Here is a 72,089-nt window from a genome sequence, read left to right on the forward strand (position 1 = left end):
CCCACATGAGGAAATGTCAGAAGATAGTGAAACTAATGGTACACACTTTACAATATAAACCATTTAATTATGATTATTTTATATACATTTAACATATAGATTTTTTTTTGTACAGAGCAAACCAAAATAGAAAATACCTATGAAGAATATTTTTTACGGATAACACTCTTGACAGCATAAAACAAAAAATGGATTTATTGTTGACCAATTTCAATAATTTGAAAACTTTTGTTGAGGATCATTTTAAAACAAAAACCTCATACCATCGTCCCACATGTACTTGTCCCGCTCACCATATCCCAGTCAATTATCCCCAAACCCGCTCCATAACCCAAAATGTTTTGATGAGACTTCCATCCCTTCTTCACCTGATACCAATCATGTTGAAACCCCTAATTCTCCTGTTTTTGTTTCCGTTTCTGCCTCAACTTCTCTGTCATACATTGTTAATATATGTTAAATAAAGTTACATTTTTATATTGTGTTGTAATTAGTTTCAGTTTTTAAAAAAAAAAAACAATTTAGGTGTCCGCGGACAGCGCGGTTGTTCTGAAATGTTCGTAAATAAATCAAAATGGAGGTGTCCTGAAGAACACTATACCTGTCTGTACTGTTGGCTAGCAAGTTGAAACTGTTCTAGAGCACACCCGGTGTCCTGAAATGTTCGTAAATAAACGAAAATGGAGGTGTCCTGAAGAACACTATACCTGTCTGTAGTGTTCGCTAGCAAGTTGAAACTGTTCTAAGAACACAAGTGGTGTCCTGAAATGTTCGTAAATAAACGAAAATGGAGGTGTCCTGAAGAACACTAAACCTGTCCGTACTGTTCGCTAGCAAGTTGAAACTGTTCTAGAACACACACGATGTCCTGAAATGTTCGTAAATAAACAAAATGGGGGTGTCCTGAAGAACACTATACCTGTCCGTATTGTTCGCTAGCAAGTTGAAACTGTTCTAAGAACACAAGTGGTGTCCTGAAATGTTCGTAAATAAACGAAAATGAAGTTGTCCTGAAGAACACTATACCTGTCCATAATGTTCGCTACCAAGTTGAAACTGTTCTAAGAAAACAAGCGGTGTCCTGAAATGTTCGTAAATAAACAAAAATGGAGGTGTCCTGAAGAACAGTATACCTGTCCGTACTGTTGGCTAGCAAGTTGAAACTGTTCTAGAACACACGCGGTGTCCTGAAATGTTCTTAAATAAACGAAAATGGAGGTGTCCTGAAGAACAGTATACCTGTCTGTAGTGTTCGCTAGCAAGTTGAAACTGTTCTAAGAACACAAGCGGTGTCCTGAAATGTTCGTAAATAAACGAAAATGGAGGTGTCCTGAAGAACAGTATACCTGTCCAAACTGTTCGCTAGCAAGTTGAAACTTTTGTAAGAACACACACGGTTTTCTGAAATGTTTGTAAATAAACGAAAATGGAGGTGTCCTGAGGATGCTATGTCTGTCCGTATTGTTCGCAAGGAAGTTAAACTGTTCTAAGAACAAACAGTTGTCTGTAACTGTTCGTTTGACGTGTGACGCACTTTTAATTACTTCAGGACCCGAACAGTGTCCGTAGAACATCGACGCGCATGCGCAAACCAATGTCCGTGCATTTGGTGTCCTGCGGACAGCCGCTTCCTTCGCGAACATGTTCGCAAAGCGATCATGTGACCACGCCCAAGCTGATCGCGTGTTCTGAATGCGGACACTGTTCGTGTCCCTGAACAATTTAAAAGTACATTTTCAAGTAATCCACAATATTTCTCAATAAAAACTCACCATAGCACAAGTCCCACATACTAATCCTGAGTTTCTACATACTTTTTGAAAGTTTTTGAACCTATTTTGTGTTTGATCTGGCCGCAGACAGCGCGCAAGTCCGCAAACTGCATACAAGCACCCCTATAGAAGACCACGACCTACAGCTTATTCTCATTATGTTTCTGGCTATTCTTCAGAGCATAGCTATTTTTCCTGCAACTTGCAGATTACACCATCATCGAGATGGTATACATGGCTGCACTACTGCCACCTGGTGCTGCACCTGCTTAAGCACCACCCTACCCCTTCCACCACCACCACCTCCCCAAGGGCCTGAAGAGGGGAACAGGAGTAAGGATGCAGAGGAGGAAGAAGAGGATGACGAGAATGAAGTGGTGGAAATCCCTACTACCCGCACTCGGCGTGAGTCTTGGGTGTGGCGGTTATTTACCATTTATGGGGATGGTCCTAAGGCTCGTGCAAACTGAGTCACCTGCAATGAGTGCAAAATGGTACTCAGTCGCGGGAGGCGTGGTTCGTACAGCTTTGGGACCACTATTATGAAGCGACACCTAAGGTCATTGCACTCTGGGGCCATTCGCAAGGTTGTACCTTGTGAGGATTGTAGTAGGTTGATTTCCTCTACTTCATCCTCTGTTTCTGATCCTGTCACCACAAGGAACACCTCTGTGGGACAGCGTCTTCCTCAAGCTGCCTCACAGGCCAAACATAATGCTGATAACCCTTACCTTTCGAGGGTCACAGTTGTGTGTATGTACTGTGACACAGTAATCTGCAGGGGGGAACGACTTTGTAGTGCTTTTGAGACTATCGTCTCAGAGCACGAGAAGACCTGCTCACTACCCAAATAAAACCCACTCTACATCTTCCTCTCTCAGCTCGCCCTTTCTTATCCCTGTGGTTGGTGTCCCCCCTTTACCCTCCTTTCCTCTCCTCTCCTAGTGTGTTGTGTATAAAAAAACAAAAAAAATATAAAATAACAAAAATAAAAAAAAAGAAAGCTCTTTTCAGAGCCACCTTTCACAGTTAAAAAATAGAAGTGAAAATAAATGAAGCAGGGCCCTTTGTATTTTTTAGAAGTCCGCGGATGTCCGAGGACATCTACAATTTTGGGGTGCTACTCTATCATAACCATTGCAATTTTCTCTGGGAGGAAGTGGTGGCTCTGAAAAGAGCCTTTGGGAAGTGTTTGTGTTTCAAAAATTATAAATACACCTACTTCAAAATGGATGCTGTAATTCTAAAAAAGGTTGCAATGCATTTTGTATGTTTCTTAGAAAAATCTGATTGCCAGCATAAGTTAGATGCACTCCCTCTCTGCGAAAAATGTATGTACTACGAAACATAATATTTTCATTGTGAAAAGAGGACATGCCAAAATCTCTTAGAAAGGAACAAACAGCCTTATTGACATTGCGCCTTGCTTTCTCCATTTGGGACCAAATGAAGAAGAACGAAGCCACATTTGTCTCTGCGCAATCCGAGAAAAAATTACTTGAGAATTTGGAAGCATGTCCATGACCTTCCCAAGTCCTTCTTTCATTGCAAATTGCAAAGAAATTCCAGACACATGTCCCAAACTGTTCCATCCACAATGAATTATAATTATATCTGGATGTTGCTCTGTCTCCAAAGTAGCACAGAGAGGTATCAAGTCCAACCACTTCATTCCACGTACTCCATGCCAGTGTACTTCCACATGTGGGAATCCAAGATCTACAGCTACTCCACAGGTTTCTGCATGCACCTTCTACCAATGTATCCACGAGTCTCCCAAAATCCAAACAATCTGTTTTCTGAAACACACAGCCAAAGCTATCTGTTCTTCTCTGAGCAAAAAGAGTATCTGAGAAACTCATTCCTGGCACAACACACCCACTAAACTTTCCTGACCAATCCCTTTCAGTGCTCCTTCTCATTTGCATGACTTCTGAACCCAAAAATCCCCAGATATAACGCCCAATGTCCGTGAACTACCGCCATGTCCGCGGACATATCATAACATGAACAGACCTTCTACCATTTCCAGTTCACTCTCTGTGCCATTCCCTCATTAGATGTAGCTAAGAAGTCACATGAGCATCCACCAATCACATTCAAGACCTCTACATCTAACTGCATCATCATAGATCAGCACTGCAAATGTACTGTGAATCTCTCTGAGTACAAGTGTCATATCATTGGCAAGCACCATCTACAAGAAATACTGTACAAGTCTCCAAGATTTCTACTTGCAGCTCCATGCATATCCATATGCATGAACACAAACTACAGGTATGCATATTTTCTGTACAGTACATGAACACATTTTCTAACTGACTTTTAGCTTGCACAATCTGTAAAATTAATCTACTTCTTTTTTTCAATTTCCTAAAATCAACTGGTATTTACAAATCTTTATACTATTTAATTTCTTTATACACACACACACACTCAAATCATGTTAAGCTAACATTTTTTAAATGAAATATATAGAATACATATAGTCAAACAAAATTGCATGCACACTCTATGTTCAAATCTCAAACAATAATACTTGTACAATTACATATTTTTTTGTATTTCTTTATTTATTTAATTACTTACATTTATATAGGACAAGCAGCCCATGACATTGAGGCACTATTACTTGGAAGAGCTTAGTTACAGGAATAATGTATTCAGTGGTACATTTTGTTTGCTACAGTTAGTCATTGCAATACAATTTGTTCATTAAGAACATATCATATGTATTGAACTGGTGCGACGTATCTTATGTAAATAAGATAGTTTTAATGGTTTTGAGGAAGGCGATCAGGATTTCAATTAAAAAAATCAATGTCTAAATTAAAAACAGTGCTATATACAAACAAAATTACTAATTTGCTTCTTTTAAAATTACAGTGAAGACCATTCTCCTGAAAAGAAGCAACCAAATTTGAAGTACAAAGAACAACTAAGAAGTAACCTGCTCATTTTAGAAAAAAAGTAAGTAGAATATCACCATAATATTTGTATTATTACTCAAACACACTGTAAGGTTAATTCGTGCTATTTCTGTGCCTAAAAATAGAGATTCTGCACCATTCTGTCCAAAAATCCCCATGTCTTAAACAGCGACTTACAGCCGAATGGCCCACAAATTCCTATTTTTCGACACACAAATTACCCAACTCAACCGCTAGAATTTAGATGTTATAGAACAAACATCTGTTTTAATTGTATAGCATTAGATATACTATTTATACTTCTCCACACCACTAGCTTACTTTTTTCTGTCATCTGAACCCCAGTTTAGTAACACATTAATTCAAGAATACCCATCCCTATTAGTTGTAGTTCCCGATGCACAATCACACACCATTACATACATCTGTATCATCTTACTCAAACACTCATGCACACAGCACACATACATTGCAGAACACCCCAACCCATACCTTCTTTTTTTTTTTAACAGACCCTAAAGAAAGCCTACCAAAAATCAGGTCCGTAGAAAGCAACGCAGAAGTAGAACAAATGAAAATAAAAGTGTCCAACATAACCATCCATCTCTAGCACAATTTGTAAACAAAGTTGAAACAAAACAGCTAATAGAGTCATTTAGTGAAACAAAAGAAGTTTCAAGTACACACACTTTGCCTCCTCTATCAAAATGTAAACCAAACCAAAAAACAATTAGCAGAAAATCAGCTATCACTACAGATAAAACTGCTTCTTTAAATCTTGATATAGTTCAAAGTAAGCATACCAAGAAAAGTATTTTAGCCAAAATGTTCCGTCACAAAGTCCTTCAAAATCTTATAAAAATAGGAGAGAAACCAGGTTCAATGCTTAAAACCTATCGTAGGAAATTAATCTTAGAAGCAATAACAAAGGAAACCTAACACTAAAGAACTATGTACAAAGTTGGTGGGCAAGTCCAACGGCTCACTTGTTCATGTTCCGGGCCAGGGCATCATCGAACTCCACGTCGGTGTCCCAGAGGCAGGCCTCTTCCCTGGCCTCGAGGTCTCGCAGGGATGCAGTCATGGCCTCCTCCAACTCCCTGCGAGTTGCCTCGAGGCACTCAGCCCGCCTCAATGCCCTGCGCATGTGTTCTCCATCCTGACCATAGTGAGCCATGCCTCCTCCACCCGCTGCCGCTCCACATTTATCCGCTGGCCCAGCCACTACCACACGGAAGACACTCCCAATCCAGGGTCCTCCTGCCCTCCGGCCGATTTCTGCCCCTGTGATGTTGAAGGCCCTGAGCCATCTTCGCTCCCACCCTGAGCCTGCTGCTGCTGTGCATGTGCCCTGCTTGTCAATGTCTGCACGTCCTCCTCTTGCTGGGGTCCAGTTGTTGGGGTGGCCACCCCTGCTGGACCTCTAACTCCCGACTGTGGCAGGGATGTGTCCTCCACCAGCCTGTCCACTGAGTCAGGGGCAGCTCCACAGGGTACCCAGGTGATACTTGGGCAGGAAGATAGCACGGTGGACGACTGGCGCATAGGGGATCAGTTGAGGAGGGGGTCACTAGAAGATCCAGAACACAAAGGAACCCAGTCTTGGTGACCTCTCCTAGTAGGCCGACGCGGTCAATGAGGTATTCGTAATGGCGTGCATTGTCCTCACGAGAACCCTGCATGTCAACCCTAATACCACGTTGATGCATCGTCACCCCAGCTAGGACAGGTCAACCCAGTCACGGATTGCCATGTCCGCAGAGAGAGGAAGGCCAGTTGTATGCTCATCCCTTCCCTGAAAACGGGTCTGGACTAAAGCATACCTGCTGGTGCAGGATGATGCAGTCACAGGATTGGGGACAAGATTACACACAGGTACCTCCGCGGCCACCTGTGCTGCCTGCTGTCCCTGCCCCTGGACTGCACCACTAGCACCAGTGAAATGCTCCCCTCCAGGCCCCATGCGTGGGCCTTCCATGGCCTCCTCCTCAACCAAACTACCCACCAACCTGGATGATTCTGTGCCATCTTACTCCATAGGCCCCTGTGGGGTCTCAGCTGCCCATACTGCTGCCGTGGAGTCCACCTCCAACCTCTGCCTCTTGGACCTTCCTTCGGTAGCTGCGGCCATGGACGTGGCACCAGACTCCTCACCCCTGGAAGAGATGACAAAGTGGGAGGAGAGCTGGGCCTTGCGTCTCCGGCTGGTGGTGGGATCCCTGCCTCTGTGCTCCACAGCACCGTCTCCGCCCTCTTCATCAGTCGACGCTGCAGACAGGGAGAGACAGAACACAGGCATCAAGGCACTGTACAATGGTCAGATACAAATGTGACAGTTGCACATGGGTGGCAGTGTCAAACTTCACAGACGCCATCACACTCCCCAACACTCATATCATTTGAACCCACACACATGCAGAAATTGACAGGAATCATGCAGCAGGCAGCAGCATCCATATGCACACACCAGCATGAACATCCGAAGGTTGAGATGACATCACAAGCAACATGGGGAGTGCCGAACACATGCACAAACGCCAACAGACAGACATGCATCTGTACAACTCCACTACCTGTCACAGTGAATCACCGGCAACCATGTCATATCTGCCAATCAAGTTCATGCATGTCCTTGCCACATGCATCCATGTTGTATTACTGTTGCACACATGCAACCCACACATGCACATGTATGCTGTGCACATACATGAAGGTGTAACCAGCATCCATGTGTCACACCTCAACCATGCCATAGTACATAGACAGAAATACCAACATGTGTGCGTCTCCACATGTAGTTGTGCATCATGCTTTGGAACACATACACCATTGATGTGCATCACTCATGCAGCACGGTCATTTCCCTGCACATACACATCCATACATGGCCCTTTTCAGACATATCTCCAAGCTGCACACTCCTTGCACACCTCAACATGCACTGCATCCAATAAGTACGCATGGACACTTACCGCTCGACTCCGGCCTGTCGCTGGCAATGAAGCACTGGGTTAATACATTCCAGGACCCTCATGTCATTGGTGGCAAGGTGGACCCGGCGCCTCACTGCATGCGCTGCTTCCAAGAGGCACCGGGCCTTCCGCAGGGTTCTGGACCTGAAGTCCTCCCAGTGCTTATGGACGTGTTGTATGTTGTGGGTTGCCACCCCCTCCGTGTTGATGGCAACCATGAAATCCAGCCTGATCCTCTCCATCCTTGTCGGCGCATCTTCTTCCGTAGAGGGCATCATAATGCACCAGGACTTGCTCCACCAGGATGCCAACCTCTCCTGCTGAGAAGCTGGCAGCCCTCTGCCTCTCTGGCTGGGGGTTGCCAGTGGTGGCTGATGGTGCTTCCCCTGACATGGCAACCCCTGATGCAGGTGTGGGTGGGCAACTGGGTCCTGGTGCTGGGCTGTGGAGCAATGGAACTTCAGTTGGGAGTCTTCTGTTCCAGCAGAGGTGGTCACAGCAACTGGAACCCTGCAGATGGCTAACGTGCAGTCACCAAATGGCAGGGCATGTGGCCAGCAGGCAGGCAGCAGCTGATGGCAGGTGGGAGTCTGCTCAGAGCTCTGGGGGGGCAGGAAAATGGCCTTCTGGGCAGGAGCGTGGTCGTCCGTGTGTTGTCGTGTGGCCAGCTTGATACAGAGTGAATTGGCATGTGAAAAAACAGCATGTCAGCGTGTAATTCGGGGAAAGGCCCTTATCACGTAAGCGTGTATGTGACATGATATGCACGGGCGTTTCCCTCATTACGGGTGCATAGTGATTCAGCACGTGAAAAAACAGCACGTGCGCGTGTTAATGTGTGTAATTTGAGGAAAGGGCCTAAGCGCGTAAGTGACGTGACGCGGGCGGCCATTTCCCTCAGCACGGGTTAGAGGTGAGCGGGGCCAGCAGTTTGCTGTATGTGCCTTTCGTGGAGACCGATGTGTGTTGCTTCTTCTGGTTGTTTCGCGCGCCATCACAACTTCACAGCGGATCAAGGACGTATCTTTTCATTGGCGGGTTATTGGCTACACGTGTTTTTCATTATCATGCTAGTCAGATGTTGAGTCACGCATGCTATTTTTCCCACTGTGGGTCCCCCTGTGTATCCCGTACCTGTTTTTGAGGTCATTGCGTTGGCACCGTTGGCAGGATGATTTCCAGGAGGTTAGGAGGCACATGGTAAGTGCACGCAGGGCTGCTCTGACCAAGGCACATGTCCCTGGGGCAGTACTGTCATCTGCTGCCCCAAGAAGCCAGGTGTTGGCAAGTGCTTGGGCAGATGCAACCAACACCACCCCGGCTGTGAGTCTACCATCCAGGACAGTTCCGGTCAATGACCTTGGCACAGCAGATGTTGCTGCGCAGGGTGAAGTGAAGGGCACCCAGCAGCCACTGACGCAAGTAAGGGCTTCCATCCTTGTTCCACCTGCCAATCCCACGGTTCAATCCACCAGCGCCACTGCCCATACTGATCTTGGTGGCATTTGCCAGTCAGGGTCCGGACCTCTCACCAAGAGGAGGAAGGTTGCATCTGCAGCAGAGGCTGGGACCCCAGACACGCTACGGCCTCCGGCTGATCGAGGAAGAAGCCTTTCTGCAAGCAGGAACTGGACTTCCTTGTGGACTACTGTTAGGGAGAATTCTCATTTTATGACTAATTTGTTGGTGGCTGCAGAGGGGAAAGAGGCAGGGTTGTGCCACTTCGGCATGATGTTGTGCCACGTGTTGGTGCAGTCATGCCCCCACCCCCTGTGGTTCCGGGAGATGCAGCTCTTGCATCTGGCACTGGTGCCCATGTGACCCGGCAGTCGGTTTCATCGACACCCACAGGCCCAAGGGTAGTGGTAGCTGCAGGTGCAGCTGTGGACACCACCACCAAGGCTCAGGGTAGGCGAGCGCTTGCTGCGTTGGCACCTGAAGAGTCCCAGGACAATTTCCAGGAGGTCAGGAGGCACACGGTAAGTGCACGCAGGGCTGCCTTGACCGAGGCACATGTCCCTGGGGCAGTATTGTTATCTGCTGCCTCGAGCAGCCGGGTGTTGGCAAGTGCATGGGCAGATGCAGCCAACACCACCCGGCTGTGAGTCTACCATCCAGGACAGTCCCGGTCAATGACCTTGGCACAGCAGATGTTGCTGCACAGGGTCAAGTCAAGGGCACCCAGCAGCCACTGATGCACGTCAGGTCTTCCGTCCTTGTTCCATCTGCCAATCCCTCAGTTCAATCCACCAGCACCACTGCTCATACTGATCAGGGTGGCATTTGCCAGTCAGGATCCGGACCACTGACCAAGAGGAGGAAGGTTGCATCTGCAGAAGAGGCTGGGACCCCAGACACGCTCCGGCCTCCGGCACGTCGAGGAAGAAGCCTTTCTGCAAGCAGGAACTGGACTTCCTTGTGGACTACTGTTAGGGAGAATTCTCATTGTATGGCTAATTTCCCTCACCTAGTGAGTCCCCCAGCAGCTTTGGAAACCCAAGTCGCACTTTGCCATGATTGGCTGAGGTGGTTGTCCGGGCCGGACAACCCCCCTGCTGTGTGATTGACAGCCAGGCTGTATGAATGGGGGATTTTCACATGAAAGGCAGGTCTCCTTGGCTAGAAGTCAGAGTCGCCACTGGAACTACAAGGAACCGAAGAGAAGCGGAGAAGAAGTCGACTGCTGCAACTATCCCGTCCCAGTGAAGCCCTGCTGCAGACCTGAGCTATCTACCCTTCGACGACCAGAGAAGATCCAGTCCGGAGTCTTCTTCCCTTGAGCTTGGTGTGGATAACCAGCTCATCTTCTACAGCCAGAGGATCCTCTTTGTGGTCGAAATCACTGCACACTGCTGTAGTGGTCCGGATAGCCACCTGAAGAGCCTCTCCTGTTTTTAAGCAGCGCACATTTTATTCACCATTGCTGCTGCCGGCTTCATCCCTGTGTGGTGCAGACCCCTCCAGACGTCCTCCTTTGGATCGAAGCTCCAGGAATCGTGGGTGTGCAGGAAACTGCCAGGAACAACTGCCGTGGCACCAGCCTCTTCATTTAATAAGGTACTGTGTTCTGCTCGAGGAATTTGGGTGAATCCCTTTTCTTCGCCTGCAAGGCTTGTCCTTGTCTTTCCTCCTTCTTATAACTTTTGCTTCCTCTGTTGACAATATCTAAGTATTCCTGGCTATGTTGCAGTGTAAACTATCCGACTGTGTGATCCTCGACAACAGGAACCCGGTTCCACTTGACACTGGCTCCGGCCTATTGACTTTTGAATTTCTGTCTAAGAGTGTTCTCTGGTTCTGTCTGCCTTGACAAAAGTATTGCCTATGATTTTTGCCCCCAACTCTCACTGGGTATCTCAGGTGCTAAGTGTGTTTTTGCCCCAGTAACATTTCTTGCCGTGGATACGCATTTCTTTAGTAAGACCGAACTGTCATTACTGTCAAAAAGTGATTGCAAGTGTATTCACAGTAACGTCTTTTGTTTCGCAACACTGGTCTGCTAAAACGCAGGGTACTTACCTTGAAGTATACCATACAAAGTGAATTGGTTAGTTGAAGTGTATTTTACGTGTGGTTTTTGAATTAATAGAAGCGTTGTGTTCATAACAAATGGTTTAAAAATAAATGTACTTATATTTTTTACCTGAAACATTCAGTCAGTGTTTGCTTGAGTCACAGTAATTGTGGTCCCTTTATGTTATCTCTGCTACTTCTCATATACTCTTGAGATAAGCCTGGCTGCTTCGCTACTGCTACCACTTTAACATAGTTGTACAGGCGTGTACCAAAGGTAAAACGTTATTGCCACTTGTAGTCTTAATTGTGTGTAGTGGTCCCTAAGTGCACTGCACAGGATTCTGCCTAACAACTACGTGTCGAGACACAACCGTGATATGCTAGTGGGCCTGAAATGTCACACTACGAATGCCCAGCGTTTGTCCCACTGGAAGCATGTTGCGGAGGGTGTCAGTGCAATCGGACATGAGGTGCGCACAGCTCAGGAGTGCAAAAAGCATTGGGATGACCTCCGATGCTCTGCTAAACTAAAGCGTGCCCCTAATTATAACATGACTCTGGTGACTGGCATGCTGCAGACCTGAGCTATCTACCCTTCGACGACCAGAGAAGATCCAGTCCGGAGTCTTCTTCCCTTGAGCTTGGTGTGGATAACCAGCTCATCTTCTACAGCCAGAGGATCCTCTTTGTGGTCGAAATCACTGCACACTGCTGTAGTGGTCCGGATAGCCACCTGAAGAGCCTCTCCTGTTTTTAAGCAGTGGTTACTTGTGTGATGTGTTGTGCTTGACTGCCACTACATGCTATGTGTACATGGTTCTCATGTGCGAGTCATGCGATGCTTCACTGATGCGTGCCTGCTGTGTAGGATGCTGGACATGTAGAGCAGACGGGGACTGTCCTAAACACCACACCTGCACCCTGCTCACATGCTAGTCACCTGGCTGCCTCTCCGGTCCATCTTCCAGCTCACTGGCTGTTACGCTTACCTGGTTCCCAGATCGGACCCAGACAGTTGCTGTCTCCACCAACGTGAAGCGTAGTGCAGAGATGACAGTCTGGACTGGCCCGCCTAATCTCGTCTGCTTGACCCGTAGAAGTATTCTCCTGCAAGTGGAGAAAGGGATTTAGCTCCGTGGATTTTAGTGATGGTCCCTCCCCACTGTTCTCGTTCTCCCCACTAGTCACCTCCGATATTCCCAATTAGTATCCTCACCTTATGTTTTTAAATGATGAGCTCTCCATCCTGCGTGGCATGCAGGGGTGCGTAGATACCAGTTACTTCACTGGTTTGGGGTACTGGAAGAGTTCCGGAGGAATATTGACTCTGGGGTTTATAAAGTTCAAAGAGTTCAATATGTCCGATGTTCACTCTTGCATCCCCTTGTTGAATTGCAGCTAAAAAATATTGTCCGGAGGCTGCTGATGGCGTTCAGGTTAAAGTCTGTATTACCTAACACTGTCCGGTAAAAGTTGCGTGAGTTTAACTTGTTTTCTCTCCCTTTATAGATGCGACATAAGAAGATCTGGCATATTGAAGGGTAATGCCTCCGGTGGTAAATCAGGTAAGCCTGGTGGTAAAAGTGATTGTATTTGCTGGCTCTCTAGGCTCACCTTGTTATTCCTTTGTTTTCCCCCCGGTATTGGAGTTTGCCGAAGAAAATGATGGAGGCAGCGCCAAGTCGAAAGATGCTGTGGACTGGCGAGTATGGCGCGGCGCTGCAGCTGGCGATGCGACGCATGCTGAAGTAATGTCCTTTCAGTCTCGGAGTCGTGCAAGATCCAGAATCAGGTAAGGAATTAAAATAACGTCTGTGATCTAACCTTTTCTCCTTCTTCCCCCTTTTTCTAGGAGCTCCGGATTCGAGGCGGGCGTGGCAGAAGACTGGATGCTGGCTTGCAGGCACGGTGAGCGTTACGCTGCAGAATGCAGAATAACACGAATCGTGTGTTGCTGGTCGGGCGTGGTTTAAATAGCCTCAAAAGTAGTCCCAGGTAAGAAGTCCCTAGAACCACACCCGAGTAAAAAATAGTCCCTCTAGTAAAATAGTCCACTCCAGGCTTCACGTTGGCCTGGATTCATTTGCAGCATGGTCTGCCTGAGGTAAGTAATGACTATGAGCCTGGCGCCTTAGGCGCCAGGACTGATTCCTATTATGAGCCTGGCGCCTAAGGCACCAGGACTGAACCCAGGTAGCCCCTAGCCGGGGCTGCTGAGGTTTTAGTAAATGTCTGGATGCCTGCTTCCGGGGCTGATGGGCTTGTTCCAGATGCCCTGGGGTAGGCATCATGACAGCAGTCCCCCCAAGGCCCCTCCTAAGGTTGTTCTTCCCCCGGACCCTGGTTTGTCTGGGAAGTTCCGATGGAATCTCTTCACCAACCATGGTGCATGAACATGGTCACTGGGCTCCCATGACCTTTCTTGAGGTCCGTAACCCTTCCAATCGATTAAATAAAAAAGTTTTGATTTAACCATCTTAGAGTCTAGGATATTTTTTACCTCAAATTCAGGTTCTCCATCTATCAGGATGGGGTCAGGTGGTTTGGTTAATCTTGTTCCGGGTTGAACTGGTTTTAAAAGTGAAACATGAAAGACAGGATGGATCCGCATATTAGAGGGTAATTCTAATTTGACGGCCACCGGGTTGATAATTGCTTTAATGGTGTAAGGTCCCAAATATCTAGGATTAAAAGTTCAGGTTCCTTTTAGAGGTATGTGTTTTTTAGCCAGCCCAACTTGATCTCCAATCTGGTATTGGGGAGTGTCACTTCTATGTTGATCAGCATTTGTCTTGTATTTCTCTTTTGCTTGTTTCAAATGTTCAGTTGCCTCTTTAAAGGCTTGTGTAATAGTAGATTGCAGATGGGTCACTGCCGGCATTTCTAAGTGCTGGGGCAAATCAAGTTCTGAGGTTCGAGGATGATGTCCATATATGGTATAAAAGGGGCTTTGTCCGGTTCCTGAATGTACTGAGTTATTGTATGCGTATTCAGCAATCCATAAAATATCCTTCCAATTGCTTTCGGTCTGGTGTAGCATGCAACTTTGGTATTGTTCAAGAGTCTGGTTGGTCCTCTCCGTCTGACCATCGGTCTGGGGATGGTGACTGGTAGATAACCTCACGTCGATTTGCGCCAATTGACAACATTTCTTCCAAAATTGCTAAATGAATTGACTACCTCGTTCAAAGACCAATACGGAAGGAAATCCATGTATTCGAACAATGTTTTCGAGAAATTCCTTGGCCAAAATTGAAAGGTAATCCCTTTGAAGGAATAAAGTGGGAGATCTTGGAAAAAAGATCAACAATAACTAGAATGGTGTTAAACCCATTACACAGAGGTAGATCTGTAATAAAGTCTAAAGACAAAGTGTTCCAGGGTGTGGGTGGAATTTCCAAAGGTTGTAAAAGACCGGATGTTTTTTTCTTATGACTTTTGTTTTGGGCGCCGATACCACAGGACAGCACAAATGACTTTACGTCTTTTCGCCAAGTGGGCCACTAGAATTGTCTTTTAATTTTAGCTTCAGTCTTTGCAATACCTGGGTGTCCTTCCATCAGAGCATCATGGTAATTGGAGATGACTAGTTCTTGTAGTTCCTTGTGTGGTAGAAATAGACGCCCTTGAAAGTAAGGTAAGTCATTGATGACTGAATAATCTTGGCCCTTTTTCACCCAGTCCTGCAGGGCTGCTGAATCGAAAAGTTGTTGGATTTTTAAATGAATATCTTGTAAAGTCTGTAGAGTAGTTATGCCAAGGATTCTTTGTTCTGGAATGATAGGCACCGGTTCTGGGTTCGAATATGCTTCTCCCATCCCAATTTGGGATAAGGCATCTGCCTTACCATTCTTGCAACCTGGTCGATAAGTGATCACAAAATCATTTTTACCAGTGAAGGTGGCCTCTGAGGGGGCTGGGCCCTATTTCCACGCAGGGTCAAACAAGGAAACCAAGGGGTAGGGGTATCCTGATGCCAGGTAGACTAGGAGGAAGAAGGCAACGGACCACAGACACAGTTCTTCTGAAGGTCATGGTGATGAGTAAATGAGGGAGGGCCTTTTGTTGTCGCACAGTATGCTTGGGCTACTGTGTATGTGCAATCTATGACATTCCGATGGTGGGGTACATGATGTGTTCTGCTGGTCAATGGCTGTTTCTGTGTTGGGTTTACTTTTCAGGTGTCAGGGGATTGTTGTGGTTTGACATACTGGGGTGTACACATGGGCAATGTTCACATGTGATGTGTACAGGGCACCGAGGGTCACTTGATTTCACATTCATGTATTGCGTGCATGTTCCTACTGACACAATGTTCCACCACACATAAAACCACTCTTCCATGCCCACACGTGCACACACATTGCCTTGTATGGCATGCTGTGTCCCTGCAGCGCATGATCACTTACCATTTGTGGATCGTGTACATGCGTCATTGGGTTATTTTTATTGCTTGTCCTTTTTATATGATGCACAAGGTGTATCCCCAACAGCGGGCTGCTCACTGTGCTGTGTGCTGAGCAGTAAGTTGCAGGAGACACACACAGCACACGGGTTAGGGATTTGCGGATTTGGCTTGGACAATGTGCATACCAACAGACATTCTGTCTTTTGTTGATGGTACAGCTGGTGGCATGCATTTGTGTATGACTTTGTATGTGGGGGGGTTGTTGGTCAGTCATTTACCTGATTCCATGTCAGGTGTGATTGCCTCAGGCCTGTTTCCATATATCACGTTTCACTTCATATCTAATTGGTCATGTGTTGGGCTTTTGGTTTGCTCTTTTGCTGTTGCATGCCATGGTGTGGCAGACAAGGGTGATGTGGGTTGGGAGGGTTTGGGTGACATACCAGTGATTGCCATGGCCTGTTTTGCAGGAGGTGGTGTGATGTACACCTTCCATGTGTTCCTTTTGGTCACACCCAATTGGTTATGTTTAAGTAGCTAGGAATGCACACAATGTAGCACTTCCGTGGCAACATTCTCAGGGTGGTAGGGTTGTGACAGTTGACTGTCTCTTTGTCATCATCGATTGTCACCTGGTATGTGCCAGGCCTGTGTGCATTCCACAGGGGTGGGAGTTTAGGTGGCAAATGTGGCCGCAAGCTGGGTCTGGGCTGCCTCGCCACGTGCCCTTTCCCCTCCCATGGGCAGAGCCTGTGCCTGTGGTTGGGGATGTGGGGGCACCACAATGTCCACCAGTACGCCCTGCCGTGTTGCAACATTGTGCAGGGCACATGCTGCCACAATGATCCTGCACACTAATGGGGGTGCATATAGTAGCTGCCCGCCAGAGCGGTCAAGGTAGTGGAAGCGTGACTTGAGCACTCTGAATGTGCGATCCTCTATGCCCCTGGTTGCAATATGGGTAGCCTTGTATCTTACCTGGGGTGGTATGATGGGGTTCCATATTGGCGTCATCATGTGGTTGCTCAGAGGGTAGGCAGTGTCCCCTGGGGAGGTGAGGATGGTTGTCATTAGTTGGGTTTATGTATTTGTCTGTGTATGATGTGCATGCATGTGCACAGACATTTGTACTCACCAATGAGCCATGTGTCGCCATGTTTCCCAGCTTCCAGGTCCCGGCTCAGGGCGGACATTCTGTATATGGAACTGTCATGGGTAGACCCAGGATAGTTTGAATAGACAGAGGTGGTGATTCCCTTGGCACCGCATACAACCTGTACGTTGATGGAATGCCAGTGCTTGCAGTTTCGATAGATGTGCTCAGTGGCCCTAGGTGGACGTAGGGCCACATGGGTGCAATCTATGGCATGAAGCACTTTGGGGAAGTGTGCCACCCTGTAAAAGTCCAGGACCATGGCTTGCCTTTCTGCGGGTGTTCTGGGAATGTATATGTGCCAGCAGACTGAGGGGAGCGCAGTCATGATTGCCAACACCTGGTGTAGGCAGCATGACTGCGTGGCCTGTGAGATGGCCCCAACTATGGCAGTTGTCCGCTGAAATGACCCAGTGGACAGAAAATGCAGGACATTGAGCATCTTTTCCAAGGGGCTCAGTGCTTGGGAGCACAAGGAGGGTGATGTGAGGTCATCCTCCCACTCAGGGACCAGGTCTAGGCTGATACGAGGTGGAAACCCATACCTGCAATAGACCTGGTCATCAGGCAACCCAAAAAAGCTGGTCCTGGGCAAAACAATGTGGGACCTGGCTATTCTCCTCCTCCTGCCGTGTCCCACAATCAGTGCTGCGACAAATGGGGCATTCATCGTAGCTGTATATTCGCATTTGTTGTTTTTGCGCGCACTTTTATACTGCACGGGGACGCTTCTGCCTGCCTTCGTGTGGCGGACGTGTTTACGCCTGTGCGCGTCTTTTGATGTGCACTGGTTTCCCGTATTCAATTGCATGAATATGTGTTGTCCAAGTGCGTATGGGCGTTCCATGTATTTCCCTGCAGTACTTCCCCAGTTACGCCTTCTTTTTCACACGTTGTTCCCCATTCCACATGTTCAGCCCTGTGTTCCGCCTCCTTTTTGGTGTGTGCGCTGACGTTGTGTGCTTCCGCTGTGCGCGTCGTGCATGGTGTTCTGGATGTTGCAATGACGTGTGCGCCTGTGAGCGCCACCCGCGGGTTTCGTGCACATCCCAGGGAAAAGACGTGCAGGGCCTTCCATGAATCGCACGCGTGCGCTTGCATTTTCACGCTTGCGCCACCTAGCGCCACAAATTTCGGCGCACATTTGTTCCATGAATCGGCCCGAAAGTGGTTCTAATGAAAACATGATTCTTTTATTTATCTATAATGTTTGAACCTTTTTAATGTTTTTAATGCCTAAGGCCTGAATGTATATACTGGTGAGTCCTCATTGCCCACAGGTGGTCCATATGTGATTTTATTGTGTGTATTTTGTACTGGTGATATATTGTATTCTATTTAACAGACATTTTACATTTTCTTTAGTAAGGGTTCTTTTACAGTTAAACACAAATAAACACATAATATGAATAATAATATTATTAATAATAATAATAATAATAATAATAATAGTGCATTGCAACAATAATGATTAAAACATGTTTAATTAACTGTTGTCATTTTTGTAATTAGGGTTATTGTTCGTTTTCAGGAACACAACATTATTGAGTTGTACATATTCTCATCTATGAGTCAGTTCCATGATGAAGCAAAAGTGGAATTTTGAAGTTAAAACCCAATATATAAACAAATAGGTTCTTGGAGGAATTAAATGTCCATGCTAATCGAAATCCAAATCACAAGCACACATATATTATTTTCTGTATAACACGTTGCTTTATTTGTGAGCTGTTTACATTCAATTTATTGATATCTTTGATAATGTATCACATGTAATAGAGTACATTTAGAATACACTTTAAGAAGGATCATTGATTAACACAGTTTGAAGTATTTGATTTAACAGTAATTTTCAATATGTTAAGACACATTTTAGTGGATTTAAAAATCTTATGCAATCCTTTATGTGTAGCTATGCCAAACCTAACATATAATTGTAAATGTCTTAGTTCTTAGATTGAATAAGGAAAACAAGAGATGTGCATTGTTGTGACCATTCATTATGAAAAGAAAATGTTTATTTGTTTATTATCATCTTTAATAAGGTGTTTCTGTTCCTTGTGTTCTGTTAATATTACAGGCTCCGAGGCAGCATGCATCGTAGTCTTTACTTCAGCCTTGTTAGGGTGAAATACATGTTGACCAGATGCTTTATTATGTTTTAAGTGCTCTGATGCTTCTCAAGTTAGGTTTTCATTCAATAAACAACTTAATAATGCAAACAATAATAATGCTTTACAGTTTAAGGGAACAGTCATGAGACCAGATGGCCACCTTGAATCGAGTATTATAGTAAGAAGACATTTTTTCACATGTATATGTTCTTTCTTGACATTTTCTTAACAATAAAAGTAAATATTTGTGATGCAATGGTTACTGGCCTGTCGCTAAGGTACCTACTCTGAACGACACTAGTACTAGACCAGCAGTGTTCCCAAACATGAAAGTGAAACAGGCACAGCCAGACAGACATTCTACATATGCTACCATGCCATACCTATGCCTCTATTGGTAACATGGGTTGAATGCAGGGTAAACTCTCCAGGAGGAGTGTGAACTGGGTCAGAAGTAACATATATACAGCTAACTAACCACATTGCACACCACTAATGTATATATTACTCGCCCAAGCATTTAGAAAGCAGACTTTTAAAAAATAGACATTCTGGGTTTGGAGAAAGGGGTATTCAGGCAAATATTAAAGCAGAAAAATTGCAACGTTATTGGATATGTCTTTCAAAAGGTAAAGACTGGAGGCTTAAAAGGCTCTAAGGTCTTTTAATACTTGTTATGTATTTATTTATTTTTACATTTATGACAAGACCCAGACCCAGGGGTATCACACTGTTAAAAAAAGAATGAAGGTAGTGGATTCGAAAAGGAGAATTCCGTGCGCTCGTGACCACTCCTAAAATGTATGAGAGAATTTTTGATAGAACTAGCCGGCAGCGTGGCCACCAAAAAACCCTCAGCTCATCCAGCAGGACCTGGGTAAACTTAAACTAGCTAAATTATGGGTGTTGGGTAAGGCTCACGCGCTCACAACAACACAATTCGTAGTCAATTGAAATATTCTCTCTGTACAGACATTTCCATAAATACAGGAACTAATATGTCACAAACAAAGATTTATTGGATCGTTAATCAGCCGACACATGTTTCGACCGTTGGGTCAATCTCAAGGCTGCATGAATCACATAAACAGAATTACAGAAAATAATACAATTCAATTAGAGTGGCAGAACATACTTGGAGTCAACAATCAAATGAAGTAACAATAAAGTAACAAAAAACATTGTATAATTGCACTTACATCAAGTGGTAATGATTAAAAAGACAAATACCACAAATCCAGTGGCGAGGGAGGGATTCATAGTAAGTGTTGGTTACACATAAGAAGGGATCAAACAAAAATGTTCTTCATGAGGCTTGTATAGCAATGAATATCAACATAGTTTTGCTATTAGTGATTAATCCATAACACAACCAAGGCGTGGTTATGGAAATGTGTAGCTGGATATGTGAGAGTTAAGCTATTTTTGAAAATGAAATGCCAATTTCGTGAAAGATTAGTATAACCAAAAAAGAGACAGAGCACCAATAGAATTGCCACCCATAAATCCATGCTACTGTTATCCAACAATAGTCAGTGAAAAACTAACAATACTGTCCGGTAACAAGTGCCATCATGCATTGGCCCTAAAGCGGTGAGAAACAATTAATCCAATACCAGTGAAAATGTTTAACAGGAAGGGACTATTATTACCAAACGTCCAAATCCTGATCAGAATCTGTGGTGCAATTAAGAAGAAAACTGTCTCTCTTCATAAAGCATAAATGCTACGGGCAACTGTAAGCTGAACAGTATGGAGGCGTACCTGTCAATTTCCAATGACGTTCAATCTGGTAAATGAAATGATTCGCAAATGCAAGGCTGTCACTGTAGAAACACTATCAATCACTGCAGAAATCTGCGTTCGGTTGCTCTCACTAGTTAAAACCTAAAATAAAGGGAATGTATTGCATCCAAGGCCTTATCAAATCACACACACTAAATTGCATTTAACATATTCAAGATATGCACGGGGTACCGCATCAGAGAGATGTGACTTACCCGCAGATCGGCGTTCCAAATAATGGGGGCAAATACCAGCAAGACAATCAGTAAACGTGGAGCAATGCTCCGCACTCTATACAAACGTTGAGTGTTACGTGATTGACGTGAAGAAACGCGATGACGTGTCGCATGTACCTTATCGCGTCGGAAACAGTAATCAACACCATACCGGTGGCTATACCTATATTAGTGTGGAGACACAAAATAAAGGGATATGCCCGCAGGGGCACATAACCAATAAACACATAACCAATGGTCAATTCCAACAAAATAATCAGAAGACGCGGAGGGGCCTCCGCGTTCTAGTCAAACATTGGGTGTCACGTGATCAACGTGAGAAGCGCAATAACGTATCGTGTATGTTATGTTGCACCGGAAACAATTATAAGCATCATGCCGATGGCCAATCCCACAATACTATGAAAGCGAGATATTTTACGGAAAATGACCCTTGGGGCAGTTAACTGGTGGCCATAACAATACAGCCAAAAATGGCACTATGTAGAAAAAAACGGGTGGCAAGACCCTAAGGGCTCATACTATGAATATTATAATGACTGGAATATGTGAATGAAGCATAACTAGCCGTGGCCTGATATGTTATGAAATTAGGGAAAATAACTAACAATAAATAAATATGCATTATTGATTTCATATAAACATGAAGCCCAGTATATAATATGATAATCTGAGGTTATAACGCACAATACCGAATCTGAGAGAGTACATATCCAAAATAGTCTAATACAAATAATTATTGTGACCATACTCAACAGGCTCCTGCCAGTCCTTGCAGATTCAATAAGTAGCATTACATTGCAGTTCTTTTGATAACCAAATGAGGAAATTCAAACTTATAAAAAGACATGCATTTCATGGTCTCCCCCCAACCCCCACCCCTGCCCCTGGTGTGGTACTTGCTATTGGAGTAAATACAGTGGGTGTATTTTGAAATCTGACTTGTTTGGTATTTAGAAATCTCTGATTCTCTTTCTTGAATCTGCATATTTCTTCTAAAAAACTCTTACCATCCATATTTGTCTGTTCCTTATTACCTTGTTCATTATCATCGGTATCCCTAGTGTCAGGCTCAGTGGAATCTCCTTCTGACTCTGGAACTGAGCTTGCCGGTGTGGTGTGTGCAGAGCTGGGTTTACTTCTGGGAGTAATGTTATCATATTTCGGCTGAAAGGTATATACCCTATTCATTCGATAATCTTTATCGTCACAAAAATATTTTCTAAATGTGCGCAATTTAATTTCATCCTGTTACTCAATCAAAATCTTGTGCATTTTTTTATAGTTTTTTTGTTTGGTTTCCTCAGCATTGGGTATTGCACTAATCTCTTCCTTAACAACTTCAATTTGAGCGAGCACTCGCTTGTGTTCGCGTATGGCATGAAGAATTAAGAGTTCCAACATATTTTTTGAGTTTTGATTGAGATTGTTCACCCATTTCTTTGCCAAATAAGCGTCCTCGTCATTATCAAAATTGGGAAATGTGAGAATACGCAGACCCGTAGGGATTAAATTATTCTTCAAATAGTTGGTTAGGGATGCCTGCTCCCAATACTTGTTAATTTCCTTTTTGGACAACCTTTCCAATTTAATAAACTTTCACACCGTTAGTACAGCATTATATGTAACAAACAAGTACAGGTTGGTCAATACAGTAATACATAGCACAAACAATAGTTACTTGTGTTTGTCGAACAGCCAGGTGTTTGTACGTTTTTAATGGTCGGGAACTATTGCTCATTACAGATGTGCACCGGTAGAGCGTTCCATCAAGAAAGAGCAGTTACACAGAAGCTGACTCCTCCTGCCCTTTTTCGGTTGAAGCATGGGGTGAACAGATAAGTATTTGAGTTAGATCTGAGAGTGCGAGAGAGAAAGGTTTGGGTGATGCTGTTGTTGAGGTATTGGGAGGCCACCTTTTGAACACAGTTGTGAGTGATGGATAGTGTTTTAAATTCCACCCTGGCTTTGATGGGTAGCCTGTGGACTTCGCGTCTGGCAGCCGATATGTGGTCAGACCCTTTTGAGGCTGAGGACAGCATGACATGCTTTGTTTTGTAGTAGCTGCAGTTTGGACAGGTTTTCATTTGAAGTACCCATAAGTAGGACATTGCAGTAATCAAGTTTGGAGAAGATTAGGGCTCGAGTAAGACTAATGTCGTTGCTTGGTGAGAGGAGCTGCCTACTCAGAGAAATAAGTCTGGCTGTGTAAGCAGTGGAGGAGGCAAGAGAATTAACTTTTCTGCTCATTGTGAGGTCTGCTTCGAGGTAGCACCGGAGGGTTTTTATTTGCTTGGAGACCGGGTTGGGAGTGCCATCAATGCAAAATGATGAAAAAATGGAATCAAGGTGTCTGATTAATTGTGGAGGAAAAATGATAAGAAGCTCTATATTCTCATCATTCAGGCATAGGCTGTGAGTGGCCATCCAATTTTGAATGGTGCTGTAAACAGCGTTAATGTTGATAGTATCAGTGTCGTGATTGTCAGAGAGTGGTATGAGAATTTGGGTATCATCTGCAAAGTTGGTGTCGATGATTCCTCTAGAATCGAGGAGGACAAAGAGAGGTTTAGTGTAGTTGTTGTAAAAAATAGGCTAAGTACAGTATCCTTGTAGTATGCCAAGTGGGGCTGGGATGGCTCCGCAGCAGATGTCCCTATGAACACCCACATGGTCCGACCACTGACATGGCTTCTGGGGAGACATGGAAGTGCTGTTTGAGGTGTTGGCAAAGTATATCATGATCAACCAAGTCGAAGGCCACTGAGAGATTAAGTAAAAGAAGGATTGCTAGGTTGCCAGTATATCGGATGGAGTCCATTTGTATTTTTAGGTCAAGTAGGGAAGTTTCTGTGCTGTGCTTGGGGCGGAAGCCAGCAGGAGGTTGGTTTCTAGCATTGCTGTATTTGAGTGGAGGCTAGGCGGTTCAGGATGTTCAGTAGTAAGGGGACTGTAGTGATTGGGCAGTAGTTGGTCGGGTGGAAGGGTCTAGTTTAGGTTTTTTTTAGTGAGGGGGGTGACCCAGGCAGATTTTATTATGCAGGGCACTGTGCAGGATGCGAAGGATGGATTAGCAAAGACAGAGATGAAAGGCGTGAATGTGGGAGCGCAGAGCTTCACCATATGGCCAGGACATGAGTCGCCTTTACAGTTGGATGGTTTGAAAGTTCTAATGGTATGTGCCATTTGCTTTGGTGTGACTTGACTAAAAGCAAACATGGGGAGGTTCAACATAGAAACTCGACTAGGGGCGATCGATGGGTCAAGTACCTTTGTCTTGTTAGAAAGCAGGGCCTTCTTAGCATTCCTTTTAGAAAGGAGAGACTCCATTTTCTGGGAGAGGGCATCTTGGATAGTGGTACACCACTCCATGTTGGTGCGTGTGCTGACAGTGGGAAGACTGTGGGTTTATAGCTCCCTGAGGATAGAGAAAAGTTACTTAGTGTTGGAGCTGGCATTGTTAATTTGGTCATCATTGTTATTAGATTTGCAAGTGAGGACTGCTTTTTTATAGTTGTGGGCCAAGCTAGCGAGGGCCTGACAATTCTTGGGAGAGTTTTCTTTTTTTGTAGAGGTGTTCGAGAGCTCTTTTTTCTCTGCATAGGTGGACCAGGTCCTCAGTAAATCAGGTGTTATTGGCCTTATGAGGTTTAGGGATTTTGAATTTGAGAGGAGTGTGTAAATCCAGGGCCTGGTGCAAGCAGTCATGATATTGGGTGGCTACGTCAAGTGCTGATTGGCTAGGAGTGGGTACATAGTAGCTAAAGGCTGTCAGGAGGGCAGCTTTAAGGTTCTCATGCTTACGTTTTGGGGTGTTGCAAACTAAAATAGGGGTCAGTGGCACAGGTGAGAGGTTGATGAGCTTCACAAGGGAGATAGTGAAGTGAATGACGAAGCAGTCGTTCTAGGGTATAGGATTAATGGCATTGATGTTAATGTGGATGGTGGCCCTAGAATCCAGTCCAGGATGTGTCCTTTGGCGTGGCTCTGGGACGAGATAAGCACAGTTTTAGCAAATGTTGTTTATTTACATTGCGATTGGTTTTATCATTGTTTGTATAGTAGTTTATCAAATGGATCGCTCTACCTCCTACTATTTTTCATATAAATATATTTTGCCACATGATTTCCTGATGCGATTTGCGACCTACATTATGACTTTTTGTTCTAATTTGTAATACACTGTATGTAATACACTTTCTCTACCACTGAAGAATCGCAGGGCATGCCCAAATTTGATTAGGCCAGAGGTCCATAGGGAAAGTCCCTGCCAGTTTGCCTACCACAAATGCTCGGTGTTTTTGGAGTACATGTTTTTTTACCTGAATTCTGTAGTGTACTGCTAGTAAGTAGCTAACACAAATGTTTTTGTATCTAGTCTCTATGAGCATGACATCATAATTATTTTATCCCAATACTTCATAAGGTCTGATGCAGTACACTCAAGGAATAAGATACATACTGAGTAAGGTAAATGTAAGACTTTCTGTTGTCATCCTGAAAAAAAGAACTACCACAAGGATCTCTTCTTAAAAGAAGCAATGAACACTGCGAATGCATAAATAAAGGTGCCATTTACAAGTGTTCAACCTTTCAGCAGTCTTATTGCTATGCAAATTGGAATTGGTGTATGATATCATAAGCAAATCAACGCCACAAAGATATGGACCTATATATTCAGCTTTGCATAAGATCTGGACGGTTCTTGGATCCCTAGGTTGTCCCACTGGTATTTCTAGGGTTCTGCAATTAATTCATGGAGGAAACCAGGTGTGTGTTTGCTAGAGGGAGCTCGGTCAGTGCACTAGATGTAGTTAAGTTAATATATTAGTTTGAAGGGATACGTCCTGATGGTCTCTATGAAGCTCTTGTAGATTCAAATGAAAATCATACGCGTGTGGGCAATAAGGACTTTCCTTTGTTAGTGTATGCTGACAATACGATTCCAATCGCTCATACCCACAATGATTTGCAGAGGTTAATTCATGCGTACACAGATTTTATGACACATTTGGATCTGAAAATTAACAAAACAAAGTCAGCTGCCATGTCATGTGCCACAGGGCTAAATAAGAAAATCCAAATGCCTAAAATGTTTAGTAATGGGTCTGTAATCCCAAAGTGGTATGAATTTGATTATTTTGGAATTTGTTTTACAGCGACATGGGAGGGTGATGCATACATACATAAAACACAAATTAAAATGCACCAGTCAGTGTCGGGGGTACCTCATTTTATACATATGTGTCACGGGCAACAGCTTCATCTGATAATTAATGTGTATAATGCTCAAATACGGACTGTAACTTACTATAGGAGTTTTCTTTGGGGGTATGAAAGAAATTAATGTTCTCCAGTGGAAAATACTTTTTTAAAGAAACTGCTTGGCTTGCCGTGCTCAGCACCCACGTTTGCTGTGAATGTCGAGCTTGGAGCCAATTATTTGGCAGATGCATGGCACCAGGACCCATTATTACACTGGATTGGCATTTGGTCAAATCCTAAGGCAATGGTAACTCAAAACATGATCCAGGTCCTCGCACGGAGAGACGATTGGCGTAACATCACATGGCTAAAGTTCATTGATTGTTGCTAAAGGTTCCTAGCCTCTTTCCACCATCTGATTTGTTAAGGCAGGGTGGAAGAAATGCTCATAAAAATATGTTTTGTTTTCTGAGCTCTTACTGGATTCTAATCAGAAAAAAGCCATTGGGCCTCATTACGACCCTTGCGCTCCTGTAATGAAGGTATGGCCGAATCACAAATACATTCAGCTCAAATTAAATCATGCTTATTTAAGTTTGATAATATTAATGTTCATAGCAAAGTGAACGAATTGTTACATACCCAGCGGCCTCCAGTCAACTCTACAAGGTGTGCACGTACTTTTGGGTAGGATGTGGAGTTAATCACCCCATAAGTAAGCCCAGCAGGCGCAGGTCTGAGCAAGAGCAGGACTCAGTGGCCGCTGGTGAACTGGTAAAGTGGTGGCACGTAAGTGTATGTTCCAGCAGGCGCGAGGAATCATGGGTGACTTGGATAAGGAGGGACCAGCAATTAAACAAGGGTTGGAAGTGGTGCATTTTCCAGCACAATTTTAAAGAAAAGCTGTAGAAAAAAGACCTAAAATGCAAGCATTTCTCAGAGGAGAACCCACACAATTTTCTACTAAATTAACTGTATAAAACAATGTTATGCCCACGGTTATATATGCCCATATTACATGGCCTGCGGTAGTGGCCGTGTAGTTATGGTTAAGTTGCTAAACCCATAGGAAGAGCACTTTTTGGACAGCTTTTAACTTTGCTCCCCTGGATGAATCCTCACTAAACTTTGAAAAAAAGTATATGGCCCGCTCTGAATTTTTCTGGTAAGTTTGGTGAGGTTTCGTGAAGGGGGGCCATAGACTGAAAGGAGACAAACTTTGCTCACACGTACAGGCAAAACCACTGGATGGATTTTCACTAAATTTGGGGCAGGAGCGCAGCTTGGTCCCGAAAGTGTGATTTTCTACATTTGGTGAAAATCCATCCAGTCTTTTTAAAAAAAACAGTCAAAAAGTAGGTGCCAAAAAATGTGTGATATCTGGTTCCACTTCGCAGAGCAATTTGCCGGTTTGCTCCGCAGACAGGACTCTGGTTGGGCCGGACGGCCACATGATGTCCGCGGACATACGCCGTGATTGCTGATTGGCTGGTGAAAAGCGTGATGTGCATCATATCTTTCCGAAACACCCGCCATGTTGTATCCGCGGTGGCGAACATGACAGGAAAACATGTCTGGTGCTGGGTTGAGGGGCTGGAAAGTATGCAGGAGTGAAAGATGGTTCATATCATGTATTTGTTCAGGTGGAAGAAGACTGTTGTGGTTGCAGTGGCTGCGGACACGGCGTAGTAGTTCACGGGTAGGTCCTGTAGTATAATTTATTGTATTTTGGAGTGCAGTGCCACTGCATGGGATCACATTTTTGCTATAATGTGGCACATATAGCCAGCCAGATGTTGTCAGTGTAACATATGGATATGCAAATGAGGGCAGGTTACAGATTTAAAAGCATAATATTATTTTTTTTCTTCTCTTTTCTCACTTGAAATGCCTCATTCACAGGAGACCACATTAGTTATCTAATTGACTAACTTAATTAACAAATACTAACACTGATTCTAACTTATTAACATTATAATGTGCTCTCCATGTAGAAAAAAGGAGGCAGGCTGAGATTCATTTTTAAATGTGCATTTCGATTTTCTTTTCTTTGCTCTGTTCACTGTCTTTGAAGGAAATCACTCCGCATACCAGGAAATCAGTTAGATAAAGTTTCCTACTGTAAATGTGTGCTATTGTTGAGGACAGAGGATATGATATTGTGAATTTGATTGGTGACACGTAAGCCTGTGGGATGTAACAGATGTTTCTTGGGGTAGCTCTGAGAGAATGAAGGGGAGAAGATATTTTGCAGAGCTGCAGTGAGGTGGCATTTGCTGGGCTGCTGTGAGGAGCTGGACCACTGCCCTTCAGAGACTGGCTATTTTGGTCTCACTTGGCACCGGCTTGGGAATTGCAGATTGCAGATTGAACTGCATGTTCTCGCTGTGTGCTTTAAAGAAAAAGAAAGCCCTGGGTCACTGCTCGGAGGCGACAAGCCAGGAGATTTTGCATGCTGAAATGCTACAAACAACTGGTAATTATCACGTAAAATTTGAACGAGTGTCGTGTGAATGAAGTCTGTTTCAGGCAGGAAAAACTATAGCTGGGTAATCACTGTGTTTAAATGCCACATTATAATGTTGCCATATAATTACAGTCATATTGATGTACTGTTCTTTTTATTGTTGCAAATGTAAAATGAAATGCGTTGTATTATTGTATTTGTTTCTCTTCTGTTTATTTTAGAAAAGACTGCCTCGCAAAGCTGGTAATGTATTATTTTGAATTGAAACTGTTATAACTCACAGACTGTGTAAGGGTGTTTTTCCTTCTGTTTTGCTTTGGTGCATTTAAATTATGCCATACAAAAAAAGGGAGGTTATTAGGCAATATACGTGCCAAATTTCCTATGCAGTAATGTCATTAGCAATTATAAATAGCTGTGTGCTTGATTCCACTCAGGGTATGTGTGTGTGGCTTCGGAGTGGAGTATAATACAATAGTCTGCTGAGTGTACATGAATCAGCAGAGAGAGAGGCCTCTGGAAATATAATCTCACTAATGTAAATACATCAGTGATAATACCACAGGGGTTTGTGAATGCTATATGTGAAATTTGTGGTATCCATAAATGTAGGCCCGAGGCCTCTCTAGTGATCACACGAACAGACCAAGCAAGAAGAAGGGGGTTTTGTATATTAGGGCCACAAATAAAAAAAGAAAGCTATGCGCATCACTATACCACAACCAAATGCTTACCAACAAAATGTATCTGTGTAATGAAATAATGCATAGTCACTATACCACCATAAAGCCAAACCCAATCTAAATGCAAGGAGTAGTCATTGCTAAATTACCTTTGTTTTTGGCGGTAAGAAAATACCGTCAGGCCCCAAATCTACACAAAATACCCTACAGTCCTGAGGTGAGTAGGTTATGTGGTGTGTGCAGGCAGGCTTCATTATGGTAGGGGTGTGGGTGTAGAATGTAGATGATGAGGATGTTTGTATAGGCTGTATTGTGCTGTGGAGTTTGTGACAAGCTGCTGGACTCTTGAGTCTGCCTACTGGCGTGAAGTAGTGTAATAGCCGGTCAAGTGGCACAGCGAGTAGAGCGCTCGCTTTGACATCAGTGCAGAGCCTGCCGACGCAGGTTCAAATCCGGCAGGGCCAAACTCAGCCTTTCATCCTTCCGAGGTCGATAAATGAGCACCACACACCGTAGGTAATAATAAGCAGTGCTCATATACCTGAGGGTTCCTAGCGCTACATAAATGCGTAATTATTATTATTATTATTATTATAATAGTATATGTACAGAAGTAGACAGGACCTGAGGCGGCTGGCTATGTGTGTGGGTTGTGGCCATTGTACAAGTTGTTGGGTGCATGGCTGTATGATGATGTTGTTATTGTGGCCAGCTACTAGACTCTTGGGTGCATAGCCGGAGGCCATGCAGCCTCGAGTCTGGCCACTGGTTGAAGTAGAGTAAGCTATGTGTAGAGAAGTGGAGAGGTTGTGTGGTTGCTGGGTTATTGGACTGCCCCGAGGATTGTGGCCACTTGGCAGATTCTTGGGTACATGGCTGTATCTCCGGCCATGCAACCAAGAGTTTGGCCACTAGTTGAAGTAGTGTAATAGTATGTGTTGAGAAGTATAGAGGGACGCAGGCAGTTTACGGTAGGGGACTGGAATGTGAATGGTTGCAAGCAGTGCAATAGTATGTGTATGGAAGTGGATAGGGCCTCTGGCAGTTGGCTTATGTATGTGGGTAGTGGCCAGTGTGTAGATTGATGGGTGCATGTCTGCATTATGCTGTGGTAATTGTGGCAAGGTACTAGTGTCTTGGGTGCATGGCCACTGGTTTAAGTAGAGTAATAATATGTGTAAAGAAGTATACAAGGTAGCAGGCGGTTTAGGTTAAGGGAGTGGAATGTGAAAGGTTGGAAGTCCTGCAATAACATGTGCGCAGAGGTGGACAGGGACTCTGGCGGTTTGGTTATGTGTGTTGGTTTTGGAAAGTGTGCAGATTGTTGGGTGCATGTGTGTATTATGTTGTGGTGATTGTAGACAGCTACTAGACTCTTGGGTGCCTGGCCTGAGGCCAGGCACCCAAGAATCTGACCATTACATGCAAATACTGTAGTAGTATGTGCAGAGGAGAGCACTGGATGTGTGGTAGTTGTTTTATTGGACTGTGCTGAGATTCTTGGGTGTATGAGAGTTTTTCCGGTGGGTGCAAGTAATGTAATAGTATGTAAACTGAAGTGGATAGGGCCTCGGGTGGCTGGCTTATGTGTGTGGGTTGTGGTTAGTCAGCAGATTTTTGTGTGCATGGCTGTATTATGCTGCAGTGGTTGTAGCCAGGCCCTAGACTCTTGGGTGCATGGCCGGAGGCCGTACAGCCATGCACTCAAGAATGTGACACTGGCATATGGATTGTAGATATATGTGTATAGAAATGCAATTAGCTGATTATAAAGAAGCATGACATCAATAATCATATTCTCACTGTATAAATTGTTGAGCCACTGTACACCTTTTTTCAACTCAGTGTACAATACCGTTGAAGTGCCATTTCAATATTGTGGCATGTGGAAGTGCAGGAGAAATCTGTGTTTCATTGTCTGTGATAAGAGAAAACATAACATGTTAGGGTAGGTACTTGATAATGTGATATTGCATTAAATTTCAGATATATTTCAGTACTTTGTGGGCCTTCATAATTAGCACTTTACAAGTAATGTGCTTGAAAAAAGTGTACTGTGCAATGTGCTCAGTTCCTATGTTTCTTTGCATAATCATTGGGTCAGTGGGAAAATAATTCCTTGCATGATTAAAAAGAAACATCTTCATTCATTTATACTTATGTGGCACACTCTGTTTCATTGATGTGTGCACAATTTACAGGAATGTTTAAGGTGCATATCTGTGTGGTGTTGCTGTTATAAGCTCTGTTAGAGTAGGAGGAATTGAAAAGGTGTATGATGTTCCTTTTGGAAGTGGTGGTACTGTCACAACCATCAGTCTAGCGCCACCCACACAAACTCAAACCCTGGCTTGCTGCTCCCATAATACTGAAAGACTGCCACCCAGAAGGCCTACCCCAGCCACCCCCAGCCACTCCCATGGAATGCAAGGAAGGGCCACTTGGACTAATTCCAACAGGACAGAGAGCTTGCCTGCAAAAATTACTAGGTGAGGGGAATCCGGGGGTGGAGGGGAGGAACAAGAAACACAGGGAGGGAAGAAAGGAGGAGGAGAATGTGGACAATCATTAACCCTATTTCTTTGTTTTATGAATTGTCTCATGGTGAGTGCTGACCCAGGGACCAGGTATCCAGAACATGTCTCACAAGAATGGGAGCCAAGGATTCAGTCGTCCCCGCAGAGACAAGGTGAGCATAACAGGTACTATGGTTGCAGTTAGATACCTGTTGGTGTATTCTAACTGTTTATTTGTTTCCTTTTTTTAACAGTAAGTCTCTGTTTATGTGTTTGAGTGATGTTGATGTTTTCTAAGTAGTGTAGTATTGGAAACTCGTATTGTAGGATTGTGGGGGCAGTTAGATACCTGTTGGTGTATTCTAACTGTCGGTAGTTTGAAAGTTGTTGAGGGTAGGTTTGTAGGACTGTGATAGCTGAAGGTTGATTTTGGTAGTTTACCCATTGGAAGTATATTGTAGTACTGCGGGTGCAGTAAGATAGCACGTGGTGTATTCTGGTTGTTTATACTTAATAAGTGTTGACGGGTTTCCTGAGAAGAACTTTCATTTTTGCTGGTGGATTTGAAATTGTGTAGTACTGGGAAGTAATGTTTTAGTCTTATGGTTGTAGTTAGATAGCAGTTGGCATATTGTACCTGTTTACAGTTTCACAGTTTTTTAGGCTATGTCTTGAAGCACCTTCATTCTAGTTGGCAGAGTTCCTTTTTTTCCAGTATTGTGAAGTGCCTTTGCAGTATTATGGATGTAGTTACATGCAGTTGTGTATTGATTTCAGTGGTATGGGCATTGTTAGACAGGTGTTACCTTATTCTAACAGTTGGTCATTTTACAGGTCATTGAGGACAGTTTGTAGACTCTCATACTCAGTACTTTTCGATTTAATTAGTATGGGTGAAACAATATTACTGCGTTCTTTCCAAATTTGTAGTTACTGTGACAATAATCATTGGGTCATTGGTGAAAGAAACTCTATAGCAGTGCAACTGATGGCCCCATGCACACTCGGTGTATCCAAAGTTGTTCTAGCTGCACAGGGCAGAAGGTTATCTTTTCGTTTGTAGTTACATATCTGTTGGTGAGTATTGTGCAGTAGGCTATGCTACTTTTGTACATCAGCTAGTACATTTTTGTTTCAAGAATATTAAATTGGCATTTGCAAGATTAGCTGGTAATCCCTGCTTCAGAGTAATGGAAGTATCATTGCATTCAAACCACCCACATTTCTTTTTAATGTATGCAGTATAGTGACCTGCAGTTGTTGTGGTGCCCGATGTGGTAGATTATGCCTACTCTTGTGAAGGTTTTCTTGCCAAGTGATACTTGTCTGTGTGTGAAGCTAGTAAGCTTGCAGTTGTTTTTGGTGCCATCAGACTTGTATCGTAAAAGCATTAGCATTATGTATTGGTTATGTGATTCTATCTGTAAGGTGGAACAATTGTCTGAATTGAAAGTAGGACATAATATGCCATGGTTTGCATGTTGTACCAGCCATTGAAATGGAATGGATTCACAGTTAGGGTCAGATATATAGACAAAGCGCTCGTTAGGGACTAGTTCCTGGTCGACATGGCTGCAGAGAGTGTGTGTATCTTTCTACATGTATGAAATCTGTTAGATTTCATTTATAGGAATGTTTTTGCTTTGCAGTACCTGGAGTAAGTACATTATACATTATTGTGGATATTCCTGTGTGTTTATAGTGAATCTCACCATTCCTGAACAGTAGTACAATTCCTGCCGTATTCCTGAGACACTGTAAATGGTGTCAGGATTGTTTGTTTCATTCCTATGAAGGATTAGCATTTGAAAACACAACTAGTCTGCTCCGTTTAAGTAAATGTTTTCAACAAGTGGAGGCAATTGGAATAGAACATTGATTGCTACATTTGCACATCAATGTATACCAGTTGTGTTGGAACATTTGAATGGACCAGATAGTTCTGTGTCCGAGTGATTTGATGGAAGGCCATGTTGTTGTTTTGAAGATGTACTTGTCTTTCTTTCTGTAGTTGTGTATGCATTTTCAGTACACACTTCTGTGGTTGTGATGATTCATGGAGTAGCAGCTGCTTTCAATTTCTTTGCTCGTACTGTTGTGAGATCACGTATAACTTGTATTTGGACTAGTTTTCTTTTACAAAGTTTGCCTTTTTCGGGAACAGGGTACATTTTGAGATGGGTTGTGTAGAGGGAAGGTAGTGTGTTGTACTCCATGATGCAAGGAATGTCAGCTTGGACTTTGCTTTCATCAAAATTGACTAGAAATAGTCCTACAAGTGTACGTAGCCGTAACAGTGCTACATAACTCATGCCTTCTTTAAAGACTGTGCTGTCAATGTCCACCAATGCTTGATCTAGTGTTAGACCTTGCGATTTATGAATAATGGAGGCATATGCTAGACACAGAGAAAACTGTACATTTATGTCTCTCAAAAGAAGGAATAGGGCAGTTGAGTGTCCTATCCTTTTAAGTTCGGAAAGTTTGTCAAAGTGGATGTTGACAAATTAAATTTTGTTGTCAGGTGGGTATGTCTGGAAGCCAACAACTGTACTAAGTGCTCCATTAACTAACCCTAGCTCCACATCATGGTTACACTTGAGCATTACTCTACAGTTTAAACTAGAGTGTTGTAGATAGCATTTTCTAAGCTAGTTAATTATGCTGTGGCTTGTTTACACATAGGTACTCTCAAACCGTGCATGTCTAGTTTGTCTGTCGAGTACATTTGCACTAGTGGTTACATTTGTTTTATCAACGTTGTTTCATTGAATTGTGCACAGCTTGCTAGGGTTTGCATTAAGAGCATACATTTTACATTTCTGTGTGCTAATTGGTCCATGACATCAGTAGCAAATGTGTTATGGCCGTATAGCTCATGGATGTGTCTGCTACTTAAGATAGACTGTGCTTCCTTAGAAAGCACACCTTCAAAAATATTGTCTTGAGAAGCCTTGTATTAACTACCCACTTACCATCTGGAGCTACTGAAAGTAAGCGTCCCCCAATAAGGCAGAAAGCCCTCCTTACTGAGAGGCAATAAAGGACACACCCCAGGAGGGAATGAGACCACAACCAAGTGCGGGTGAAGTTAAAAGGTTTTTATCTAAATCAAATAGGGCATGCAAAGGACTCTGCAAGCTCCGAGAGCGCTCTGTCTGACAATAGCAAAGACAGTCAGTTATATTACAAATACATGTCATGCATGAGGTAAGCTATAGGGGCCACACTGTCTTGGGGATTGGATGGCGATGTCTAGCTACTATGTAGAATATAGGTTTGGTGCTCCATGATTGGCGGAGATCCATGTGGTGGCATTACAACGTGCTTGGTTCAGCTGGGCTCATCAGGGTGGAGCTCTTGGGCACTGGCTGTCAATGGAGATTCACAGTGATAGTTCTAGAAACTTGCCCTTGTGGCCTTTCATACCCATTCATCACACTCACCTATATAAAGCTGTTATTAAACTTCTAACACATTAATCTAATACCTGGGTGGGGACCCAGGAAAACAATATGCAATACGAGGCTGTTTCCATACATCATCAGAAAGTTGTCAGTAGCAAGGGGTCCAGTCTCATGGGTCCAGGTGTCTTGGCAGGGGACATGGGTCCAGCTATCTTCATCATTTTATTCTGTTTGATGCAGTAAATGGTGACTCTGGGGGATGTTTGCACAAGGACGGATAACTGCCTTTGTGGTTTGTTGGATTTGGGGTGAACTGGGATACCATTGGGTCAGAGGGGGCACCTGGCTGGCACCTCAAAGCAGTTCCAGCAGGAATGTGGGGAGGTGAGGCTGTGCTGCTCGAACACCAGCGAGCCTCTGCAGGCCTTGCGGGAGGAGGGGGAGATGGCCTTGTAACTCATGGGGCTGCACAATGTGCCGTTGGAGGGGATGAATGCTAAAGCTGGGAGCATTAGGGAAATTACACATTTCTGCCGGTTACATATGTTTACAGTACTAAGTTCATGACAGTGGAGATTTTTCAATATCCCATGCAGTACATAACATTAGCCGGTCTTATTACTTGTAATTCATGAGAAGGTGAACGAATAACAAAACATGAGGTAGTACAAGGTTGGGTCATACACTCAGGAGCATAAAAGCAACATGTTAATCTAACGTTTCAATTATACTACAAACTGATTTGATACCCTATGCAGTTTACATGTAATACGACATATTTTGTTACATCACACACAAGCATTTTATATATTGCTTTTTAAATTATCCTTTTTACAATAGAAGCAAACATTGGTTGGCACAGAGTGAATATATCGAGTAGTGATACACTGGGCTTTGGAACATGAAAGCAACTTGAGAGTGTACAGGGTCACTTTGCTTTAATATAAGTAGTTTGTATTATACATTTACCATTAATTACTACACATTCTTTAGCAACAGGAATAAGGCTGACTCGAGGGTTTAGTATGTATGGTTAACACTTCATCTGGGGAACTGGGCAGGGGGGTCAGGGACACCATATATTACTCTTGCAGGGGTTAGGCGTTGGGCCGGGGTGTGTTTGAGAGTGATGGTTCTTGTTCTTTTCCAGACTCCAACGATAAGTCCAGTCACTCATATGGCAATGATGTACTGCAGAAGGTAAATGATTCAGTGTTTGTTCTGTTACTTGTTTGTGACTAGTTGCTCATGGGAACGGGCTTTCAGTGGATCTGCCATGGGGTGGAGGCTGGGGGAAGTGCAGGCCTCTCTGTGTGCGGTCAAGTGGGGGCCGAGCTGCAGCTTTGTATGCCAGCTATTCTGCATAGGCCTGGGTTCAGCACACTTGAAATGGAGTCTTGCTTATTATAAAATGGTGTCTTATGTTATGCCAGGCTACTGGCTGTGCAGCCCCATGTATCGGTCCGCAGCCGCCCTGCATCCTGGGCCCAGGTGCATGGGGGGCTGCCGACGAGTCATGAGCCTCACGTATGTGGGCTATGTAGGGGAGGGGGGTCTTACAGACCTATCATCCCATACACTACTAAACTCTACAATCTCCTTATCAGCCTGGCTTTGAAGAGCATAACTGCCAATTGGAAGGACTCTCGTTGCTTGTGTATCAGAAGCTGGTGGAATAACATATGTCTCACGCAAAGGATGGAACTGTGTATGGCAAAAATCTAAACTCTATACTTAAGTATAATGCTAAATGGTCTTTTTTCATCAGCTATCTGGATCACTTTAATGTAACCACACATGGACAGTGACCTCTTAATACCTCTTACACTCCTTGGATTCTCCTTGCATTTTTTTTTATATCTGTTTTTAACTCCTGATACCGTAATGAATATTTTAATTATATGCAAAAGTGCCATATCCTCTTTACTTAGCTCCCCTTGATTCTCCCCTCGCCCTTCTATCTCTTGTTTGTTTTATGTTTGTCTCGTGTTTGTCCCCCCCTACTTAAACAATTGTATTGCAGAAATCTTTCAATGATAAGTTGTTCACATATATGGTTATATATTTCTCTTTTGTGTTTAATCGTAATGCTACGCTGGTCAATTGACTTATCAGCAAAATAAGCGTATCCCACATTCTTTTACTTGTTCTTTATAATCGCTCTCCACTTACTATTGTCGTTTTACAGTTTAACCAATGTATTACTGCATTATGTTTATAAAAAAATGGGCCTCATGAGAAGGTGGGAGGTAAGGGATTACCGGCACTGGTAAGGGCACGGGTGCCGGTAATCCCTTACTGGTGGTGCGGGTCCCTCCGTAACGCCTGGTTTTTGCAGGCGTTAAGGACGGGACCCGCAATGGGACTCTAGAGCTATTATGGTACCGCAATTTGCAGTACCCTTATTAGCGCCTTCCCCATTCCCATTGAGCACTATGGAATGGGGAATGACCCTGGTGAATGGGGAATTACCGGTCCCTCCGACCTCGGAATGGACCGGTAATTGCTCCATTCACCAGGGCTGAGTCGGTAGGGTTTTGGAGGCAGCCATGGAGCTAATAGCTCCATGGCTACCTCCAAACTCGTAATTAGGGCCAATGACTTTATTACTGTATTATATATTTCAATAAAAACTATTAAAATTTAAAAAAAGAAAGCACAGCAATTTGAATACTTTTCAAAATATTGGCATAGGTGAGGTCTGCAGATTGACGCATCTTTTCAGTTAGTTCTCTGTATTGGAAATGTTGCCTGAGATTTACATTTCCTATGCTGCCAAGTGTGTTACGGCACAGTTTGTGTCTTAAGGTTTTAAAAATAGGTTCACCTTTCACTGGTGTTAATTGAAGAAGATTTCTGAAAACAATGATGTGTTTCCTCTGAAGAGTTCTTCGCAGTCCATTTTGAGGACATCTTGTAATCTGACATGAGTCAAAGCCAACATTAGGTTGGAGACCATGCTCACCTCATCTATTTGGAGCATTTTCATTTGTTTCACAACTCTGTGTAGCTCCATAGCAGCTTCTACTGAAAGTTTGTATTAGTCCAATTTCTTTTGGTGTTCTACTGAAAGGAGTAGCAGTCGGTGTAAAGTAACACCACTTATGTGTTAGGCAGCTAAACCTATCGGTGCAGTTGCAATAACTGAAAGCTTGTTGTTTTTCAATTGTTGGAGTAACTTGCTGATGATTTTTATTAAGATTATTTTGCCTGAACCAGCTTGACCACTTACATGAGTAGTATAGGTTTATAGTTTTAACAGGAACAAGTATTAGTTTTGTGCTGCACACCATGTCCAATTACTTTAGTTACTTCTAGGAAAATGTGATGCTGCTCATTATTTAGTTGTAATTGCAGTACAGCAAAGTTTTCTTCAGATTTCTCATACTGACAAATTGTGTTTTGTACTTCAGTCATGGCGAATCCTGCCTAATTTACCATGAGTGTGTCTCCAAGTGGTTCTTGGCTTCCTGTAAAAGAAAGTTGACTCAGGAGTGTCAATATTTAATTGTGCTTGAAGTTCTTCTTCTTCTTGGCGTTCATTGTCCAACATGTTTTTGTAATATCCAACTTTTACATCTGTTATAGAACTTTCAGTTGCATTGAAAGTATCTTCATAGGAGGCATGAATGTCCAATAGTTGCAGTAGGAACATATAGGAAAGTTATTTATGTTGAGGAGTTTTTAATGATAGCTTCATATGATTAATGAGGCTGTGTTTTATAAGTGTAACCAGGCTGCCCTCACAGCTTTCAACTATGTTCTCATCCGGTTTTACATTATTTTTGTATGAGAGGTTTTGGGCTATGTGGTATAGACATTTGGCTTCCAAAGTAGTACTTCTGTCTGAGTAGTATGTATCCAATAAATTGTTTTTCAAAATGTCATGGCTATTGTTTCTATGTCTTGGTATGATTTGAGAACTCTTTTTCTGGATGCAGCAGGACCGAGGATTAGCCAGATTTCCTATACAAGGCTGTGCTGGTTAAACATTCTGCGTCTTCGTAGCAGCCACATTCTCTATGCAAGAGCATTTTTATGCCAAAGCTGTATAATTTTTGTGACAGTGTTTTGTCAGATGATATGTCATCCGAGAGGTCTTTGAGGTCTGTTTTCTCAGGTTTGGTTAAGTAGGCTGTGACATATTGTGCAACTGCAGTGGAATTGTCTGCAATGTACTGCACATCAATCCTAAGCCAATTTCACTTTTAGTTGACGCAGTTCATTAAGCATATTGACTTCCTCTTTAACTCCGACAAGGGCCAGTATAGGAGGAGAGATCATCTAGAGGCGCCAAGTGCAAAGGGAGGGAAGAAGAAGAAAACATAGCCTAAAGAAAAAGAAGGGAGAGGGAAAAAGAGAAAAAAGAAGAAAAAAAATCCTCTCGTTCACAATGCCACCATCGGGGCTCTATGGAGGATTTACAGTGCCAACATCAAGGTTTCATGAAGTGTTTCAGTAAAAATGACTGAAAAAAACATCTGCTCTCTGTCCCGTACAAAATCCAGAATTGCTACATCTTCTGACCCGATAGAGTAAGACTGGTTGTAAAGTTTGAAAAGTAATTTTCATGGGTAGCCCCGGTGATACCGGAAATTTTCCGCTTCAAGCCAGGCTGTGACTTTCTGGAGACGCCTGCAGTTCACTAATGTATATGGTGACAGATGCTGGAACAGAGTTATTGAGGAGCCACGGAATTTCACTGGTTCCTCCTTTTTAGCCGCTACCATTATCTCCTCCTTTTGATGAAAGAAGTGGACCCTGTAGAGAACGTCAGGGAGGAGGATCTGCTTCTGTTGGACTGACGAGTAGACTCGATGGGTCCTGTCTAAGAGCAGCTCATCCGAGTCCCCAAGAGACAGCAGAGATTTAAAAAGAGTCTGCTCATATTCAGGTAGATCTTGATCAAGAATTTGGGGGTCATTACGAGTTTGGAGGTAGCCATGGCACTATTAGCTGGTAAAACCAGCCGGCCTTAGTAGGACCCGCTAAGGGACCTCGGAATGCAGCGGTAGGGGGTTTAATGGCATCGGCATCCTTACCGGTGCCATTAACCCCCTACCGCCGTACTCGTAATGTTCCGCTTTGTCTTGAACCCCACGTATCTGAATATTATTCCTCCTGGAACGATTCTCCATGTCTGCTTGCTTAGCCCATACCTCCTCAAGCTGGTCTTCAATGTTCCTGACCCTCTTAGTGAGCTCCTCATTCCCATGCTCTTGCTCACATGCCAAATTCTCAAAATCATTAACTCTGGCCTCCAGGCCCGTCAGGTGGGAATTCAGTTCAGCAATGGAACTAGCTAAAGAGTCCTTAGATGATTTTATTTCCAGCTTTATCTCTTGGGTAATATCTTGCTTGAGGGTTCTTAGCATCTCTTCAAAGGATTGTTTAGACAAAGCAGGTTCGACAGATTATTCCACCCCTTGTGGGGTGTAGACATTCGCTTTAGTAGACTGCATCTTCTGGGCAGCAGAAGTGGAGGATGTCAAGAACGCTGTAATTTCACTCCCTTTATGTTTATGTGCAGACTTGGGCAGTGTAAGAAAAAGCAGGTGTAGAATACCTTGACTCGACTCGTAGGTGATCAGAAAATGTGGGTTCGCCCCAAATGTCCCCACGCCATGTGGACGTGTCTGCGGTAAGCTCTGTGGAATGGCGCCTGATCAGGCCACTCTAGATGCCCTAAGTAATGTTATTTGCTGCTGAGATGCCGGCAGAGGTGGTCCTGAGTTGGAGGAGCTGTGTTGGGGGCAGTTTTATGCCACGCTGAGTGATTCCCAACATCCAAAACCATGAGCTGTTATAGCGCGCTACCGCTGACACACAAAATGGCGGGCGGACCGTTCAAACCCCAGCATCGCTGTACCTGGACCTATTAATGCGGCAGGCGGCTCGACACTAAAGCCTGGGAGGGGCTGAAGTCTGTGGTGACCCGAACACCAGAGACACAGGGAGGAGGACGTGTTGTCCTGGAGGAGGAACCCGCTCAGGCGAAGTGCGGGAGACTGGGGTTCCCTCTGACCAGCGATTGCGCCACAGGTACTGTCCCCGGCTCTGGACGGGCCAGGGAGGGAGCACGGAGGAGGCGACCAGATTGGAGTGGGGAGAGGCGTCGGAGGAGGTAAGGGGCGGGGCCTGGAGAGTCCCCTGGTCCAGAGCTCTTGAGCTCGTTTTGCCATTGCTGGCCCACTCCACCCCTGTGAACACCTCTGCTTCCATGAACCAGCGAGCGCCCTGACAGGTAGGGCGGCGGGAAAGCATGAGTGGGGCTTGCGGTCCCCAGGCAGAAACACTTGCCTGCCTACACTTGCTTGCTGTGGCTGAGGTGAGAAGGAGCAGTACCGCCTGGGTGCTCGCCTGGTCTGTTGTTGGACTGCTGGAAGCCCAGCAGGGGTTGACGCTTGATGGCATTCCCGAACTCTGTTGGTGGCTTTCTCTGGTCTGGAAAATGGTGGTCCTATCCCTGGAAATATGCTGTTTGCAGCAGTGCTAGAGCTTAGGCAAAACTTTGCCTCTTCCATATATCTGCGCTTCGGTGGACATTGCTATGTTTTTATAAAACTAGTGGGTTGTAATATACTGGTGTTCTGATGAGAATTGACACAGTGGACTTGGCAAGGTGCAAGGAGTAAGGGTGAAGTGAGTTCTCTGAGGTTGGGTACAATTGTCTAGGCTACAATAGAACACCACTGCACTTTCTGAGTAACAGGCAGAACACCACTGCACTTACTTTTTGGGATGTGAAGAGTTGGTTTCTTCTGAGTTTTATCTTCCAGCAGAGACATCACTGACTTTTAGGAAGCGGTTCTTTACTGCAAATAAAAAAGAAGTAAGTTAGTGGGTATGTGTGTTAATAGCACAGTAGTAGCAGTAGGAGAATACATTGGGCCTCATTACGAGATTGGTGGTAGTCATGGCGCTATTTGCGCCATGACTGCCACCAATAACGGGACCGAGTCCGATGTGGTGCAATGGGGACTTACCGGTCTAGTCCGACCCTGGCAGGACCGATAAGTCCCCATTGCACCAACCATTCCCCATTCCCATTTGAGCCCCCATAGCACTCAATGGGAATGGGGAGTGCGCAAATAACGGGCTCGCAAATGGCATGCCTGTTATTTGCACCCTAGTCCCTTAGTGGGACCACATGTTACTTACGGTCCCTGCCAAGGGACCTCAGAATAGGGTGGTAGGGGATTACCGGCACTGGTCTCCTTACCGGTGCCCATTATCCCCTACCGCTCGACTCGTAATGAGGCCCATTGTGTTAGAATTTGTTGTTGGGGAGAGTTAGTGTGTGTATGCATGCAATTGTACAGTACTGCATACGAGTGGGTACTTGGGAATGTTAGCATTGTTGGTATAGGGGCAGAACTGCAGTGATAACTGTGGTGTATGGGGCTGCATTTTTGAAAAGTGTGAGATCTTTTTGCACTATTTGTTTTGGAAATGGGTTAGTGGAAGTCATTGTGCAGTGAGAAAAAGGGCAGAAAAATGTACAGATTGCGAAGGAGAATGTTACTGTGTGTGTGGAATTTTGTTAAGTGTGTGACACTTGGATGTTTGCTATATGAGTACAGAAGTTGTTTTTTGTTTTTTGTTTATCCATATTTATAGATAGCACACTGTTTCCAATGTAGACATGGATTGCTTTGCTTTCCTCCCAATGGTGGATTTGGTGAATTGTGCAATGCTCATAATTGCCATGCTTTGCTAACATACATGTGGTTTCCCTTTTTTGTGTGCATTGTGGGTCTTTTGCGTAGGATCTGGCCTTTAAATGTGCTGTGCAAATGTTTTCAATGTGGTTGTTCATAAGAAAATCACAGGCAGAGGTGCTTGAATTGAAATTTGTGGTTTGTAGGTGTTATCCTAGTAGCCAGTACAAGGAAACTGTGAAAGCAAACAGCAGTGTAAGTAACTGTCAGTTGATTTGAGGAGATGTTGCCAATGACCGAATGATTATTGAGTATGTTATGATGGGCATGTGGCAGACACCATGTTTATATGCATGCAATCTATGTACTTACAATGGTTTGGTAACATACACATACATGCCAACCATCCAGATTTACGCAGGACACTCCAGATTTTTACATAAAAAAATTGCAATGTTTGTTTTACTCCCATGTGAAATAAGTAAAACCCCAATGCATTCCAATGGGGGAAATTCTTTTCTCCTGCTTTCTGGAGTTGAATGTCCCTCCTAGGTTGTCGAGAATGAAGGCATGTATGCATATATGTAGTTTGTGTTCTGTTTTTACATTACAAAACATATGCATAGTTTGTGTTGATGGATGTAGATGTGGATGAATCTGGAAGTAGAAATCATGGAGAGTTTCACAGTACTTTTGGATGCAGGTGCTTGGGAATAACAAGAGACCTGTGTCCTTAGTGTTGAACAGTAGATATGCAGTGTTGTAGTGAGTTGATAGAGTTAGATGTAGAGATCTTGGATGTGATTGTTGGATGGCTGTGAGAATGTTTACCAGTAGCCAATGAGAGAGTACTGCAAAGCGTCAAGTGGAAAGGGAAATAGGGCTGCCCCTGTGTTACGGGATCAGTGAACACTGCAGTAGTTTGAGAATTGGACAAGCCACATCTGGGCCTTCTCAGTATGCCTGGCATGGAAATGGGACTGTGGGGATTATCTAATCAGGTGTTCAGGGCGTGCTTAACAGGAAGGTAGGGTAATACTGCTGTGTTGGTTGTGTAGCAAAGATGGCTCGAGTTATTGAGCCTGTCTTTTCCCTGTGCCCTCCACCTGGAAGGATGGCCCCCTCGACCACCGTGGGACCCGGAATGCTGCTTTCTTCATCTCTGCAGCATCCGACGAGGCCATGCCAAGATGGCCGCTGTGCTTCCTTCTTCGTTTGTGCACCGTCCTCGGTGCTGGAGGCACGTCCCCCTGTACTGCCTCCTGATTGGCCCCTGCCCTCCTCAAATGCAGAGACCCGACCTAGCCGTGAGGCGAAGCCGGGCCCACGCATTTAAGGGCAACGCTTAAGGGCTCCTTCCTGTCTTTTCCCTGTGCCCTCCACCTGGAAGGATGGCCCCCTCGACCACCATGGGACCCGGAATGCTGCTTTCTTCATCTCTGCAGCATCCGACGAGGCCATGCCAAGATGGCCGCCGTGCTTCCTTCTTCGTTTGTGCAACGTCCTCGGTGCTTGGAGGCACGTCCCCCTCTACTGCCTCCTGATTGGCCCCTGCCCTCCTCAAATGCAGAGACCCGACCTAGCCGTGAGGCGAAGCCGGGTCCGCGCATTTAAGGGCAGCGCTTAAGGGCTCCTTCCTGTCTTTTCCCTGTCCTTTCCATGGACTTGTCTATGGACTTTGCCTGCAGCCTACCCTCCTGGTCACCCAGCGTTCTTTGCAACACCCTGTTGCAGAGTAACGGCACAAAGGTAAGGTGTGCACGCACCTCCGCTGGCCCCTCCTGTTCCATGTCCGCCTTCCCCTCAGACCCTACCGAATAACCCAGCACCGTTGTGATCTTGACTTTGCAGCACCAACGTGACTCTTCACTGCCCTCCATCACCAGTTGAATTTTGTTTCGGCCTCGCTACCTGTCAGTGGACCCTAACCCTTAGTGCCACTACAATCATTCGCATTTTGGGCACATCTTATTTTGCATGCCATCATCTACAGTCTCTAATTCCACCACAGTGGAATATTGTAACTTTACACTGTTAATACTGCTTGTAGTGGTCTTTGCACTAATTTTGTATACCACACATCTGCCGTCCATTGCTTTGGGGGATTTACCCGAACCTCATTCATGTTTCACCCTTCCTCTAAACAAATGCACTGCATATGCTTGATCCATTATCTATGCATGTTCCTGTGTTGCATTCACTGTTTTTAACTTACCTTGATTGCCTACTTCTGCATAGTTGTGCCGTGTACACCTGCTCTGACCCTTCCACCTCTCTCCCCCTCCCCCCCTTTCCCCTGCCCCATTCCCTCTCCCTCTGGTCGTCTCCCTCCCTCTCTCTTCCCATTCCTTAAATGCCTAAGTGTGCCCGCCTCTGTCGAGACTTGGTCCTGTTATGGCCTGACAAAGCCATTGCTTGTCCACTTCTTGCCCCTGCCTCCGGACCTTCATGACCTCCCTACCCCTGCTCTGCGCTGTCCCTACGCACGCTCTTGAGGTGCCTACCCTGCCCTATGCACCTCAAACCCACCCTCTTCTACTTCCCACTCTACTTCCTACTCTCACTTGCCTGCATCTCCCCCTCCTCTGGGGACCTAAACTCTTCCTCGAGGTCTTCCCTCCTTGCACTTACTCCTATCATCTGTTCCTTGACCGATGATAGTAGCTTGTCTGTCCCCCCTCTAACCCGATGTTCTCCATTCCCCCTCCCCTGCTTCTAAAATTATCTGATGAATTTGGCTCAGCAGCTGTCTTGTTCCTCCTCACCCTCTCTATCCCTGCCCCCCCTCCCAACCCTCCTACTCTTGTATTCCTCCTGCACTGCGTAAATTGTCGACAGACATAGTAATGTTACTGCTTGCTTTGTTCTCCTTCTCCATTCCCTCCTACCCTACTTGTTTTTTTTTTGGCACTTGCACTATCAGAAATGTCGTCAGGCCTATTATGGTAGTTATTTTCCACATTCTATATTGCTCAAGGACTTTACTGAATGTACTGTATTTCCTATGTTCCCTTCCTCCTTGAAGCGCTTTGAAACACTTCTGTGTATAGGCACTATATAAATTAACAATCATATCATATCATATCATTGTATGGATAGTGGGAGATTCATTTGTATGTGATCTGGAGAGCTACGGAAAGGCAAGAAGGTTTTTTGCAGATCTTGGTATTCCAGGCCTGGAGGCTTTATGGTGCAGTGTGCCTGGGTGTAATTTGCAGGCACTGCTTGCTGTTTGCAGAAAAATGGCTACTTTTGATGGTGTACTGTGGAGGAGAGCATTTGGGCTATATCAGTACCTCGAGTTTGGTTCCTGTATTGAAGTTGTTTGTGGAAGAACTAATGCTGTTTTCCTTAAAGCAAAGGTGTTTTTTTTTTTCTGAAATAATACAAGGAGCACGGTGGAACAATCCCAATATATTCAATCCCCAGAAAAATGTTGGAAAGTGTTAATAGGGGCATGGGTGTAGTTTTGCGACATGCTGAGATGTCTGTTTTCTCAAATAAGAAAATTGATTCCCTTAGTGTGCACTACTTTACTGGAGATGGCGTGTCATTGTCCTTTCTTGGAAATGCTCATTTATTTGGGTATCTAAGGGATGCTTTGCAGAGGTTGATATAAGGCAGTAAGGAGGTAAAGAAGAGAAACAAACATGAAAGAAAATAGAAAACGAAAGGTATTTCTTCAGTAGCACCTAAAAAAGAAAAGGCTTTTTTCAGAGCCAACACAATAGTAAAAATCTCCTACCCTGGGTTAAATTTCTTTCCCTACCCTCTTGAATTGGCCAATTTATCTGTGAACCCCGCGGTAGGTTGCGGATCACACGTGCCACATCCGGTACTTTTGAGAATGGTATGCGTGGAAATGGGACTGTGGAGGGCAGGGGATTGATCAATACGGTTTCCTGGTTGTGGTGTGGTAGGAGAGACTATGGCAGAAGGTCTGTTTGCTGTGAGGAGTGCAGATTACTATGGCTATGGCTGTGTCTTTCAGGAGGCAGATTGTGTGGATTTTGGGGGACTCGTGGATGCATTGGTTGCAGGTGTATGCAGAGCATTGTGGAGTGGGTGCACATCTTGGATACCCCCTCATGTGGATGTGCATTGGTATGGGGTGCGTGACAAGAAGTGGCTGGATTTGCTTCCCCTTTGTGCCACTTTGGTGATGCTGCATCATTATTATTGTTCATTGTGGAGGGAACAGTTTAGGCCATGTTACTGGACTCTCTCTGCAGTTTGTAATGAAGGAGGCACTTAAGAAAGTCATGGACATGTTCACAAACTCTGGCGTAATTTGTTTGTGCATTGCTCAGAGACAGATGTGGCTGCACTCTTCATCATTTGGTCTGCAAATGGAGAAAGTCAGGCGCAATGTGAACAAGGCTGTTTGCGCATTTCTGCGAGATGTTGGTATGTCTTCCTTCGCCAATGAAAACATAACATTTTCCGCAGAGTTGGAGTCCATCTTACTGATGGTGGCAATAATCTTTTTTTGTGCAATATCCAAAATGCTTTGCAGCCATTTTTGCAAGAATAGCAAGCATGTGTGCAGTAGGTGTTTGCAGTTCAAAACCTCCATGAGCAATAAGAAACACCCCCAAGAGGCTTTTTTAAGAGCCACCACTTTGTCCCGGAATAGAATGCAATGGTTTACATGCTGCCAGACCCTGCACGCTTCTGATGTCTGCGGACTACCGCACTGTCAGCAGACTTCGCGGCCTGCGCGAGGGCCTGCACCATTTCATTGGCACTACTATTTTTAAACCGTGAAAGGTGGCTCTGAAAATAGCCATTTTCTTTTTTATGTTTTGTGAATTTTTGCTTTTTTAAACATGACACACAACGGATGGGAAGGGTTGGAGGGTAGGGAAGGGGCACCAACCACAGGGATAAGAAAGGGCAAATACAGAGCAGAAGATGTTGTGTGCCGCTCATTGAGGTAGGGGGCAGTTTCCTTCGTGGTCACGGACCGAAGCCTCAAAAGCACTACGGAACTGCTCACCCCTTCAGAGTACTGTGTCACAGTACAAACACAAAATAGTGACCTTTGAAAGGTAAGGATCTACTGTGTTGCGTATGTCCTGTGAGGCTGTTGGAGGGATATGCTGCCACATAGGAGTGTCCCTTGTGGTGACAGGAGCAGATGTCGAGGATGCTGTAGTGGAACTCAACCTACTACCCTGTTCGAAGGGGACGACCCTCCCAACTGCTGCTTTGTGGTTGGATCTCAGGTGTCACCAGATGGCGGTAGTCTCATAACTGTACAGCCCAGGTTTATCATGACTGAGTACCATCAGGCACTCCTTGCTACAAACCTTGGCTGCACTAGCCTTGGGCTTATTTCCAACAGTGGTAAAAAGCTGCCACACCCAAGACTCACGTTGACAGGTGCTCATGGGGGGCATGCATCTTCACGCCTGTTCCCCTTTCTATGCCCTTGGTGAGGTGATGGTAATGTTGGTGGGGTTGGTGCTGAGGCAGAGGCAGCAGCAGAGGTAGACATGGCTGCCATTATCCAAGTAAAAGTAGCCTGGAACCAGGAACAGAACAATCTGCAAAAACACAAGCACAGAGCAATATGCTAAACAGCAACCTGCACCAATAGTCCTGGAAATTTAGCAACACCAATGCCAATTGCAGCCAAGTGGTCTGAGCAGCAATCCAGCAGTAGCATTGCAGCAGAAAATCCAGCAGTAGCAATGGCAATGGCACCACATGCTCTGTTATGGAAATCCAAAAACAGAATGTGGAGAGGCACTGGGGTGTGGCCTTTTATAGAGGTACTGGGGAGCGCTTCGGGGACTGTCACATGCTTCGTGGACCCTTCAAACCGCAAGCTGCGTTCAAAAAGTTCCAGAAAGTATCGAGATGGCTAAGGGCATAGTGTGGGATATATGCATGGGTGAAGTTTCACAGTAAATCACCTTGGATTGGCCCGAAAGGCACTTTGAATAAGGGCTCATGCAGAGCGTGGGTGCGGTCACATGATGACGTTTCAAAGGTTTGTGAATGGGACGGCTGTCTGTAGGAGAGCTATTGCATGGGTTGCATTGGGCGCATATTCATAGGTGTCCTGCGGACAGGGTTGGTGTCCTCAAACTAATTAAAAGTGTGACACACGTGCTGCGGACAGTACCGAACAGGCGCAGTGTTCGTAGATCTTTGGGGATGAGATGCACATGTGCCCAGGTTTTCGCCGGACAATGGTGGGGTCCCCGAAGTAATTAAAGGTCGTCACTGCTTTGTGTATATGCCGGACAGGCCTGTTGTTCATAGGACCCGGGGGAAGATATGCGCATGCGCCCAGGTGTTCGCCGGACATGGCTGGGGGCCCCAACGTAATTAAAGTATGTCACCACTTTGCGGGCATGCCAGAAAGGCCCGTTGTTCATTGGACCAAGGGGAAGTGATTTGCATACCCCCAATTTCTGCTGGACAGGGCAGGGGTAATCGAGCTAATTAAAAGTGTGCTACAACTTTGCAGACATGACAGACAGGAGCTTTGTCTGTAGGACACAGGGAATGTGATGAGTGTGTGCCCAGGTGTCCACAGGACACGGGTATGGTCTGCGAAGTAATTAAAGGTATGTCACAGGTTTGCGGTCCTACGCACACCTCCATTTTGAAGGCAGACTTTGTGGACAGGTGTGGTGTCTGCAGGACACCTCCTGTTTGATTAATTGCAGAAATGCTGGGCAGTTGCGTGCTCCACAGAGTGAAAACAGGGCTTTTAAAAAAGAAAACACATAGACACACAGTAACAATGTACAGATAGAACTTTATTTTACCACAGAAATACACAGAATATATATTAATTGTCTTACTTTTCAAACTTAACTGTGTACCATTGGAATTACTGTCTTCACTTATTTCATCACAAGGAAAATGTTCTTCTAGCCACTACAGGGTGCTTGCCATTTCTGTGTAAAAAACGTCAAAAATGTTTTACTACAACTGTACGTATAAGAAAATTGCACAGTTATAGGAAAACATATAGTATACTTACCACTTTGTATACGACTTTCCTCTTGTTTTGCTGACAATTGCTTCTAGGTTTGTATGTAATGTAGCATTGAGGTAATACAGTTGGAAGCACAGGTTATTTTTGAGATTGGCCCATTCCATTATGTTGCACACTCTATGCAATTGCATTGCTGCTTTTATAAATACAGAGTGTGTAGATCTCTGTAATTTTTCGTTAGAATTCACTTATGTGTTGGTCTTTACAGATGGTCTGTTTCTTTGCTGTATGCTACCATAATGTTAACAAACCTCTGTGCTATTGGGCAGTGCGGATGCTGCTCGAAATGGGCGAAACATTGCATGGTCTGCGGGCCCTGTGGTTGTTGCCATTGCAGCAAGAGGTTCAGTATGTTGTATGATACATGTATACACATTAAGGCTATACAGGTAAAAATCTATGAAATTCAGTGAAAATACTTTATTAAAGGAACGTTATGGTTAAGTTGCACTAATAAAATTCGGCTAATAAATACCTATCAAATTCAGTGAAAAACCTTTGTTGACGAGATGTTATGGTTAAGTTGCACTAATAGAAACCTATCAAATTCAGTGAAAAAAGTATTGTTAAATGGACGTTATGATTAATGTGCGCAAATAAAATCCTATCAAATTCAGTGAAAAAACTTTGCTAAAGGGACGTTATGGTTCAGTTGTCCTAATAAAGTCCTATCAAATTCAGTGCAAAAACTTTATTAAAGGGACGTTATAGTTAGTTTGCACTAATAAGAATCTATGCATATTATGGTTGCAAGTAAAACCGAAACCCCCCAAAAAATGTGCTAGTTATGGTAAGCTAAGCAACCACAACTTGCTCCACCTCCGTGCACTGCTAAAACAAGGTGTTCGCATTTTTGGGTGGGAGGTCTAAAGGCTGAATGTATAGGTGTGGACGTTTCCATAGCAAGGGTGCCCCAGTTAAGAAATAAGTTCTACAAAGAATATGCTGTTTGGCATTTGCTAAAGGGTTTAGGTGGATTGGGAATGTGTATGCTAAATGGGGCTATACATGGAGACGTTCCTAGTAATAATACTTGGCATAACACGGAGCTGCACTCTACCACTGAATATATTTTTATAGGGAGCTGGTTATCTGATAAATGCAAAAACCTTAGGGTTCAGGAGTCAGATTGGAGTGATTATTGCTTGTTATCTGCAGAATTTGAATAGCGAGTTTTGATTGAAGATGGGCAAGGCCCATGTGATTCAATAGTAAACTGTTATAGTTGGCCGCCATGGTTTTCTTTGTTGTGCAGGCAGGCTGGCTGAGGTACCGCTCTCTGTGCAGCACTCCCATTGATTGCTGACTGTTTTCTTCCATCCAACCAGGGGGTGTCAAGCTTTAGCCTGCCCTCTCAGCAAGGCCCACCAGCTGGCTCTGGTTTCTGTCATCTGCTTTTCACTGAGAGGGTGGTCCTGTTTCCTTCCTCCTGGCCATCTGTTGTTTCCTGCGCATGTGGAGTTTGTGCTTGGCTGCTGACCCTCCATTAGGTAGGTGCATTTTTTGTTCATTACTGCACCTCCAGGGGAATTACTGAACCTGAAAAATCGAAAATTGAAAAAAAAAAGAAAAACAAAATGTGCTTAAAATTGTTGGAGAAACACTGTTTTTTATTGGACATTTTCATCGTGCTGCCGTTTTTTAAGCTTTTGAATACCTGAAGCTGCCTTGCTATTTAGAAGGTACTAGTTTTCCCCACTATTGCCTGCTTATTTGACAGAATTTGGCCCTTCCAAGATGATCGCCATGGTTTTCTTTGTTGGGTAGGCAGGCTGGCTGAAGTACCTCTCCCTGTGCAGCACTCCCATTGGTTGCTGAGTGTTTTCTTCCATCCAACCAGGGGCTGGCAAGCTTTAGCTGGCCCTATCAGAAAAGGCCCGCTTATAAGGTTCCTGTCTGCTCCCTGTCCACTTCAGCAATGGCAATTGGGGTCCTCCCTGCTCCTTAACCACAATGATGCTGTCACCTCACTCCTCTAAGAAATCTGGACTACCTTGACATTGTCACCTCCAGAGCTATGGGTTAGTTCCCGCCTTCTGGACTCACTCCTGCCACCTTTGACTATCACTGTTCTTTCTGCTTGTTTCTCCCATGTTGTCATTCTGATGCGCAGTGCTTCTTAAAACCCTTTGCTAACATCTGAATCCCGGATTGGAAAGTCAAATCTTGCTGTTTTTGCTGGAAAGTCAAATCTTGCTGTTTTTGCTTTTTGCTGTAAAGTCAAATCTTACTGTTTTTGCTAAATTCTCAGTATTTTGTTTGTATAATGTGCTTGTCTATAACTTGCCAGCCCAATGACCTCACCACTCTTTTGTCCCACACCTAACTGCCTTACCCCCCACCCCCAGTTTCTCCATCCTCTCCTCGATTCCACCCCAATGGCGCTTTCTGTTCCAACTGCTTCTCCATTCACTATCCTTCCCTTCTCACTAAGTCTGGTAGGAAGAAGTTTAAAAAGGATATCTTGGCCTCTATCCCTGGACTTCCTATCGCCGACACCTACTCCAATACTTCCTCCAGGCAGACCCTCACCGACATCCTCTTTGTTATTCCTTCTCCAGATCTATGGACTCTTCATATGATCTCTGTGCTCTGTCCTATCTCCTCCTCTCCTATTAATGGTGGCACTCACTAGGAAGTTCTCATGGCTTCATTCGACTCCTCTAAAATCATCATTAATGCCTACCTTAATGGCACTGTCATGGTCCAAGGCCCTCAAGCCAATCTCCTCCTCTTTGATAGCCACTTCCCTCACCTCATCAATTTCCTCTGATCTCCTGCTGTCCCCTCCTATCCCCCCCTTGGCTACCTTGCCCTCTCTCTCTTCCTCTGCCACTCCTAGGGCTCTGTCTGCTCTGCAGGGTGTACCTCTGATCTGTACCCCTCCCCGGAAGGTCTTTAGGCTGGCAACCTTTTTCATATTGCCATGCTCAACTCTCGCTCTGCTGTCAAACACTCCTCTGACATCTGCCACCTCCTTGAAGAACTAGACCTTTCTGTCCTTGGTCTTACTGAGAGATGGTTCACGGCTAGCTCTGTCACAAGCTTTGACACTCTCCTCCCTTATGGGTACAAGATCCTCTCTGCACCCAGGTCCTCCCAGTCTGGTTATAGGGGAAGCCCTGATCTTTCCTGAGTGGATTCCTGCCTCTATCATTACCACTCAGAGCTATTCCTCTTTTGAATGCCTTGTCTGTAGGCTCTCTCTCTCCTATCCATTCTCTTACTGTGGCTACCATCTACCGGCCTCCTGGTAAATTCAACTGATTTCTCTCTGTGTGGGAAGACCTCTCTTCCTCTCTCCTGGCATCTTCCACTCAATTCCTCCTCCTCTGTGACCTTAATATCCATTTAGACTTTCCTTGTTCCTCCTCTGTACTCTTCCGTGACCTCTGTGACTCCCTCTCCCTGTCCATTCTCCCCTCTGGCCCGACTCACTCTGCAGGGCACACACTTGATATATTGATCTCCTCTGACCTCCCCTTCTCCATCCCTCTGACCACTCCTCTCTCCTGGAGCAATCACTCCCTCCTCTCATCTCTCCCTCTCTTCCCCCAAGCCAAGCCTACCCCAACACTGCACCTACCTTCTCGAACATCCAGCCCATGAAGTGTGTGTCAGTTGAGGCTTTTGCTGCCATCTTTTCCTCCCCCCTCCACCTCTGGCTGTCTCACATTCTGTCTCTGCTCTACTTTTCAATTTCTGATACTCTTGATGCTCTTGTCCCTGTCATGAGGATTCATTTGAAGTTCAAAGCCAAGTGCAATTCCTGGTATGTCTCTGACCTAGCTACACTTAAACGTAAGTGTAGGGCGGCTGAGAGGAAATGGAGGGCTTCTTGTTCATCCTCTGACAAACTGGCCTGTCGCTTGCTCCAAAGGCAATACCGACTCTCTGTCCTCACCAAGAAGAGAGTCCACATTCAAGCTCATGTCTCTGTGGCATCTAACAACTCTGCCAAACTTTTTAAAATCTGCAAGGAACTGGCCAACCCTGCTGCAGTCTCTACCCCTCCTGTTGCCTCCCAGGCTCTTTGCAATGCCCTTGACTCTCATTTTATCTAAAAAAAAAACAGGACATCCTGTCCACCCTCTCCACCTCTCCCTCTCCTCTCCCCTCTCAGTCTGTGCTTGCTGACCCTCCTTCAGCCACCCCCACCCTCCTTCTTGTCCTTTCCTCTTTTCTCCCCTGATGAGGTCGCTAGACAAGTCCGATCTATGAAAGCCTTGTCAAAACAGGTTCATCCCTGTCCCTCTAAAACCATCAAGGATCAAATTGGCACCCTCGCTCCGGCCCTTGCTGATTTTTGCAACCACTCTGTTGCCTCAGGATACTTCCCCTTACCTCTGAAGCACTCCCTTGTGCATCCTCTTCTCAAGAAACCCACAGATGATCCTTCTTGTCTGGCTAACTATCGCCCAGTTTCCATTACCTTCTGCTAATCCCCACCTTGCATCCAACTACCGCCCCATCTCTCTCGTTCCCTACCTCTCAAAACTTCTCAAATGCATTTTCTATTCTCAACTTTCGTCCTTAATCTCCAACTACTCTCTCCTTCCCGTCTACCCAATCCGGCATCCGCCCTCAACACTCCACCGAAACTGCCCTCATCTCTGTTCTCAATTCTCTCCTTTCTTCACGCTACTCTAAATATTCCTCTATTCTCATTCACCTTGACCTCTCTGCTATTTTTGATACTCTTGACCATCATCTTTTCCTTAATTCTCTCTTCTCTTTTGGTCTCAAAGACTCTGCCCTTAATTGATTCTCCTCTTATCTTTCTAACGTACCTTTGCCGTCTCGTGGGGTGGCATCACCTCTCCCACCCATCCCCTCAACCACGGTGTCCCCCAAGGTTCTGTCCTCGGACCATTTCTTTTCCCACTCTAAACTTCCTTCTTAACCCCCATCATCTCCTCCTTTGGTGTCTCACATCATTTCTATGCTGATGATACTCAGCTCTTCCTCTCCTTTTCCTCTTTCTCTCCTGACATCCACCATAAGCTTTCTTCTTGCCTCTCTGCTAATAAATCCTGGATGTCCTCTCACTTCCTTACTCTGAGCACTGACAAAACCGAAGTCCTTTTTGTCCCTGCCAACACACTCCCTCCACACTCCCCTCCCCCTTTTATTCTCTTTCCCCCTCCAAACTTTCCTTCTCTCCCCATCTTCACAACATCCATAAAATTCAATCCTTCCTAACCTTTCACGCTATTAAACTCTTAATCTCCTCACTCATCCTATCTACGCTTTTCTACTGCTCTACTCTTCTCTTTTGACTCCCTTCTTCTCACCTGTCCCCACTCAAATCTGTCTACCACTCTGTCATCTGTTCCCACTGCCTTCTCTCTCCTCACTCTACTCCCTCCTACCCCACTTCCTGCACTTTTCCAATCCTCATCCCTTCTATTCTTGTCTCTTACACCTTCTGCTTCCTCTCTTACTCCTGCTTTCACCACTGCTCATACCTCCCACTTCCTCTCACACCTTGGCCCCTCTCTACTCTCCAATCCTCTTCCATAATGTAAATTGTTTTTGTACTGTTTTCTGGTTTAATTCAATTGTTATTTATGCTTGTTGTATTTGCTTATTCCTCTTGTAAAGTATTTTGGATTAAAATGCTATATAAATTAAATAAAATACAAATACAAATTACTCCCTTTCTGGGCAAACTTCTGGAAAAGTTGGCCATCTCTCAGTTTAACCGTCATTCCAATGACCACCAGTCTGGCTTCAGAGCTGCCAGAAGCACGAAAACTGCTCTACTGAACATCCGTGAAGATCTGCTCTCCAACCTTGACTCTAACATTCCCTCTGTCCGCATCCTCCCTCTATCCCATCCTGCTCAATCTTCTCCGTGATAACCTGGGTATCACTGATCAGGCTCTGGCCTGGCTGACCTCTTTCCTCTCTGATCAACCCCCCCGGTCCAAATTGGGTCCTTCATATCATCTATCTTCCTTTCTACCTGTGGAGTTCCCCAGGTGTCTAACCTCTCGCCCTGGCTTTTCAACCAATACCTGGCAAATATTGCCCACTGCATTGCCATTTTCTGCTCAAATTTTCAGTGCTATGCTGATGACACTCAACTCATTTTCAGGCTGCCCTCGGCCACTTCCTCTCCCTCTCTCATCTCTGATTGCCTAACTGCCATTCACGATTGGTGTGCCGCCAATGATCTTTGTCTGAATGCCAGCAAGACGGAGATCCTTCTCATTGGCAGACCTTCACCATCCTTTCCCCTCGCTCTCTGGCCAGCCTCCCTTGGCCCTCCTCTTACCCCCTCCTGCGAGGCTAAGAACCTTGGGGTCATCTTTGACTGCACAATGTCCTTCTCCACCCACATCTCTCATGTCTCTAAGAAGTCAAACTTCCTACTGCACCTCCTCAGAGGTACTCTACCTTTCCTCCAGAAGCTCATGGTCTCCCAAGCTCTGGTTCTCTCTAGGTTGGACTATTGTAACAGCCTCTTTCTAATCTACCTGCCTCTACTCTCCGCCCTCTGCAACTAATCTAGAACAGGACTGCACAAATTGTCCTTGACCTCAAGCCCTGGCATTGTATCTCTACAGCTCTGAAATCTCTCCATTGGCTCCCAGTGGATGCAAAGATTAAATTCAAAACCCTCTGCATTGTCCACAAGGCTTTCTCCGGCCTGGGTCAAAAATACCTTCAGCTATGCCCCTGCAAATACCTCCCTTCTCGAGCTCTTCGCTCATGTTCGGCTGGGGCCTCCATCTGGAACAGCCTCCCTGCCACTCTAAAACTTGAGGAGAACCATCTCCGGTTCCGGAAGCACCTCAAGATCTTCCTCTTTGCTTCTGCCTTCGCCCCCCCTGCCTCCTGCTGATCTGTTCTCTCTTGGCACCGTCCACCTGGCCACCCTCTGTCCTCTGGGCCCAGATACCTGCTCACCCTGCCGCACTGCCTCCGGCCACCCCTTGCACTGGGGTTTGTATCTGTACCCATACAGTCCCCCCTTTTTTTTCTTCCTGCACTTATCATACCTATACTGCCTGCTGCCTTAAACACAGCACTTGCCAATTGCTGGATGCACTATCACTGTTTGTTGCCTTTATTACTTTTTTTAAATTATTTATCGGTTTCTCCTTTGCTCCGCTCTTTCCACTTATCCCCCCCTTCCATGCACTTGTACCCTCCTCCTCTCCCATTAACTTTCGTGTTCTCAATTCTCAATGTCACTGGGCCTAGTAAGATCGCTGTTTTGTTCTCCCCTGTTCCCCTCCCTTGCCTTGTCGTGCTCTGAAACTCTTGTATACGAGCACAATATCATTATACCCTGCAGGTATGTGCCATGGAATATGTGTCTGGTGAATCGTGTTGATGATACTTTAGTATCTTGCCTTGGGGGAGTCCTCATTGGAATGGAAGTAGTTGACTTTTAAAGTTAATCATTTTGCTAACTTTATGGAAGATACTTTAAAATCTGTGAGTAGTCTATCAATACCTTTGCCAACTTTTCACCAGAGGAATCATATACATGCATAACATGCTGAATTAGCTGCAAAGAAAAAAGATATGAGAGCCCAGATCAGTTTTTTTAAAGGTAAAGGTTAGTCTTCACTTGTCTGAAATGCTCGGTAAGATTGGCAAGTTGAAATCAACCTACAGAAAAGGGAATAGATGTTATCATGCACTTAGAATTGGGAGATATGCTAAATGTATGTAACTAACTTTGCGTAATAAAAACTCTCAAGTTATTGGGTGATTGATAAATGATCTGGGTGTTTCAGAGCCATCTCATCAGCTCAATGCTGCATCTGAATTGGATTGGGTTGCCCATTTTGAAGCAATGTATTCAGCTCCTGAATCTAATGGCTGTATGTGGAGTGTCAAGTCTGTAGGCATAGATGAAAATTGGAAATTAAATGTGGATTGTGATAGTGTGGAAGTAGGATTGAAGAGAATCAGTAGCTGAAGAGATGCTGTCCTAACAGACTATCAAATCTATTATTCAAAGGAAATCTGGCTGTCTGGGTCTCATTACTATCTATCCCTTTTCAGCAAGTAGCAGATACCTATACTTTCCAGAAATCATGGACCACTGCATTTATTATTCCCATCTTTAAAAGAGATTCCAGGTGAGACTCCACCAACTTTTGGCCCATATCTATTCTGGATGCTAAAAAGTAAGGTGTTTGAAACTCTTCTGTTGGGGCATCTGTAAAAGTGGAAAGAACTATCAGGAATGCTAGAACATGGCAGTCAGGGTTCAGCAAATCTATGGGAACCTCATTAAATGGTTTTATTACAAAACTTGTTCAGAATTCAACATGGGCTAAAAAGTATGAATCTGACAACAATCGGCCTGTCAGCTGCATTTGATAGAGGTTGACTGTGAACCAAATTGAAAAATGTTTTGTCTGGCCTTCTGCATTTGATCAATCCAATGTTCATGTCAGACTCAGCCATAAAGGGGCCTATTCCTGCAAAATGTCCACCTTCAATGGGGTTGGAAAGCGATGCACCTACGCCCCATGCTTTTTTAATTTATATATGTCTGACATGGGGAATTATTTAGATACTGTTTCTTTTGCTCATCCGAAATTCCATTATTTACCAATATGGTTGGCATATTCTGATGACTTTTAATTCTTTGATTGTGCACAGATTGGACAGATTAGACAGCAGCCGTGGATTGAGGGATTTGTAAAATATGCCTCTTTCTGTTAAAGAAGCACTGGAGAGGTTAAAATGTTATATTTATCCCAGGTTTCCAATTATTTTGAAACCGCATACATTGCAGATCAAGGATTGGATGAAAAGTCAGACAATGGCCTTGTCCAATCAGTTGAGCAGGGTTGATCCAAAATATGGAAAATTCTCTGTAATTCCAATTTTTATATTTTATGAAGTGAAGATTGTTCCCATGGTTGTATATGGGATTTCAGTGCAGATGTAGTGAGTTTTAGAGTTTTTACCATTTTTTGACGGTCTGATTTGGAGGAAAGCCTTAAGGATCCCCAACTAAATCCTGGTAGTTGCAATTAGACATGAGCTTGATTTACATTCCTTTACCTGCAGAGCTCACTGGAAAATGTTATCTTTTTATGATACAATTTTAAATCCTATAAATGACTCTTTATTTTGTGATCTTAAAACATTTTTTTAATATATTTTCCATATTTAGCTTGAAACTGCTCAGGGATCTTGGCTTGTCCAGGCAAGATTTGGTTGACAATCCAGGATATGTGAAATGTTTACTATTTGCATCTGATTGATTTCAACCATTGAAGTATGACATGGTTATGAGTCTCTGAGTCACCTCTGTTAGGTGCATTAGCATGTGGGTGTCTTAGCTCCCTATCTTTCCATTAATCCGGCTAGACAAATAAGCTATTTCATTTTTAAGGTTCAGATGGAGTCTAATTTTTACTAAAGAAATCCTATCTAGGTATGGTTGATTCCATCTGAGCAGGTCAACTGCAGATATTTCAATGAGCAGAGAAACCCAGAAACTAATAAGCATCTTTTGGTGTCTTGCAAAATATTACAGGGTAAATAAGCAGTATTATTTAGGAAATATTTGATTTTATATACTGCAGAGGATTCCAAATGTTTTTGGCATAATTATTTGGCTGGACATACAACCTCAACTGTATTGGCGGTGGTTGGGTTTTTAGGCATATGCTCTTTCGCCTTCTGTAATGGCTTGGCAGGCGAAGAACGCTGGTCTGGAGGGTTGCCCCGAGCAATGCCAATGGTTAATATTCATTCTAAACCTTCCAACCATCAGCTCTTTGTTTTTGCTGGGTTTTTAGGCTGTCTGAAGCTGGACCTGTTGAATCATAGTGATTTATCAATGAAAGAATTTGGAGGAATATGGGTGGAATGTGAGTGTTTAGTAACCGGCGAGGGTCAATCAGATTGCTAGAAACAATCTGATTGGCCCTCACCCGGACCATACCGCACACAAAATCCCTCGAAGCTTTCTTTCGCCTCTTTCACTTCCCCGGCCGGGGAGTGTGGTAGCCCCTCAGCCAATGAGGAGGCTCAGAACAGGGTAATCCCATCCTCCCCCACCAGGGATTCAGGTAAGTGTTTGCCACACCCTCAGCCCCCATTGCCCCAAACAATCCCCTCCTCACCCTCCCACCCCCACTAACCTTCTTTTTCTTCCATTTTCTAGAGTGAATGCGCTGGGGACACTTCTGTCCCCAGTGCGTCCGCATCCGATGGCCGCCATGGAAAGGAAAAACTGACTCCGTTTTCCCCTCCCCGGTGGCCATTTTTTGACATTTTCATTTTTTTTTTCGAAACGCAGCAGTGTTTAGGATCAGAACAAGATTGCTATTAGTACCACGGTCTTGCGGGCCAGTGTTCTAATAGCAATAAGGCCCCTCGCCGCAGGACCATTACGAAGTCAGATTGTTGGAATTGAAATGATATTATGCCTCCTATAGCAGTATTTGAATGTTTATTGGCCTACGCCAAGTTGTCTAAAAATCATGTGAATAGACTCCGCGGCAAGGTCTTGACCTTAACGAAAAGTAATGTAAGTCGCCATCTTGGATTTAGCCGCCATTTTAGGTTCTCTTGTAATGTGGAAGTCACCCTGAACATCAAAATGGAGGCTGAATAACATTCTGAGTGAGATTCTGGCCGTTGTGACCTCCGCACACACGAATAATTAATATGCCTGCAGGCCACTTGTCGGGGTCGCAAACTGAGACCTTGTCCTATCACTGACCTATGTGTAAATGAACAACTGTATCAGCGGAACTGATCAAAATGCATACATTATAGGATTGACCTGGCAAGGAACCCTAGGCCTGATCCCAAGAATGGTTAACCCGCGAGGGGGTTGGCCAAGGGCTGGATAAAGGATATAAAAGCCCAAGTATTCCGAATGTACGGTCTCTCTACTAATGCATCGAACCCTCGTTGAAGTTCGTTACGTTACTCTGAGAGCCGAATAGCTATCCGTTTGTCAATTGACTTTGGTAACTGTTGTAGCTTTTTTTAATAAAGCACTTGTATGTCCTTTGTAATATGTGTTGGTGTGTTTCTTTTTGGGCTTCCCAGCCTCATATCAATTTTTATGTTTTCACAAGGTAATGTCCCGGGCCTTCGTTAACTATGGACCCTGCAGCATTACCTGGCTCAGTAATGGCCCCACGGCTTGGGGCTTATTGCTTGATGATGATTTTGTGTTAAAGGTTATTCTGTTTTGCTTTATGCTGAATTCCTCCTGTGAAGCAGTGATAATAGATGCAAAATGACGAAACTCAATGATACTCAGTATGATACTCACTATGATGAAGTCAATAGAAACAAAGATAAGAGTAGATCCTGCCAGGATTTGATGTTGTTACTGACTTTGATAAGTTATGTTATGTATTTATGATTTTGTAAATCGAATGGTGGCAATGAGCTTGGTGCTGCTTCTGGTGCATGTGGTGGTAGTACCGTGGCTGCTCATACTGCTTGTTCGGATAGTGCTCTACAACCTGGTGCTGTCAGTGATTCTAGTTCTGTTTTTGATAGTGAGCTTTCCTCTTTGCAGTAAATGGTGTTGTCTGGTCCTATTTGCAACTGCACCCTATTCCACCGTGTTACATTGATGCAGAGTTGAGGTTTGTTCAATATAAACGGATTTCGGTCTATGTTGGAGCTTCTTTCTTACAGTGTTTTCTCAATATTGTACATTGAGTACTTATGCCAACATGTGTTTCTATGTGCAGGCTGTCAAGGCTCGCCCCTGTAACCTCTGAGCATTGTGCAAGTGAAGAGCATGCGCTATAGGTCAGGGTACTGATCCAGCAGTGCACAGGTGTACACAATGCTTTTGAGTTTATGAAAGGGAGACCTGGCTGTTAGGCTGTATTTCTGAAATATAATTATATTCTTCATTGTATTAGTTATTAGGAATATGTACCCTTGCCAGATGGCAATTCCTCAAATGTTCATGCAGACACCCAGCAGTCCCCTGTCTGCATTTGAAGAACTAATCTTCTCAATTACTATGCATTGCTGCACCTCTCCACCATTGCTACATTTTGTGGTGGGATGTTCTTGTAGCTGCCCTATTTCCCTTTCAATAAGGTCACCCAGTGGCTTAGTCTGCAATTCCTCCTTCAACTAATTTGTCAGTATGAGGACCAGCACTGATACTGGAAGTTGGGGAGAGGCAGTAAGGACAACATTATATTTAGTAAGAATTGAGTGTGACATGATAGGGCTTTTGTGGGGATCTTGGGAATCACATTTTGGGCAATGTAAAATATTATTATTATGGTATTATTATTATGGTATTTACTGAGTGCAGACCTAGCTTTGAGAAACAATGGAGAAACAATGGAGTGAATTACATAGGCAAACAATCATACAGATACACAACAGAGCACTTTACAGAGGTATACAACAGTACAGATGCATAACAGAGTGATTTTCAGAGTTACCAAAATAACCTATATGCAGCCAGGGGGTAGGATACAGAGGGGCACAGAGGAGGAGTACAGCTGTACATGGTGGCGAAGGGGAGGAGGGCGGACTGTGTCTAGTGATTCAGGTGGCATAGGGGTGATGTGATGGCCTAGGTGTTGAGAAGGAGAGACTCCGTGAAGAGATGGGTCGTGAGTTCTTTTCTGAATTGTAGGAGCGTGGTGGAGAGTCTGATGCTGATGGGGAGCAGGTTCCATAGTCTTGGGGCATAGGCAGAGTAGGATGAATGTGTCCTGGCTTCTGGTAGTGTGCTGTCCACTGGAGATGCTGAGTGTCTCTGCACGGTAGCTGGATGACTTGAGGGTGACTGCATTATGGATGATGCAGCAAGACTTGCAGGTTATTTGTGCATGTAGTGGGAGCCAGTGAAGGTCGATGACGGCTGGGGTGATGTGGTTGTATTTGCGTAGAACCTTGATGAGGCATGCAGCCATGCGTAGGACACTTCTGAGGGGCACAAGGGTGAACAATTGAAGGCTGTTGAAGAGGGCATTTCTCCCATGCAGGTGTGTTAGGCAGAAACCTGTGCAGTTCCCTTAGGGAACACTGCAAAAGATTTAAGACTACAGGTGTTGGCAGTAAACCCACTTGGTAGCAGTCTGCACCACCCAGATTTACCTGGTAGCTGTGGCTGAGCAGTCAGGCTTCCCTCAAGAAGAGGTAGGCAGTATGCAAAGTATACACAATAGGCACTCAGATACAATAATACAAGCAAACACTGACCAGAGCTTTGGTATCAAGGTATATAATTATGTATTTAAAAACACACAGTTTGAAACACTCCAGCACTCTTATTGTAAAATATTCTAAACACAGTTACTATTGTAATATATACACCCCTTTTTCCTTATCAGATAAGTCACAGTAAAACACCACTTATTTTCATACAGAGGTGAGCGCTTAACTAGATTGCACTCCAATAAGTTTGTGAGAAAGGGAGGGAAAAAGACAGAATATGGAAAGGTACACCACTCTAAGATTCAGGAACACTATTAGCAAGGCAGAAGAGCAAAAGTCACTGGTGAGCCAAAGTCCAAAGGCTGGGCCCACTCTTAGAGAGAGCAGAGCACAAATGTGCCCAAGATCACACAGTTACACTAGGCTTAGAAAGTCTTGCAGAGGGTTCAAAAAGAGTTTAGAGAGGCTTAGGAAAGTTTAGCCACGGTGTCCCAGGCTAACCCAGGTTCGAAAGCCGGGGGCTAAATCTACCCCGTACAGTCGGTAGGAAGGGAAGCCAGGCGGGACACGGTACCTTAAGTGGGAAGGATCCTCCAGCGGAGGCAGTTGTTCCTGGTAGTGGGTGCAAGTTGCGTCGTCGTCCAGGGGAAAAGAAGATCTCGACTTGGAGGAAAGATGAAGGTCGTTGCACTACCAGGGCAGAAACCAGCCGCAGAGTTTTCCGGTTAAAGGTGGTACCTTTGTTTCGCGGTCGTGGTAAAACGTGGTATCCCGGTTGCCAGGGTGCTTGGCACGGGCAAGGCGTCCACGAGGTACGTCGGGAAAGCGAAAAGATGGTGAAACTGGTTATCCCCACCAGTCAAAGGAAGAAGACTCTCCGGCGGGAGATCTCCTCTGTCGTTGGGAAAAGTGGTGAGGCAGTCCAGCAGGGCTCCACCGGGGGTGGTGTCGTGGCAGGTCGGCTCAGCTTCTCCCTCGTCGGATTCTTAGGTCCTGTGGCGACTTCTGAAGTTCCAGTCCCCAAGACCCTGCTTTTATGCAGCAAACCCCCATTCACTCAGCCTATCTGTCACTCAAACATGCTAAGTGGTGAGCCGGCCGGCTCACCACTTGGGCCAATCAGGATGGAGTGCGACTTGAGTTGCCTAGGCAACTCAGTAAAGGGTGCCTATATTTCCCTCCACCCCTCCTAAGTACCCCAGACAGAGTGGCACCACTTTGGAGGGCTTCTGTGGAGAAGCCCGCCAAAAAGTGGAACAAAGGGCTCGACTTGGGTTGGAGTCACAGAAGAGAACACAAACGCCATTTTACAATCAAGTTTTGGCAAAAAATACCAACCAGAGAATTAATATTAATTAAATAAACCGGATGGTATGTTCGAGGCTACCGTAAATAATTAAATAAAGATAGTAGCCTAAAACAATGGGAAATCCCATAGGAAAATATTTGCGGTTGAATATAAAAAGTAGTATCCACTGCCACCAGCCAAAACTCGATCAGGGTGGACAGAGACGTGCCCCCTCGACTAACAGACCCTGGGGCAATTGAATTGCCCCAGCCAGTACGTCCACAATATGATGTTTTGTACTGGTTCTGTTCAGAATTTAAGACTAGTAAAGTCAATGGTGACTTTACATGCCCTGGGAGACAGTAGTCAGTCCCAGGGTATGGAGTCTATACTGGGGGGTCACTATGACACCCCTGTGTCACTGCACTGAGGGTGCTGTGTAACACACATCACAAAAACACATGAAGCCCTATGGAGTAAAAGACCCCATAGCCCATTAAACACATCTAGATTCAAAGAAACACACTCAAACCATGCCCAAGAGTGAGGGTAAAAGAGTCTCACTCTTGGCAGGAGAAAAAAAATAAACCTCAAAAATCCAGCAAAGCTGCTGGGGGTCTTACTAGGTTAGGAAATTCAGCCTAAACAGAGAATTCTCCCTAACACTCGCCCCCCCCAGACTAAGGGACAGGAGGATTTAATCCACTCCTGGATGAACCTCATACCTCTAGTCGATGACATACATCCTAGAGAGTCCATCAGCATTTTGATGGTGACACCCTGACCTGTGCTCAATGGTGAAATCAAACCCTTGCAGGCAGATTGACCATCTCAATAGATTTGGATTTTCCCCCTTCATTTGCATTAACCACCTCAAGGGTTGGTGGTCAGTCTGAATGACAAAAGTAGAACCATACAAGTATGGCCTAAAGTTCTTCAGTGCCCACACAATAGCAAAGCATTCTCTTTCTATTGTTGCCCACCTTGTCTCAGGATCATTCAGCTTACGGCTGATGAAGCAAATGGGGTGCTCCCTACCCTTCTCATCCAGTTGGCTTAGAACTGCACCTATACCTACATTGGAAGCATCAGTTTGTACAATGAAAGTTTGGTGGTAGTCAGGAGCTCTCAATACTGGAGCTTGGCAAAGAGCTTTCTTCAGTTTTTCAAAGGCCTGATTGCACTCCTCATTCCATTTGACCTTTTTTGGGAATTTGGGAGAGGAGATTACATTCAGTGGAGAAGCTATGTTCCCATAGTTCTCAATGAAATTCCTGTAATACCCAGTGAGGCCTAGGAAGGCTCTCACTTGGGTTTGAGTAGTAGGTGTTGTCCATTTTTGCACAGCTTCAATCTTGCTGAGCAAAGGCCTTATTTCTCCACCTCCTACCTTATGCCCAAGGTAGACCACCTTACTTTGACCCATCTGGCATTTACTTGCCTTGATGGTCAAATTGGCCTGTCCAAGAGCCTGCAAAACATGTCCTAGGTGGTTCACATGATCTTCCCAGGAGTGGCTGAAGACTGCAATGTCATCCAAGTATGCCATGCAGAAGTCCTCCATCCCAGCTAGAACTTGGTTCACCATCCTTTGGAATGTAGCAGGTGCATTTTTTAATCCAAAAGTCATGACCTTAAACTGGTACAAGTCAACTGGGGTGGAAAATGCAGTTTTCTCCTTGGCATGGTCTGTCAAGGCTATTTGCCAATAGCCTGACGTAAGGTCAAATGTGCTGAGGTACTTGGCTGCACCAAGTTTATCCACCAACTCATCTGTCCTGGGTAATGGGTGGGCATCAGTCTTGGTGACTGCATTAAGAGCTCTATAGTCCACACAGAATCTCAAGTCTTTGGATCCTGCCTTTGGTACTAACACAACTGGGCTAGACCATGGACTAGTAGAGGGTTCTATTACCCCGAGATCAAGCATCTTCTTGACCTCCCCCTTGATATGGGTTCTCACATTTTCTGACATTCGGTATCCTCTGCTTTTGACTGGCAGACAGTCACCAGTGAGTATCTCGTGCTATCCCCAAGGGGTCAAGCCTGGTGAGAGTGAGAACAGGGAGGCAAACTGATTTAACATAGATTTGCTCTCCTCTTGTTGCTCAGGTGTCAGATCTGAAGAGAGACTGACTCCTTCAATTTTTTCATCTATAGGTACACCTCTGAGGAGATCAGGGAGAGACTCACTCTCTTCTTCCTCTGCTGCCGAAGCTAGAAGCAAGGCTCCTACTTCAGGTCTGGAGATGTACGCTTTCAGTCGGTTGGTGTGGAAGACTCTAGGTGCTTCCCTGGGTCTGCCCAGATCCACCAGATAGTTGACCTCTCCTGGTTTTCCCACAACTTTGAAGGGACCCATCCATTTGTCTTGCAAGGCCCTCTGCCTTGTTGGGAGCATAACGAGAACTAGCTGGTCTTGAGTGAACTCAACCATGTTAGCCTTTTGATCATGCCAATGCTTTACCAAAGCTTGTCCAGCTTTCAGGTTATCACTAGCTTCTGCCATCATGTGTGACATTCTCCTGGTTTTGGGCTTGTAGAAAAATGTACATATTGCCTCGAATAGAAAGCAAGGTCTGCAACCACGTCAAATAGTTGCGGCTGCGAAAGAGGCTGGGTGGGGAAAAATAGATTCAATTGTTTGTTATAGGTTGTTGTTACTGTTCTATTTGTGTAGCTCTTTGTGATTGGTTGTAGCGAAAATTTATCATCCATTACAGTAGTTGTGTTGATATAAAGTCCTTTTTTTTTGGTAATGATTTTTAAAAGAATAAAAGCCACCATTTTCTGCAGTTTAATCCTTTTGATTCCAGGTCTCCCACTGTGCACATGGTAGGAGTGTGGCTGGTTGATGTGAAAGTACACTTTTTTTAATACATATGTGTATATTTGAAGGTTTATTTGCATTGTTGTGTGTGTTAGTTGTATCAAGCACTGACATCAGGTGCTGTTTATTATAATTTTTTTCATCTGCTCTGATTGTGTGGCAAGTATTAACAAGATTCACTAACATAGACCTACACAATAAGATTTGTCAATCAATGGCATTTTTATGCAGGATTTAGTTTTTGTATACATGTTTGTGATGTTGAAGGTTTATTTGAATGTCATTTTAATGCACTTTCAGCTATGAAGTACTCTTAGCTGTTTTGAGTTTTCTGTGAGGTAGTACAATTGATGGTGTTTTGCAAGTTAGTTTTAGTTTTTGTTATTTTTTATTTTGTTTTAGGTGCATCATTCTCATCATCCCAGTGTACCTGCACCCAAAGTTGTATAGTTAACTCTTGTGAAAAGTGAACCTATATTCAAAATATATTGGTACTGCTGGAGATGGGAGATAGGAGCAGTACTTCTCTAGTCAGTTAATGAAAAGCCTCCTTTGTGACCCTTTTTAGCATGTCATATTATGATTTTTCAAATGGAGAGCTCCAGTGCTGCAAGTGTTTTAAGACTTAAGGCTGTTGGTGGTAGCACCTTTAATGTGTGTAGGTCGATTGTGCACACCCACAGCTGCTCAAAGCTCCAGTAATGAGGGAAGACCACATGTAGGTCAAAAAGGCTGCAGTCTAGTATGGGGCAGACAAGCTATAATCATTTGAAGGTCCATGTCTTGGTGTTTTTCTTTTACACAAGGTGCATATAAAGTACTTGTGTTTCTTCCTATTTGATTGTTTTCTATCCCATGTTCTCAAACTTTACTTATCCCACCTTGTTCTCTCAAGTGTGCTTAACCTTCCGCATCCTGTGTCCTGCAACCACCCAGCATAACGCCCTTTGTTTATTCTTACCCAGTTTATATATCCCTGTTTGTTTATTATACTTTTATTTTCTTCGACTTTTTATATTATTGTATGTTTTTGTTTAATCTTGATTTTTATTCTCCCAGTGACACATAGATTAGTATGTACAAAGAGAACAACAGTGTTGTACACACAAATGTTGTATCTTACATAGTCTATGTGAAGCGCTGCATACGGTTAATGTTAATGTTAAAGGAAATTTGTACTGCACACTATTACCACCGGAGTGGTCCCCTGGCGCTCTGACGGCTCTGAAAGAGGGAGGGAGGGGTGAGTTAGTGGGAATAAGCAGGAAAAGTGCAAGAGAGCAGTGATTTGTGTTGGCAGCCTCAGCCCGGTGGGTCCGTCGGCTGGGCTTGGGGCGTTTTACAGTCGGTAGTCGTTGTGTGCTGTTGTGCAAGTCTATGTGTGGTTTGTTTTGTTGTTGCATTGTAGTGAAGTTTGTGCGGATTGCTGCATTGTAGGCTTGTGGTTGTGTTTGGTTAGAGTTTGAGGGGTGTAGGCAGAGGGATGAAATTGTTAGTGGATTGGTTAGTTGGCCATTCTGTCCTTTCAATGATGTCTAGGTGTGATGAAATACCAGGTATTTGTGTCCTTGTCACTTCCCCCTAAATCCCTGCATACGATGAAGCTGGAAATACAAAATAGGTTAATTTTCTTTAAAATACTAGTCACAGACTCACAGGCACAGCCTTTCTCTGGAGCACATGCAGAACACAGCATTAAGTGTGTCGTAACGCGAGGAATGGCAGTTTAGGGAAGTTGAGAGCCACATTGCCTTAAACTTCACAGGGCAGACGATTGGGGCTGAAAAACGAAACACACTGCACGCATACAAGAAATGAGGGTATATTGGAAAAGGAAAATACCCTTTAATGCCTTTTACATGTGTTCCTGATTCTATGCCCTCATGTGTACCTTTATTTTGTTTGAATTGTTACACCTTGTTAATTTTGTCTTTTTGGTTCTGTAAAGATGTTACGAGTAGACACGACTACTGGTCGGTTGACTCGATACGCGGCTATGAAGGCACCAATTGCACGTTGTACTTTGTGGCGGCCTTTGGTAGCCGCACTCATTTACCTGCTCATTGTACCTACGGTTATAGGTGTTTGTATTTTGGTGCAGTGATCATATTCGTTCAAGGATGTTTTAGCACAGACGTTTACATATGTTTCTGTTTGGATGTCCTCACCTCATGCAATGTGTGATTTAAATTTGAATTCTTTGCAATATGTGTTTTCCAGCGCATTTGAAAAATGTATGTGTTCCCGCGTCTATAGGAGGTTCCTTGCCTTATAACCGGAGTTAGAGCCACGTTTGTGTAATTTGTCAAAAGAAGAAAAAACAAATATATTTTTGTAATTGTGTTTGTACAAGTTCTACAAAGTATTCTTTGCAAAGATTGTGTTGGGGTTCATTGACTGTTATAGGTTGTAATAAAAATGTGTTGGGCATTTTATTTGTTTGCTTTCTACAGTCATCTTTTTGTGCTTTTTATTTCTGACAGCTATGAAACTTTTTACATTCTGATTGCAGAACTCAGAGAGTGTCCATGTTCTGTGTTTGGCTATTGTGAAGATCTATTCATTATTTGGAGCACCTGAAGGTGAGTGGTAGTGTACATTTCTATGTTTTATGTATGTTATGAATTGTTGCATTTCTAAGATAAATTAAGTATGTTTAGGTGTCTGATTTAGTCAAGTTCATAAGTATTGTTTGGAAATAGGGTTTTCCATATTTTAGTTGAGTGTTTTTAGGAAGCAGTATGACATGTTATGCTATGGCTATGTGTGCCCAAAAATATATTTGCAATTACAGGTTGTTTCTCTCTGACATTGGAAGATATGATAATGGGGGAGCAAAAGAAACCGTAGTGTCAACCAAGCAGCATAACTCTACCCTTGATAAATATTGCAGGTGTGTACGTGCTTTGTTGTTGGATATCAAGGTGGTTTCTGAGACGGGGAATGAGACTAAGAGAACAGGTTGCGAGAGTTCAAAATGTTTATATAGATTTGGCATCCAAAGAACTCTGCGGCCCGAGAGAGCGCTTTGGCAAACATCTCAATTACATCATATTATAAAGGGAAACATTGTCATAGATGACGTAATTAACATCGGGTACCTAATCAATGCAGGATTGGGTAGGAATTATAGGCCTATATGTCCATGGAGTCACTGTCTCATTCGGATTAGTTGCTCCTTTGGCGGGAGGGTGAACATCACGTGGTCCGGCTGTCAGCGTTCAGGAGGGGTGAAGGTCAGGTCGCTGTGAAGCGGGGTGGCCACTAAGTAAGCTAACATAATACATCTTAGTGAAACATGCACTAAATAATTATCATTGCAACTCTTTTGAACAAATCATTGTAAACCTGTAAACTAAACTTCATTCATGTATTTACATCATTATTTATTGAGGCTTATATGGGGCATCAGGTAAAGGGTTTTGACCAATATGATAAAATTGATTGAAGCGAGGGTCTGGACTTGTAAAGAATCTAAGGCAGGTTGGCGTTTGTTAATAGTAAGAGACAATATACTGCAACAGAGGTCTAATGTTAGCTGGGGGCCCGCTAGGTGGGCACCAGGGCAAGGTCGCATATCTGGTACAATACCTTGCAGGGACACAGGGTTACACTGGCAGTACTTTTCCAATAGCGAGGATAAGGGGGCATGAACAGATTTGTGGAGATGAATGAGCTACAGGGCCTGGCTCAAGCCGGTTCACACACAGGGCAGTGATCTCAGAGGAAGAGTGTAGATGTTACATTTTTTCTTTGTTGCAATTACCCCCGGCTTGAGCGTGAGAATGGAACTGCAGAGTTTTTCAGACACAGTCAGAGAAAGGTGGGGGCCATGTGTGCGGTGTTTGCGGCACTGCAAAGAGGAGAGAAGCCTTTTCGCATTATCGCAGTGAGGCCTAGTTACCAAGGTGGAGTCAAGGGGGCACAAAATGGATGCCACGTGTCCTGCACAACAGCCCCATGCAAATGCCAGCCGATGTTGGTATTACCTAAGGGTGATGGGGGGCACTCCCCACCATTGGAAGCACATGGTCCAAGTTTGTACTAAAGGAAGGGAGGGACTGGGGGCCTACTGGCCCCTCACTCCCACATATTCCCCCCTTTCGTTACATCTAAAGTAACAAACTATTAGTTATTTTGTTCTCGCTTGGATAATACTTGGCTTCTGCTATTGCTTCATCCCAGACTGGTGTACCTCTTATGGGCATCCATGCCCTACATACGCTTTTCAAACTGTGCCCTTTTCTTGCATATTCATCAGGGGTGCATGTCATGTATATCCCTCCATCCCATCCAGGTCCACCCATACTTCATTGTACCATTGCATCTCCCTTGGTTCTTTTATGGTGGTCTGATATAAGTTGTTAACTCTGTTCCCATTCTGGCGCTACACTGCTGTCATGCGATATTTTGGTGGGTTGGGTTCACCAGTTTGCATTAGCGCATCTATCCTAGCTGTTACTGTTGCCTATCGGCCCATCGTTACCATCATCATAGCTGAATTAGGCATAGATTTCGTGCAACATCGGATACCTAGTTGGCACTCACAGAAAAATAGCATTATGAAGACGATGACAGGAATGAATATTTTTATCATGCTGTTGAACCAGGACGGTATCCAGCTGAACATGTTGTCAAACCAAGTGCTTGTTTCCACAACTCCTTCTTTCAACATTCTTTCTCCCAGGCTATGTACTGCTGAGATCACGTGGGACAGGGTTCCATTATCTGAATCTTCAGAGGGCACAAATGTGTATCATGCGCTCCCGATTTTCTGGCGAACACTGCCGTCCATCGCTGTGAGGAGATCTGGGATGTACCGGTACTGCATTGTCATTAGGCGCAAAGCACAAAGTTCCACTTTTATGACATTGAACCTTTCTTCAGTGTCGTTGGAGAGTTGGATTAGCTCCCAGCAGACTATTTGTAACCACTTGGTGTTAGTTCGGGCCTGGAGCCCTGGCTTTAGGAGCTAAACAAGTAAT

The sequence above is a fragment of the Ambystoma mexicanum genome, chromosome 6q, assembly GCF_040938575.1.
Source record: "Ambystoma mexicanum isolate Mex_15411 chromosome 6q, UKY_AmexF1_1, whole genome shotgun sequence".
Taxonomy (NCBI): Eukaryota; Metazoa; Chordata; class Amphibia; order Caudata; family Ambystomatidae; genus Ambystoma; species Ambystoma mexicanum.